At 38.8% G+C, this 60,948-nt stretch overlaps 6 protein-coding genes and 2 non-coding genes across 11 annotated transcripts; 1 reads left to right on the forward strand and 7 right to left on the reverse strand.

Moving 5' to 3' along the window:
* Positions 1–3,239: 3,239 nt before the first annotated feature.
* Positions 3,240–10,900, forward strand: abhd11 (abhydrolase domain containing 11). 2 transcript variants are annotated; one of them, XM_044222691.1, is made up of 6 exons: positions 3,240–3,531; positions 4,988–5,123; positions 5,519–5,692; positions 6,010–6,096; positions 7,174–7,355; positions 8,697–10,900. In XM_044222691.1, the coding sequence occupies exons 1-6, from the start codon at positions 3,248–3,250 to the stop codon at positions 8,830–8,832; spliced, it is 999 nt and encodes a 332-aa protein (XP_044078626.1). In that variant the 5' UTR covers positions 3,240–3,247; the 3' UTR covers positions 8,833–10,900. The 2 variants fall into 2 exon arrangements, with proteins under 2 accessions (XP_044078626.1, XP_044078625.1); XM_044222690.1 differs by having other exon boundaries at positions 3,243–3,531; positions 5,926–6,096.
* A 121-nt stretch (positions 10,901–11,021) lies between these two features.
* Positions 11,022–16,416, reverse strand: bicdl2l (bicaudal-D-related protein 2-like). The gene is made up of 6 exons (XM_044222688.1): positions 15,684–16,416; positions 14,963–15,082; positions 14,713–14,871; positions 13,956–14,032; positions 13,706–13,826; positions 11,022–11,941 (listed from the first exon to the last, which is right to left on the reverse strand). The coding sequence occupies exons 1-6, from the start codon at positions 16,203–16,205 to the stop codon at positions 11,597–11,599; spliced, it is 1,344 nt and encodes a 447-aa protein (XP_044078623.1). The 5' UTR covers positions 16,206–16,416; the 3' UTR covers positions 11,022–11,596.
* Positions 16,417–19,309: 2,893 nt separating this feature from the next.
* On the reverse strand, positions 19,310–24,152 carry sumf2 (sulfatase modifying factor 2). 2 transcript variants are annotated; one of them, XM_044222693.1, is made up of 9 exons: positions 23,926–24,152; positions 23,689–23,833; positions 23,483–23,597; positions 22,984–23,028; positions 22,721–22,871; positions 21,334–21,389; positions 20,837–20,921; positions 20,444–20,585; positions 19,310–20,357 (listed from the first exon to the last, which is right to left on the reverse strand). In XM_044222693.1, exons 1-9 carry the CDS (start codon positions 24,023–24,025, stop codon positions 20,255–20,257), a joined length of 942 nt encoding a protein of 313 aa, XP_044078628.1. In that variant the 5' UTR covers positions 24,026–24,152; the 3' UTR covers positions 19,310–20,254. The 2 variants fall into 2 exon arrangements, with proteins under 2 accessions (XP_044078628.1, XP_044078627.1); XM_044222692.1 differs by having other exon boundaries at positions 23,689–23,836.
* A 1,116-nt stretch (positions 24,153–25,268) lies between these two features.
* Positions 25,269–34,926, reverse strand: cct6a (chaperonin containing TCP1, subunit 6A (zeta 1)). The gene is made up of 13 exons (XM_044221657.1): positions 34,661–34,926; positions 33,930–33,993; positions 31,447–31,581; positions 31,062–31,235; positions 30,441–30,544; positions 30,044–30,314; positions 29,502–29,584; positions 27,991–28,087; positions 27,690–27,837; positions 26,722–26,855; positions 26,383–26,485; positions 25,745–25,817; positions 25,269–25,641 (listed from the first exon to the last, which is right to left on the reverse strand). Exons 1-13 carry the CDS (start codon positions 34,795–34,797, stop codon positions 25,569–25,571), a joined length of 1,596 nt encoding a protein of 531 aa, XP_044077592.1. The 5' UTR covers positions 34,798–34,926; the 3' UTR covers positions 25,269–25,568.
* On the reverse strand, positions 28,820–28,956 carry LOC122888898. Its single transcript, XR_006380797.1, has one exon. It is a non-coding gene; the product is annotated as a small nucleolar RNA SNORA22 (small nucleolar RNA).
* Positions 29,670–29,806, reverse strand: LOC122888897. Its single transcript, XR_006380796.1, has one exon. It is a non-coding gene; the product is annotated as a small nucleolar RNA SNORA22 (small nucleolar RNA).
* Positions 34,927–35,920: 994 nt separating the features above from the next.
* Positions 35,921–44,832, reverse strand: LOC122887937 (protein NipSnap homolog 2-like). Of its 2 annotated transcripts, none has more exons than XM_044221658.1 (10): positions 44,588–44,832; positions 42,470–42,597; positions 42,303–42,348; positions 42,083–42,177; positions 40,484–40,554; positions 39,556–39,696; positions 39,389–39,420; positions 38,740–38,834; positions 38,275–38,358; positions 35,921–37,506 (listed from the first exon to the last, which is right to left on the reverse strand). In XM_044221658.1, the coding sequence occupies exons 1-10, from the start codon at positions 44,677–44,679 to the stop codon at positions 37,442–37,444; spliced, it is 849 nt and encodes a 282-aa protein (XP_044077593.1). In that variant the 5' UTR covers positions 44,680–44,832; the 3' UTR covers positions 35,921–37,441. The 2 variants fall into 2 exon arrangements, with proteins under 2 accessions (XP_044077593.1, XP_044077594.1); XM_044221659.1 differs by having other exon boundaries at positions 44,133–44,697.
* A 559-nt stretch (positions 44,833–45,391) lies between these two features.
* Positions 45,392–47,402, reverse strand: mrps17 (mitochondrial ribosomal protein S17). The gene is made up of 3 exons (XM_044221660.1): positions 47,259–47,402; positions 46,643–46,786; positions 45,392–45,936 (listed from the first exon to the last, which is right to left on the reverse strand). Exons 2-3 carry the CDS (start codon positions 46,763–46,765, stop codon positions 45,613–45,615), a joined length of 447 nt encoding a protein of 148 aa, XP_044077595.1. The 5' UTR covers positions 46,766–46,786; positions 47,259–47,402; the 3' UTR covers positions 45,392–45,612.
* Between the last annotated feature and the right edge of the window lie 13,546 nt (positions 47,403–60,948).

Here is a 60,948-nt window from a genome sequence, read left to right on the forward strand (position 1 = left end):
TTGATACCATGACAGGACATTCTGCATGAAAAGGCAATTGTGGGTCAGCACACTTAAATGCTCCTGTTGATTTGTGTTTAATTAAGCAGCTTTTTCAACTTCACTTCTGAAGGTTCTGAATGTTTGTGGGACAACTGCTTCGACTTGTCTGGGTACTGTCTACAAATGGCACGTCATAGAATAACAAACCTGACATGCTCATTTTCATGTGAGTGCAGCCAATATTTCAGTGTAGGCAACACATTTTGGTTTATGTGACAGTTTAGGGACTTATCTTCAGCTGAAACACAATTTATGATTTTATAGTGTAGCTCAGTGGTTTATGAAGTATACTAGTTATAAAGGTTGAGTGAGCTAAGCTCTATTGTTATTTCTAAATAGTAATGCAGTGGGACATTTATCACTGACATGTTGGTGAATATGAACTTTAAATGATCCCAGATCCCTCTACTATTTCTTTCCTTGTATGTTTTTTCTTCTTTGGAGATAACTCCACATGGATTGTAGCTTAAAATATGTTATACTGTGTCATTATTTATTGGTAAGTGTGTGTAATCTTGTGCATATATATTATGTTTCTTCTATTTTTAGGGTGCCTTTTTAACATCTGGCCAGGAACAACAGATGAAAATAACTGGCCCATCTCATTTATAGTTCTTTTTGTTTAGTTATTCAATAAGCATTGTCCCTGTCAAATAAAATCATTTAATAAATGAAATAAAAATACATGCAGCATGCAGGACAATTTAAGCAGGTTGAGTATAAGCGCATCATTGCTTTATTTAATCACTCTCTTTGAGAATAATGTGTTTTCTGTCAACAGCTCAATTAAAAAAAGATAATATACCATGAAGGAAGAGCAAAAACCTGAACCCTTCATTTGAAGTTTGGTAGTCAAACTGGGCAAACACTTTCCATTTACTTTCTTCATAGAATGAGATGTTTCATCAGTCCAAATCTTTCTATTATAGTTAAAAAAAACATCACTAACTTTCATGTAATGAATGCGTGCATGTGCAGGCACTGTGAAAAGAGCAGGACTTGGTTCGCTGTGCTCTGTATAGCATGAAGAAGAGCTGGCGTTAACTGTCTGGACACTCAGCTTCATTACACAGTGAAGAAGTAAAACCACAGTACTCAGGGACGCAAGGTCGGAAAGTCTGTCCATTTTCAAGTCAAATGGAAGAACAACCTTAACTTTAAAACTGTCACGGACAATCTCGGTGTATCATGATAAGGATTTGGTTCCACATTCAGTCTTTTTAATTATTGTTTGTTTGTCTCATTTGACCAATGTTTACTGAATCTCAGATTATTATTTTTACATATTTGGGAGGATTTTATATAAACCAATTGGCCTCCTTCCTCCCCTGCTTATATCCATTTATTTTGAAATAAACAAAATAAACTGTTGTTTTAAATGTATATGGATATATTATATGCATTTTACTGTGATATTTTTAATTGTGTGAATAACACAACACTAAATCTACTATTGTGGTGAAATTTTCCAACCTGCTGCCAATATAATGCAACTTATATGAAATAAAGGCAGTATTTCAAATAATTTCACCACTTAAGAAAGTGACGATAGAAGAATATTGTTGAAAAAAGTCAATTAGCATCAGAAACATCATGCTGGCAGCTTTTTATATGTGGTTTAAGGTGTCACAATATTCAGTAGAATAAAAAATGCACACTCAACCGCCAGTTGCCTTTTCTTCTCTCAGTTGGGTCTGAAACATGTCCTCCCCTGGGCCTCTGTCTCATGCCATCACTATGGTGACAGCTCACAGCATGCTTTATCCCAGCAGACACATCTCCCATAGCAATGAATGCTTGGAGACACAGCAAGGGAGGCCAGGTTCTCCAAGCCTTTAGACTGATGGTTTGTTTTTATGTTCCTGTATATGACAGGAGCCACAGACATAAGGACAAAAATCCACTGCACTGATCACAAACCAAACCAAGGGACGGGGGGGGGGGTGTAACAGACGTTTACAGCACTGATGTGTACAGTGTGGGATGAAGACCACCTGTAAATAAATGTCCTTGTAGCCTAATACCTTGCTGAGCTCCTTTGGGACTATTGTGTCTGTAAGACTCAAGATGTTATAAATACTTGTTAAGTTTCAGAACTTATAACTAACAAATGATTAAAGTTCATACAACTGAACCTACAAACTGCAATAATGAGGTGTTGAGACCAGGCAAAGTAAAATAAACCACTGGAAATGCATGCTAATAAAAACAAATATCATCATTTTACTTGATATTGATCTGCATCTCTACTTGTCAAAGAACACTTCACAAGGCACAACACTGTTCGACAAAAGCATCAAAGCACTGTAACAGAATATACAGAAAAGTAGTAAGATACAATACACATTAGTAAACTCTCCTGTTGTACAGTAGGAAACAATATACAATGCAGCAGTAGTCCCCAACATAACACATGGTGTTTTAGCTATAAATGAGGTGACAGCAGCCTGCTGAGGGAGACATCCACATATCAAAACAGACACAGGTTTGATCCCTACAAACTCGTCTATGAATGTCCCTACAAGACAATGAATGACCTGTTCTCACAGGGAGCAGCTCTATGTAATGTAGTAAGGAAATCATTTTGTTGGGGGTGAGAAGGTGTAGCCCTCATTGTGACACTGTGGCGCCGCCTAGTGGCTCAAGAAAACAATGCGTAGCCTATGTTTTTTGTTCTGGTTGCAATTTTTCCCCCGCCCTTTATTGTCAAAATGCAAAGTGCATACACTTAAGACAGAAACAGCGTGTTTCAGTCACTTCAATCATGTTGGATTAGTACATTAAGACGAAAAAAATGATTTGAATCCATGTGATCATGTGAAATCAAGAAAAGTAAACAAGTCTAGGATCGTGTTCAATCAACATAAATTAATGAAGCAAAGAAGACTCTTCAACATTTAAAGATACTTTATATGTAAATTCATACCGTTAACTGGGGCTTAATCTTAATATACATACACATAACGAAATGTACCATATTTACCATAAAATAAAGTTGTTTTTATCAGCTTTGACTTTGGAAGTGGGTGCAAATGTATTCCCTTAGATTGTAGGGTCAAAACAAAATAGTCATACTAAATCACAGTAGAAATAAAGATGTTTTATGTTCATGTTCTTCTTGGTTACAATTGTCACAATCGGGATATTTACTCTCATTTTTACAGAGCCTGAGAGACCAAACGCAGGGAAGAGAACGCCGATAGTCATGTGCGTCCTACGTCATGACGCACCATCAGCTGTTGACAGACTGAAGCTCTCTTCAATCTCGACCTCCGGAGCTGCTGTGCATTGCACACTCGCCGAATCTCAGCTGTCATTGTGGCCGTTTTTAAACGCACATGCTGTTTGTAGCGGTGCATATGCTGCCATGAGTGCTTTGTGTCGCCTGATCCAGAGAGGACTGCTGAGCGGCCGGCCGTCGTGTCGTTTATTCCCCGGACAGCAGGATGTGTGCGGGGTGGCTCCCATCCGGACAGCCAGCTCTTCCAGGTATCCCTGCTAGCTCCCCGGCTAACTGATGCCCTCTGTCTGCCTGAGCTGTAACTTAGCGTGGTGCGGTGGTGCTGGGTGGACATGACAGCTCAATCTGTCACCTTTAAAGCAGCCAGTCGCGCAACCGTTGGAATTTGTCACCGTGTCGTGTCTTTGCGTCTTTATTAACCGTTAACTTTACACAGTTTACATAAATGACATTCAAACGTCTGGTTAGCAAGAGGGTTAACCTGCAGTTGAGCTACTATCATAGTTACAGGGAGGATTTTAGATGTGGACTCTGTCTTGCTTTATTTTATTCTGTTATATAGCTAACGTTAAATAAAACGACAATTGCTGTCGTGTATATTTGGTATATGGCATGCTATGCTACATGTACGCTAAGTTACCAGTTTAGTGGTAAGCCTAGCTAGCTAAAATAAATGCTGTCTAATACAACACCGCTGTGATAAATCCTACCATCATGACTGTTACACTGTTCAGTTTTTGTTTAAACTGGTTTAGAGACGAATTGTTTCAGCTTAATGACTGTAATATTGCGTTATAATGAAAGGTGTGGAGAATATTTTGTACACCCCATTTTTATCAAGGGTGGACACAATATTAGAAACACCTCTCCGTATAAAGGTGGGATTTACATTTAGCTGGGCGTACCTAGTAAACAGGCAACTGAGTGTATATGATGTAAATACTGAGGTTAGGCAGCTGCACAAGCTAATGCAACCCAATATATTCGCAACTAATTCTCAATCTGTGAAGAGTACAGTGTTCAATGTATCTAGAGATAAGGGAATATTAGATACACCTGTAGTGCAATACAACGCGCCACAAACCAAAGGGCCCTTAAAAATCGTCATTGAGTTTAGTGCTGAAATCATTAGTTGATTAATCAATTAGTTGATTAATCATTTACTTCATTTATCAAGGAAATATGCCATATATTTGCTGGTCCCTTCTTCTAAAATGTGAAGATTGTGTGTTTTATATCTCCCTGTATACTGTTACATTTACATCTGCAGTGGCAAACAGCTCAAATAGTTTTCTTCTTTTACAATTTACTCACTCATATAACAATACATGGAAAGTGGAATGTTCTAATTTCATATAAATATTTCTTAAACTTAAACAATGTATGATATGGTTACCTAATGTTGTACCAGTAGGTGGAAGCAAAACAGTTCTAATGAAATAAGTCACAAATCATTGAACAATGCTGCCACTGCCTTCTTCTCTTTGAATAACATCCCCTGATATCCTGTTTGACTGGGACCTAGGTCAAATTAGGAAAGCAAGATGCTCTGCGAGTTGAAGCAATTTAATCATCATTTCCACTCTGCAGAGTTTTATTATTTAGATTTATCACTGTTCCTGTCGAAGTTGTGACATAATTCTCACCACAGACGTAACCATGGGCGATTCTAACTAAACAATATGGATGGTTTCCCCCCCCCAGCCCAGTCAACTTGACCTATGATGTCTTCGATGGGAAGGGAGAGAGCACTCCCCTGGTGTTTCTCCATGGCCTTTTTGGCAGCAAATCTAACTTCCACTCAATAGCGAAGTCCTTGGTGCAGCGCACAGGCCGAAAGGTAATGCAGTGATGAAGACATCACACATGTCTGTTGTTACATCAAAAACAATTCACCTTTATGTGTTTGAGTTTGTTCTCAGCAGCCTGACACTAGCCCTCTTATAAAAACAGGCATGGGAATGTACAATCAACCAGTGTGCTGCCAGTCATTTGATACAGCTCCTCAGCAGTCTGTACTGTTGTAATAAACACTGATACATAATCTGCTCTTTGGCTTACTTGAAGAAACTCATCACCTCATGTGCACATCACAGCCTTTGTTTGTGCTGTCACTCGCCTGAGCTGGAGCCAAAAAAAATAAAAGGAAACAGCTGACATAACAGTTTTTTTGTTCCTGTTCTGTTGCCTCTTTCCCCCCATTCCAAGTGTCCTAACTGTCCTTTGTCCAGTTAGGTGCTGACTGTAGATGCCCGTAACCATGGCAACAGCCCTCACAGCTCGGTGCTGACCTATGAAGCAATGACCGATGATTTGAAACACCTCCTCGCTCAGCTGCGCATCGAGAAGTGCGTCCTCGTTGGCCACAGCATGGGTGGGAAAACGGCCATGACGACCGCCCTGACGCAGGTTAGCAGTGGAGAAATTTCACCATGAGTTTATCGTGACGCTACAGTTCCCTCGCTGGATGTCACCTGACCTTTCTCACTGTACATTCCTGTCCTCTCTGAGCTTAATAAGCCTCCTCTGGTGTTCATGCCACACCTAGCTGCCCTGCTTCCATTTTGTCATTGGTTTTCCCCCAATGATATCTCTTTGTTTCTCTCTTTTCCTTCCTGTTTACCTCAATCTATCATTTGTAGTCTGGTTTAGTGGAGAGGTTGGTGGTAGTGGACATCAGTCCAGCCCAGACCACTACACGCACCAACTTCCGCTATTACATCCAGGCCATGCAGGAGGTGAAGATCTCCAGTGACATCCCACGGTCCACTGCCAGGCGGATGGCTGAGGATCAGCTCCGCAGTTTGGTCAAGGTCAGGACTCCTTTTTGATATTCAGTGCCTGTCACGATAACTACTTTTGTTGGACGATATATTGTCTCAGAAATAATTGCGATAAACAATATTATTGTCATTTTAAGACCATTTTCTGCCACTGATGTAATGATAAGCATAATAATACAAGTACACCCTTTCAATAAACTTCTACTTCTTAAGAATATTAAAACATTGAAATGAATTGGAATGTGAAAAATAAAATCACACAACCAAAACAATAAATAAAATGGTCACTTTGGCTCTGCTATCAAAAATTGCACTTTAATAAATATTAAACATTTGGCACAGGGGTAGGCTATAGAGTCATTCATTCCTTAACAGGCAATTTAGTAGGTAGGGAAAACCCTGCTGTTTATTCTGGCATCATGTTGGCAAAAATGATCGAGGTCATGTCCATATACGATAAGTCGATATCATGACAGGCGATAATTACATATCATATATATCGTATGATAAGTCAATAATCGTAATTATTGTGACAGGCCTAGTCAGCTGTTCAGCAGAAACAAGTTGTGAACACAACACTGGCATATTTATCACTTAATTAATAGTGAGTTGTATGGCAAATGTGTTAGTAACCAGGAGATAAAGAATAATATTATCATTTATGTGGACTTTGTGTTTCTGGCCACCTGAAGTCCAATATTCACTCTCTTTAGCTCTGTTTTTGGTCTCTACCAACACCTAATGGAAATATCTGACTCTATAGAAGCTAAATGCTAAATTATGTTCACCAGCTAGTCGCTAACTGTGTCTGTCTGCTGTTTGGTGCTGAGCAGGTAGTGTCAGTTTATTTTTTTCAAAAATGGCACTATGAGGGCGGTACGCGTGAGTCAAAACAGTAAAGTTGCAGTCCATAAAACCAAAACAAAAAGAGTTGTGTGACACAGTGCAAAGTCGGATGATAATTCTCATCGCTTCAAGCAACTCCCTTCACATACAAGTAGTCATGTGATCCATTGTTAATATAAACATATTGGTTATAGCTCTGAACCTAAAAATGAAGTTTGTTTTTAAATCAGTCTAGTTACAAACTGTCCTTCCCTCCCACAGGAGCGCTCAGTGCGTCAGTTCCTGCTGACCAACCTGGTGGAGCAGAACGGCCACTATGCCTGGAGGGTCAACTTGGATGCCATCTCGGCGCACCTTGAGGACATCATGAGCTTCCCCAGTTTTAACACCATCTATGAGGGACCTACACTGTTTTTGGGTGGAGCCAGTTCTGCTTATATCAGGTATAAAACACCACAGACACAAACAGTTTATTTTTATAGTAACAGATACAATCGTGTAGAATACTCACTGAAATTAGTAGCTTAAGCTTATTTGCAATGCTTGTCCCTAAATGGGCTTTCATTTTTTTTAAAAAAGTAAAAAAATCATAGGTAAGGCCTTTAGCCTTTTCTGTATTCTACTATTACCTCTCGAGGAGGTGTATGAACATAGTTACACATGTAAGAAAGCAAATCAACAAATTAAGTAAGTGGACAGCAACACTTATTTCTGGGTGATAGAAATTAAACTCTGCGAAAATACATAAGAAAGAAATTGATATGTAACTAACTGTGATGCAAATTGTAATACAAAAAATAAATATGCAACTAAGAAAACAAGCACACTAGTAAATATTCATTAGCTACTTAAAAGTAACCATTTTATTATTATACAACAAACTTTTATTTTTAGTATAATTTTTCAACTGTAACAGTGCTTGGACTAATCCTATAATATTGTACAATTTTATATATGTTTTTTTTTCTTTATTTATTTATTTATATATATAAATATGCAACCATCACAGGTGTCAACAACTGGAATGCAAAACAATATGATACATAAAAGGAAAAATAACGATAAATAAATAAATAAATGAAATGAAAAAAATTAGAGAAAATTTACAAAAGTGAATATAAAGAAAGAAACAAACAAAAAACACAATAATGCAATAAAATGAAATTTCTTTTTATAAAAAGAATAAAATATAAAAAATAAATAATTGAAAAAAGGAATAAAAATACTAATAGTTTATAGTAAATAGTTTTTTTTCATCATCTCTATTATCATATCATAAATATGATTACCCACATTTATCAGTGTTTTTTATATATATTCTTTTTGGGCAGGCATTTTTTGCCTTTATTGGAGAGGATACAGTAGAGACAGACAGGAAATGCAGGGACAGGGAATAACATGCAGCAAAAGTCCCCAGCTGGACTCGATCGGAGGACGTTGCATGGACGTAAACCTCTAGGCCACCCAGACGTCCCATTGTTATATAAATATATACTATATACATATGCAATAGATAGAAAATACTAATTACAATAAATGTACCATTTAACTAGATAAAATCCTCATAATAAAAAACCACCTCAACACCCCTGATAACTTGCGTGGTCACATTCTGCATTTACATTTATACAGTGGCAACTCTGTGTGAATGTGTTAACGAACCCGCTGTAATTAACTTTTTTCTGTTTATTGTTCATTTTCCTTCCATTTCTTTTCTCCTTGCAATACTCCATTTTACCTGATATTCTCATTCCTCCTTCTCCATGTCTTCACTCCTGATCCAGCTCCGAGGATTACCCAGAAATCCAGAGGCTGTTCCCTAACGCCGACATCCAGTACATCCCAGACGCGAGCCACTGGATCCACGCAGACAAACCCTTAGATTTCATCAGCTCCATCAGCTCCTTTCTTCAGTCCTAGCTGCCTCCTGCCTACACCCCAGAACTTTTTTTATGCTCAGCACCTCTGAGCGTCCCCTCACTGAAAATGAAGATTAGAATTCAGCAGCTTCAGCAAGAGCGAGTGGAGTCATTAGTGATGCTAATAGTTGCCACTTACCATTGCCATCACTAATGACTCACCCCTGAGTCATTAGTGATGCTAATAGTTGCCAACACTGGACCAAACTCACCCTTTTACAGCAGTCAGTTCTTATCTTCAAACAAACGTAGTGTAGTGTAGGTGAACTTTTCTTTTGTTTAGTCTCTCTGTCAGACAGGTAGTGTTAGTAGATTGGCTGGTTTCTAGATGTGTTTTCATTGATTTTTAGACTGGTAGGTAGAAAATAGTAATGAAAATATCTCCAGTTTAACATAACGGGGCTGTTTTGGAGGTGATGTACTAATCCAAAGAAACTCTCATTTGCACAGTGCTTTCTTTATGTTGAAACATGTATACCAGTATAAGAAAAAGTGGCTTTAGGCCAAGTACAATCTGCTTGACTGCTGAAGTGGACCAGTAGTTAAGATAGTTGGATATGAAAGTTTTGACAGCACTGGAATGAAACAAAGAAACAATAAGTGTTTCTTTGCAGGAGGGAGTTTGGTATCATGTGTCAGGAGGTTGGAGCTCTGCAAAGAGGCTGTAATGCAAACTTTATGTGTACAGATGATTTGTTGTAGATTTGTTGTAGAAACTTATTTTAATGTTGATAATAGTGATATATATATATATATATATATATATATATATATATTCAATATTTGGGTCCGGAACGTCCTCTCCTCTGTATGTCAGAGATGAAGATTTACAGGACGGTTACTTTGTCACAACTCAAGGTCATCGAGAGTGCTGGTTATATTTTTATGCCAACATAATCCTCTATGAAAACAACGCTGAAACACTCAAATGCAGCATTGCTACCATCTGTTTCCTGAGTATCTCAGGTTACAACTGGATATGCTAGTTATTATACACTTATACTCTTCTCCTGTCTGTCTGGCAGTAAGCTGCGGTAATGTTGTTGTGTCTTTGTATTTGGTCAGTCCAATCAGTGTTTTGATGAAACATGTTTTACCGATTTATTATCTGTATCTCACTTATCTTTACAACTAAGGCGCAAGGCTATATGGGTATCTCACAAATATATGCTGCAACAATGTACGTTGTTATCTAATCGTAATAGTGTTAATATAATTTCTGTTTCCATGGGTTTCAACAGTACAGTCCACAGTAGTGAAACTGCCATCCGTATGAATAAGCAGGGTGTGGTAAATTTGTATGTGCCTCTTTTGTCGAGAGCTCCTTTTCCATTTCTGTAAAACTTGATTTAAAAAAAATCCTTTTATTCTACAATAATAACTAGCAGACTAGAGATTGGCAGCTGGGTTGCCAGTTCTGTGTGAATTTTCTCACAAGGAAGCTTAACAGATGAGGGTGTATCCCTTCATGGCGCTAGATGTTTACTACAATCAGTGTTTTATGTTTGTTTAATGTGAATACAGAAGTCTTAAAGGCTTTAAATTACCAGAATTAAGTTGAGTGAAACTCTCTTTATTTTATTCTTTTGATAAAGCTCCAGTTAGTGGAGAAATACCCCCTTGCCCTCCTCAACCACAGGACAGATTTGTCTTGTTGCACAATATGAATAGATTGTTGGGGGGTTTGGTATCGCTGTCATTTCAATGCAGGCCCTGCTTCAGCTTCTGTAGTGTTGCAGTGGGACAAGAATATGTCAAAGGGGAACTCTGTGTAAACAATATAGAAAAGTGAATTTATTCAATCACATTGAAAAGCTGAATACTGTAATCATCTGTTCAGGATTGTATATTGTTTCACTATGAGCATGCCTTTTCTCTTGTCATCAGATGTAAATTTGCTGTGCTATATACGTCTCAGTTTGTTGAACATGTTGCCACAATGGTGGCACTCATTCTAGATAATGCCATATATAAATTTTAAATGTGAGCAGGATGCATATAGGAGTGGATTATATATCATTGAAAATGTACAAACTAATATTATACAATAAAATGGCAAAAATCTGCAACAAAGTTTTCTTTTTTTCTCTTGAATCTTGAAAATGCAACAAACCAAAGTGCAGACTATGAAGGATCTAAAGTGTCGTAGTGACAGTGTCTCTCAAAATAAACTGCAGTCTGACTCAGCAAGAGTTTTGAAGGAGCTTTTGCATGAGAATTTCATTTATTTACAACTAACAATATTCTGGAAATTAAGTATAAGGTATTCAAGTGTTACAGTATTAAAAAAAAGTGCATGGCTCATTCATAATCAGTTATATTTCATACATAAAGTGACACTAGTCAAAGATCCAAAGCATGTTTTCCCATTAAAGATCCCCTCCAGACATGTTTTAAGACATATACAAAATACTCTGCTTGGAATAGTAGTTTGTATCTGATACATTTTTCTTCTACAAAAAAGTTAAATTGCCTCGTTAAAAAATTCCTCCCTCATTGAAAAATACAGAATCTATGAATATGTAAATATTGTTCATTTCAAAAGTGTAAATGGACACAATATGTCTCCTAATTCAAAGAAATGTCTATTTTCTGTGTATGTGCACCAGAGCTGTAAGTAATTTGTAAGTTTCATCATTCTGCACAGTGAAGGTCAAACAACCAAGTGACAAGAAGCAAAACACATTTTTGAGTGGAGGGGGACTTTAAACTGTTAAACATGGGAGTTGTGCATCAGAATGAATGTACTCAAAGTCATCACAGTTTCAATCGAGTGATACGATCTGGAAGCCATTGTCACCCCTGCCCAACTCTGAATCCTGCCCCGATGCATCCTGGTCTTTCTTGCCCCTCCTCAGCTTGTCCATCCAGTTGCGTTGGGTGCCGGTAGAAGAAGGTGTGCTGGGAATCGGAGCAGCAGAACCAGCAGATTTGGGGATGAAGATCTGGTTTGAGTTGGTTGTGGGTGTAGACAAATGGATGTTGGACGGCCGCTGGATGGGCGGTCTGTTGTTTCTTCTCAGGATGCCCAGGCGGGAGGGCTTCTTCTGGGCCTGCTCTGCCTGCTGCTGACTCTGCAGCTGCTGCTGGAGGATCAGCTGAACGTCCTCCTGAGTCAAGGGAAAAAAAAAGGCTGTCAGAGCACAAGAAATACTGCAACGTCAAATCTACAAACCGTGATCAGAAACAGGAAATGTGAGAAAGAGGGGCAAGATAAATGTGGAGATAGCCAGATTTTATACCTGTGAGAGTGTGATCTATGTAATGCCACTGGTGAATAAAGGACTGTACAAAAATGATTAGGAAGGTTAGGGTGGTCAGAAAGGGGAAAGGGTAATTATGATTTTTATTTTTGCTGAAGGGAGGGAAAACTGACTTTTCTGGGAGAGCAGGGGAGGGTCATTTAATTTTTACTCACTCCAAATTTATATTTCAGCCTTCCATTGTGAGATGAATTTAAAAAATTTGTCGCAAGTGATGGGTTTAGTGTGCACAGTGGGTCATAAACGCGCCCTTTATCAAACACAGAGGACAACAAACCTGTCAGTTGTTCCCCCCTTCACTTTAGTCTTGATCATAATAAAACATATTTAAAAAGTTAAATGTGTCATATTAAGTTGGCCTATTATAATTCAAGTTTAGCCTCTTTAGTGGCTGGACTATTTATAATTATATGTTTGCCATAAATTTGGATACTGCTAATTCCTCTAGTGTGTGTATTAGTGACTATTGTGAAAATGATTATTAAACAAATTTCTTAAGGTTTATATTAGATTACAATATCTCAAATTCATAAAGCTTTGCCTCTTTTAGTTAGTAATGGTGGAACAAGTTGTACCAACTCTGGGTTGCAGTTATTGTTTCTAAGGGGACGGCCAAAGAAAATACTTTTAAAAAGTGAAACATAAGATTCTACCCTCCTCCTCATCCTAATAATTTTCATACAGTCCTTAAACTTCACCTGTCTGATCACTGAAATTCAACAAAGCGAGGGACCATTTATAAAGAAAAAAATTAATTGTGTCCCATTGTGTGACCAAAAGACAGTCTAAAGGTACAAAGAGAGGAGGGTCTACAAATTGCAACTTTGCTAAAAAAATAAATAAACTAGAAAAAATAAATAAAATTGAACTGATGACAGTTGTAAACATAATGGAATCCAACTTTTTAACCTTTTTTTTTTTTTACATCATAACCATCATATCCAGAGAAGGGTTTGACCAATATACATCTTGTAACGGTGATGCTAACATTTTGGCATTTTAGCTCCAAATAGCCAAAACTTCATGCAAATGTGCCATATCTTAAAATCTGAATTGATAATTACAAAAAAAAAATTTGCGGCTGGAATTTAGACCATCACTGCACACTGGGACACATAATACTTGGGGTACAACTGAAGCAGATGCTGCTGCTCTCACCAGTAAACTTGACAACACTTGCAAAGTTCAGTGTAGTTTCAGTTTAACGCTGTAGGGAGCCAGGCGCTCACCAGATGAACACATGAGCCTGAGGCCAAAAGACTGGCAGGATACCAGCTGGCAGTGACGCCTGTATACACTGCATGTGCTGAATGTAATGTGTGCAGATTTAATTGTAGTTTGTTTTGTGTGTGTTTTATGGCTGAATACATTCAGAGCTCTGAAAGTACACGTGTACATAACACTAATTATGTACTTATTTTTGTGTGCATACTGTGTCCTACTTTTCACACACATTTCAATGTTCCCACTGTCTCCAATGTTCTCAGTAAGAGTCCATATTTTAATTTATATTTTAATTATTTATTTGTTCAGCAATTACACCTTTCCCTTTTCAGTTCATTCACATTTTTTGAGGGTCTCTGTTAAACATTAAAGTCGTCTCAGGTTTACCTTCCAGGCCTCGAGCTCCAGCGACAGCTCCAGACGTTTCTGTACAGCCTCCAGCAGCTGGTTGTTCAGCAACATCATCTCTGTTTTACTCCGCAGCAGCTCGGCCTCCATCGCCTTCTTCCTGCACAGCGGAACAGAAAGAATGACACATTCCTCAAAATAGATTCACATCTTTCAGCTTCCTTTTTTCCCTTAAATTATTATTTAGAGGCGGTGAGTGTGACTGTGTACATCATGTGTCTGTACTCACTTCTCTATGGCCTCATCTCTGTCCCGCAGCGCCTGCTGCAGAATAGCACTGTCCTCTGCTCCTTTTCCAGATTTGACCTTTTGAATGAACAAGCAGGGGAGACAGGTTATTATTTGTCACAACTCTTTTTATTCTCTGCCTTTAACCTCTCTGACTTCACTCTCTCTAATCTGTCTTTTAACAGCACTCTGATCTAATCCCACCGTTTTTCTAACATACAGCAAATACCAGAAAGACTCAGATCACTGATACTGTCACTTGTAAACTTGTCATGCTACATAGCTGAGCTTAAACACCTGGGTAGAGGGAATCAATAAGGAAGGTGCTTCATCAGGAGGGCACGGATGAGCATTAAATCTCTGCACAGGCCTCAAGGCTCATTTGAAGCCTAACCTAGTCTTCTATTATTAACTATCTTGTTGACAGTATAAAGTCCTTGCTGCATTGCCAAAAATATATTAATTTGCAGGTGAAAGCATCTTTAAATAACTGCCTTATTTAAAGATGCTTTCACCCACTACTTATATCAAGTTAGTATAGTCAGATTTGAGATAGAAATGGAAAATTAAAACTCATAATTTCTACGTGTAAGTCATTAGCCACCTTTGTCACCTGTCCACCTCTCCTTTATTTCCACTTGTATGTGCAAAGCAAACATTCTTCTGGGTAACATGCCCACTAAAATCAACTCAAACTGAGATTGCATATGATTAAGGGTAAGGAGCTTTATTTGAGTGCATGCGGGTGTTGCCTTTACCTGATAAGTCTGGGTGATTGCCAGTTTCCGGGCCACATCTTGCAGTTGGACCAGGGCTGCGTCCAGGCAGTTTTCCCCATGAGAGGGTTCAGGTGGGATGGACTCTGGCTCTGTCAGCGGGTGCAGCAGCCGCAGAACGGACAGGACCTCCTCTGTGACCTTGGATAGAAATGAACAGAAAGAAATTATAATAATCCTGCCGAGTTCTGCAGATGTACACCATGTCCCGGTACTTATGTGTAACCTTTACCCTCTCTCTGTGTTGGCTCCATCCCAGTCCTTCTCTGCTCTCCTGTAGCTTGTCCACCTGGGCCTTAAGCTTGATACTTCGTCTCCGAGACAGCTCCACTTCTCTGCGCACTTCTTTAAGCTGCAAACAAAACACTACCTCATGACATTTTTACGCAATGTAAATAGAAACTGCTAATCTAGATTCCTGGGTGAAACTGTCAACAAGAAATCCAGTCGTACCGGCTGAGATGTGATTCAGCGCTTATGAACACTGCAAATATGCACACATGAACTCATTTATGGAAACACACTCAAAGACAAACTGAGATAACTGAGTAATGAAAGCTATTAACATAAAGTATGAGGCACAAAACGTTGTCCACAAACACTTTTTCCATCTTTACACCACTCATAACCACAAATCAAGCCCTGTCATCATCAGGTAATAAACTGTCCTCGTGTTCTGACGTCAAACATACTTCATTATGCTGAGGGACATGATTTATTGGTGTTCTGGAAACCGCTTTGTATCTCTCATTTTGTGCTTTTTGTAAATGTTTGGTTTACTCTTGAGTGACTCTTCTCCCTGTATAACAGGTTTTGTTGTTTGACAAGCCTGTTTGTAGCAGAATATATGTAAATTCATTCACTGTAAAAAGATTTATATATTTTTTCACCACACCAATAATCTCTCTCTCTCCCAATATAAACATGCAGACATATAAAGACTGTTATCCTACCGTCTCTGAGACGTGTCCCAGTGTCTGGCGTCTGCAGAGCAGCCTGCCGCTCCTGATCAGGTCTGGTAAAGTTCCATCTGTGTAGTTCCTCTGAAAGGAGCTCCCACTTCCACCGGCTACTGAATCACCTGTCCCCTCTGAGGTCAGCTCACCTGGAATGTCTTTCTCCTCAACCAGTTCCTCTTCATCCACATCTTTTAAATTGAATTCACTGATGAGGCATGAGTTGTTAAAGGGTAGCAGATCAGCACAGTTTCCTTTGTCTTGGCCATCAGAGACCACATCCTCCTGCTCTGCATTGTCTTCAGGTTCCTCTGGATCTTCTGGTTCTGTTGTGATCACAGAGATCTTTGGTTGCGGTTCTGTTGGCAAAACTGTTGGTCGGTAAAATGATGATTTGTTCCTGAGCGAACCCGACTGCCTGTCCTCCAGTCTGTTCAGAGAGGAGTAGAGCGGTTCATTGGTGGTGATTCGAGGTCTCAAACTCTCGTTGAGGACTGAGAAAGACTTAGAGTAGTACATGACCTGCAGTAGAATCAATCAAACCATCTGAAGATACTGTCAGTCAGGCTATATATAAAACACAAAAGAGCAAGAGGAGGACAGAAAAACAAGGAGGAGGGATGGTTATAAACAGAATGTCTCCAAACTGGTTTTTCCTGAACTGTGTGAGTCTTCACAGTGGCACAGCATGACATGATGTGATGTCACTGGAGGCTGTGGCTTCATGTGGCCCGAAAGGGTTTTCTTCCTCCTTTTCAGTCGCCACACAAACACATGACGTGCAAACATACCACAGCTGCAGGGGAACAAAGGTAGGAGGGCTTTTGATCCTTTGATAGTGACGCATGATACCCGATTTAAACTGCTCTTTTATCTTATATCAACTCAAATATCCAGAGGGCTGGAGATGGTGACCAGAGAAAACACAAAACAATTGACAGTCAGTGTCAAAGGCAATGTTATGCAATGACAGCAAGGTTAATCTCCAGTGGTGGAAAAAGTAGTCAGATCCTTTACTAAATTAGAAGTAGCAATACCACTACAAGTAAAAGTCCTGCATTTTACGTAAGTAAAAGTATGTAAGTATTATCAGCAACATTTACTTAGTGTCAAAAGTAAAAGTACTCATTCTGCAGAAAAATGGTCCCTCTCGGTGTTTTACTATTATATATTATTATGTGTGTAATGTCGTTGTCCTGATAGAACCACATATCTCTAAGAAGTCAACTTTTCATGAGCTCAAAAAAACATCCCTGTTTTCAGCTTTGTCACAAAGCATTTTCCAGTTAATACAAGGAGATTTTTAAATTGTTTATTTAGCTGAAGAAGTAGGAGAATTTAACAACCCATAAAGGAACAATTCATCCTTCACTTCATCAGAAACATTCAAATTCAAAATCACCAAATTTGGAGATACATGGTTTGCACAGGACAGGAAGGTTATGAAAAATCGTGATCTGAAAAGTAACTAAAGCTGTCAGACAAATACAATATTTGCCTCTGAGATGTAGCGGAGTAGAAGTATAAAGTTTACTTTAATTTGTACTTAAGAACAGTACTTGAGTAAATATGCTTAGTTACATCCCACCACTGTCAATCTCGATGTTGTAGTTTACGTCTTTTTTCCTTGTTTGATAAAAAAAAAAACTCGTACAGAGTCAAAACCGCCTATTCAGTGATTTATTTTTGGAATCGAACTGCTTTGGGGGAAAACACCAGTTGTAGTCATTCCTTGCAGTTAAGAGGGTAATTTTTGGTGGGAAACTTCCCACACACATGAGCAGAGATGAGTCGGTGACACATCAACATGTCCTATTTTCTAAATGAATACTTGGCGTACTTTGTATTTCAGGGAGCACAAGAAGAAGCTACAAGTTATTATTTTCAGGCAGGGGAGTTGATTTGAAGCCTGCTGCAAGTACAACAACAATAAAACTACACCACAATTATCAGTCAATAATAATAATAATAGTTATTATTATTATTTACTGTCAATTAAACAACCTGTTTCTTGTTTATATCACACACACATACACACATAATGTCTTTAAATTGTCATGACACGTTTTTCACTTGGTTGTGTACATAATGTCATGTAATCAAAATTAAACTAACTTTAATTATAGACCTAGTTTTTATCTTAATGCAGCAGGAAGTGGTTCACAGTTGTGTTGTGTGGATTTATGGTCTGAAGTGTTTTCCTTATCGCTGTCCCTCTAAAAGCAATGTACTAAACTTTTTGTGCTGCACACTTTGCACACTCTTGTGCAGGAAACCATTCAGGCAAGTGGACCCAGTCTTCAGAGTAAAACTGCTGATCGTTCCACCTTTATCCATTGTCATCTCCAATAACTTACATTTTATTCTAAATAGGTCAAACCTCATTGGAGTATATAGGAAACCTTGTCTGTGCCAGTATTTATAGGTCAGGTGCTGTTGTATTATCTCTACAATGCAACAAACATGTCTCATCAAGTCATTCAGCCTTCAGGGCTTTTTTCTTAAAACAGAAAACTTTCTACCATTTGGGGGAGAGAATACCACTAATTCCCAGTGTTGTGTTCGTTGTTTTAGTAATATTTTAGGGATAATAGTCAATAACAAGATCTAAAAAAGCACATCCTAGCAAGAGAATGTATCAAGAAGAGAACTAATTAAACCAGGTTGATGTATATTCAAAACAAGTGAAATATTGTCAGTGTTGACAGATCTCCTGTTTCATCTAATTTTATTTGACCTATTTATGTGTCTTTTATATTGTCTTGTGTTTCTTTTATATATATTCTCTTAATACCCTTTATGTCGTATGTAAAGCACTTTGAATTGCCTTGTTGGTGAAAGGTGCTATACAAATGAACTTGCCTGGCCTTGCTTGTTTTATGAATTTTTGGAAATACACTTATTCTCTTTCTTGCCAGAGTTGGATGACAAGACTGATACCACTGTCATGTCCGTACGGTAAATATGAAGCTACAGCTGGTTAGCTTAGCTTAAAGACAGGAAACAGGGGGAAACAGCTAGCCTGGCTCTGTCCAAAGGAAACAAAATCCACTTACCAGCACTTCTAAAAGTCACCAATTAACAGTAGCTTCCTGGAGTCTCTGCTGGTTGCCTGGCAACTGCTCAGAGCCAAGAAATAGTCTGGCACATAAACCCTTGTAAAACGGCAAAATGTTGTTTTTACACTTTGGTTTTTGGCTGGATTAAACAAACAAGATACAATATGTTAATCTGGGAGCTTTATAAATGCTGGTTGGTATATTTTCTTAGCTTGACAGAGCTAAGCTAGCTGCTTCCCCTTAGTCTTTATGCTAAGCTACAGTAAACTCTACTGTAAACTCTTCACCAGAAAGTGAATGTCAAACTTTTGCTTTTTTTCTCCAGTGTGGGTTTGAAAACAAATATTGGGGTGCAGTTTTCAAGATGGATTCAGAGTCTGCAGGCATCCAGATCACAAATGTAAATCCCTATAAACTAGTAATGTCTTATACAACAGTTTCACATCATAAGACCAGTATAAGAGGCTGCATTTCAGGGGGAACACTGCATAGGCTTCAAACATGTACTGTGGAGGTGCTCAGTGAAAATGTGGGGATGTTCAGATATAGTGACAAGAAGAAAAATTTTGGGGAAAAAAAGTCACATTTAAAGTACTTAAATTGCATTTTTAAGACATGTTAAAGTTCCAATATGCCTAATTAAAAATTGCAACACTGTCCAATTACTGTATGTTACAAGAAACTAACAGCCAGCTCTGATTTTGCCTCGTCACTAAAAACACATTTCACTCCTCTTGCATAATATCTCTGGATTATGTGGCCAGTTCAAAAATACTCATCATTTCTTGAGAACAGAAACAAGGCTTGGCTTTATACAGAGACGTGATACTTAAACAAAACAAAACTGGAGTTCTGATAAAACTTATGTGATGTGTTTAACAGAATCAGTCCAGCCGGCCACTCGTGATGAGGAAGTAAACAAAAAGACAAAGACAGGATTAGGCTGTGACTAAACCAATGAACAATTTACTCTCCGGTCACATAAAAACACTCAACAAAAGACAGAGCCCAGCGTGCAGAAGGAAGACCACGAGTGCTGACAGAGTGTCCTATTTTTCTTCCATTCAGTGAAATTAGACAATGAGACATTCCAACAAGTCTCTTCAGTCATGCCTGTAAAATTATCAGCATGAGATTTTTTTTTCGGGGTGTGTACTACGACGTTATGGAAAAACAGTAACAAGGAACAACTTATTTTTTTTCCTTTTTTTTAGGAAAATGATTTATTACTTGAATGTTAGGTATTAGTATGGTTGTGTTTATTCTTTATCAAATTCATTTAAGAAAAATCTCCATGGGAGAAATACAGTTTGTTTCACTCAAACATTCCTATCACCATCATCATTAATTAATTTCCTTGTTAGTCATTAATATTTTATTGGTCCCTCGTTTTTTTCTTGTTCTTTGTCAACTTGAAAGTCATCAGATCCAATAGTAACACCTGAATCACTGTTGGTTCAGATGAACATTATTGTCTCTCACTTCATATTTTTGACTTCCTGTTTGTTGCTACAGCTCTGTTGTGTCTTTCTTCTTCCCTTGTTTCTGTCCATCGTTGGCAGCACACCTGAATCCCAGGTTATCAGAGGCAGAGTCAGGAGTGTTGCCCATCCTGCAGGACACAGAATCAGAACCATCAAGCAGTCAGGACTGCAGTACAGTTAATCTGTGGGCTCGGAGTCTGAAAATACAACTCACCTGGTCGTGATTCGTGCCTTATGATTGGCTGAACCGTCCAACGTGTCAATCCAGGAGGCACCACGCAGCACATACGATGGTTGTGCTCCTGGAAAGGGTGTGGATGTCCATTCCCATGTGTTTCCCATCATGTCATACAGTCCTGCAGGAAGAATCAACGTCATTCTTATAATATTAAGAAGCACACAGCAAGAATCAACCTTTATAATATTTCACACAGGGGTTTCCCTTGACATAACAGAGATATGAGAAGATGAAACTGTCACAGCAGAGTACCTCAGACTCTCTTTGGTTTTAATACATTTCTGAAACATCAACTAATGACATCTCTGTTACCATGTAGCACCTCTTATCTTATATCATCTCATTAATGTTTAACTAAGGGACAGTTACCATAACCGTTCTGAGGAGGAAACGCTGTAACAGGAGAGATGCCATGGTATCCATCCTCTGCAGTGTCTCCATCTGGAAACGATCCCTAAAACACATGGAAAAAACAGCCATTAGTTATTACAAAGCATGTGTTTTCACATTCCACTGACAATTTATATATACACAATATATATCAGTATTACTGATGTTAAGATTAAAACCGTACCGAACACATTATTTTTACTGCAACGTTCTTCTAGAAGTTTTTCTATAAGTATCTCAGCTAACACATAATTAACATAAACCTTTAGATAAGTAGGTCTTATAAACCTTAATCAGTTTTGCAACCAAATTTAGCCAAAGAACTAAAATCATTATCTGCAGAAATGAGTAGAAAACTATCACGTCAGTGTCAGTTTAAAAAAACAACAACATATCAGTGAATCCCTAATCAAAGCATCCTATGAGAATATATTGCACTAATGCTACTGCAATATGCATTATTGTAGTAGGCTGACCTGCCACAGGTTGGTTCTGTTGGCCTGGAACTTGTTTCCCCACGGATAAGTCCGACCTGGAACACAAGAGGCAGGAAAGAGATAAGAGGACAGCAAACAATTAAATTATATACTAATGATTAAGCAAGGTAGTCAAGAAATCTACAAACTTAAAGCCCCCCACTCCATTAACGACTTGCCTGACCAACAAACTGAATCTGAGTTCTACTTTCACTTTGAGAGACAGTGGGACAGTCCTGACACCATCCCCCGTGACTCCATCCTCCAACTCCAGCCCACCCGCTCCACCCTCCCCACCTCAGCAGGGGCTTGGGCCTGCCCACCCCAGAAGCTCCCTGCTCCCCTACTGCAACAACGACTCTCTCCATCCTGGAGAAGGACTTCAACAGACCGTTCAGGAAGCAGAACCCCCGCACAGCAGCCGGGCCAGACTCTGTTTCTCCATCCGCCCTGAAGCACTGTGCCCATCAGCTGTTTCCGGTGTTCACAGACATCTTTAACACCTCACTGGAGACATGCCATGTGCCAGCCTGCTTCAAATCCTCCACCATCATCCCCCATCATCCCCATCCCCAAAAAAACAGGATAATGACTACAGACCAATGACTACAAGCTGAAGAAATTCAACCTGCCAAAGACAATGATGGTGCACTTCTACACCGGCATAATCAAGGCCATCCTCACCTCCTCCATCACCATCTGGTATGCTGCTGCCACTGCCAAGGACAAGGGCAGACTGTAGCGTATCATTCGCTCTGCAGGGAAGGTGATTGGCTGCAATCTACCTTCCCTCCAGGACCCTGAGGCGTGCAGGAAAGATTGTGGCCGACCCCTTCCACCCTGGACACAAACTGTTTCAGAAACTCCCCTCCAGCAGGAAGCTGCGGTCCATCTAGACCAAAACCTCACGCCACAAAAACAGTTTCTTTCCGTCTGCAGCTGGCCTCATCAACAAGGCCCGGGACCCCCACTGACACCGACTCTCATACCCCCTCAACCCCCCCTTATAATACAGTATACTCATACTGTAAACTTTTTTTTTTTACAGTTTATATCTTATTGTCAATTTAACATTTTATATTTATGATTCTTGACCTGCAGTACTTGCTATATCTTTCTTTATATTTCTACTATGTTTATTGTTTTGCACCAAAATACCAAAGCAAATTCCTTTTATGTGTAAACCTACTTGGCAATAAAGCGGATTCTGATTCTGTTCCACCTCTTTCTTCTTTTGACTCATGAAGCATCAATGTAAAATAAAACACAGTTCTAACTCTGTTTAATGGATGTCAGTCGATACAAACAGTCAAAAAGGTACACAACGCTATCATAATGGTGGCACATACAGTATATATTCAATGCTTTCAGTGTACAAACTGTGTACCTTGCAGCCCCCCGCGTGCAGCCCACTCCCACTCCTCCTCAGTGGGCAGTCTCTTGCCCTTCCACCGGCAGAAGGCCTGAGCATCATTCCAGCTCACCTGGACCACCGGGAAGCCCAGGCGCTCACGTATGCCTGAACCAGGTCCTGCAGGCTGAATAGTAGAGGGTCAAAGGAGTGAAAGGCAGGCAATGAGAGCATGCTAGGAGATATACAAAAAAAACTATGGAAAAGATAGGGATTCAAGGTAAAACTCGTGACCTCACCTGTCTCCAAAACACCCGTTCTATAGGCAACCACCAAGGAGCAGACTGGACGGGAAAGATGAGAAAATGAGTCACAAGACAACCTTACAAATGGTCACTGCTATCCATAAAGTCTACCAAGTGTATTGCAATAGTGTCCTTACAGTGTAGCAAACAGCCAAATGTTTCTTGTAATGTTTCTAGAGTGCTAAATAATCACTTTGTTTTCATTATTGACTGATCCATTTATTTTGTGAATAATTAATTAATTGTTTAGCCAATACAATGTCAAAAAATAGTCAAAGCGCCAATGGTGAGGTCATCATCATCATTATTATTATTATTATTGTTTTTTACTGTCTGACCAATAGCTCAAACCCAAAGAAATTCAATTACAATACTGTGATTCAGCAGCAAATCTTCACATTTGAGAAGCTGAATGGTCAATTGATGTCAGACTAACAATTAAGCTAATCAACTGTTCTCATTCTTTTATTTCCTAAATCAAAAATCCCAGTACCTCAATTCTCTGTGTGACTTTGCTCTTCAGCTCTTCTGACACAAAGTCTTGAAACACAAAACTCCACCCAAACGTCTCAGCTTCAGTTTTGTACTTGTCTGCTCTCACAAAGTCTCTGTGGTGAACGAAGGCCAAGTCAGAGGCTTTATTACATTATTTTTAACTAACTGTCAAACACCCTAATATCAGGTTTCAAGCTTCATTACCTGAAATCTGCATTTGTTACAGGGTATTTGTCCATTTTAAAAGGCTGCAGTTCAACCTCCCTGGTGGGGGATTCTCCATCTCTCCCATCAGCTGCACTGGTTCCCATTAACATCTTTCCGCCTGGTATATTCAGCATCTCATCTGCTGCTGTGTGTCAGGAGGAAACTTGTCTCCATCATGTTGATTCAATGTTAATATTATTTATGTTTTGGAAGTTAAAAGGTGTGAATTCTTACCCGCCACTGACAGTAAAAACACAGCAGATATCCACGACGCCGTTTTAGCATTCATTTTTGACAAGCTAGTTTTAGCTAACATTAATTTGACATTCCGCATATATATATGAACAAATACAAGTTTAAGAGTTAACAAACAGCGCAACTTATCAAACTTCGATTCAATGGATACATTTTTGTCGTTTCTGTCGGACAACTTTCACCGTCGCAACGGAAATGGGTTCAACGATAAACAGGGTCCGTGTACAATAAAAGGTTCCGCTTTATTTACAACACAAGCGTTCATTTCTTTTTATATATTTTTCCCTGTATGAGCGATACCGTATGAAGTTGTACTATATATGACCCAAAGTTGTACTATACTAAAGCAAATGATATCTATAATAAATTATATCCATTGTACTTTATGTAAGGCAAATATGAAGCTGCAAGTCACAATTTGTTTAGGTTAAAGAGTTAAATAAAAACTAAAAAGGTTTGAAACATATATGAGATTAAGGATAGTCTGCCACTAAAACGGTGAATCCAGCTTGAGAAACAAATTAACCCTTAAATATTTATTTGTAAATGGATTTTTGTTATATATAAAAGTCTTGCGGAGAAACTGTTTATCAAAAATAAAAAACATGAGGCTTAATTGACTAAATACGATCTAAAATAATTATTTTATTTATACGTTTTTATAAATTTACTTTCTTCAAATGTTAATGTATACTAAATTAACACCCAATACTTTAATTTTGAAAGTTTAAAATGCAAATTAAACATGCAGACTTAATGAAAACTGACATTTCAGTGAATGCAATCCCATTTTTTTTTTCTTTTTTTACAGTTCACGGTCAGGAGTTTGTATATTTAATGTTATGTAGAGTGGTAGAAGAACTCTAAATCTGTAATCGAGTTAAATAAATATTAGAGAAAGTGTTATAGTACTGTATATTATTGGATTTTTAATCACTGATGCATTCATGTATGAGTGGAGAGGAAGATAAGTTTAACTATCTTATATAGTGTTGTTCATCTATAACAGCGCATATTGTATAAGCTTTTATGTTTTGTGTGTGTGGCATCTGTAAAGTTACTACAGCTTCTATTTAGTGATTAAAAAGTACAATATTTCATTTTTAACTGTAGTCGAAAATAAGTAGCAGAAAATAGAAATGCTTAAGTTCAAGAACCAAAGAAAGGGTACTTGTGTAAATGTATATAAGTCACATTCCACCACTGGTTGTGCGTTAGTGTTTTAATAGCTTAGTCTAGATGTGGTTCTTAACATTCATGCACTCTTCCAAGCAGAAAAAGAACATTTGTTAGGTTGAGCAAAGACAAAACACAACCAAATCTTTCAAGAGCCATGAAAACTTTTAATGGGTAGAAACAAAACTGAGTGAGTTGAGAGGTCAGTGCTTTTAACAAAATCTCATAAATAAACCAATCAGAGGGAGGCATTGACAAATCCATGAAAAAAACAATGACTAGCAAAACAATGGTTTCTGACAGACGCTGTGATGGATGCCGTGGTGTTTACAGCGGGCAGCGGGGGTGCTTCAAAGTTCCAAGAGCGGGAACACGTTGACTGAACCGTCAGGTAAACAACTATCCCTGCGAGTATGATAACAGATGCAGCTTCTTCACTTGACCTTTTAACCTTTGAGGGAAGACATTCCAGCTCGCATGATCTCATCCACCAACAAGATGTTGCTGGCGATCACCGTGCTGTAAAGGAACAAAGACCCACATAAGAGATTAATGAGGAGACAACGCATCAGGATAATTTCAAATATTAGCCTGTTTACAGCTTAGAAAAGAGTAATCTCACCATGAATGGAGAAGCTGTTTCTTAACGCTGTAATTATCCCATACACCTGCTTCTCCTGCCACCATGGGTTCCCCTGAAAAACAACAGGATTCAAGTAAAAAACAAACTTGTGATAGAAGTGCATTATTACCCAACTGGGTATTTGGAGGCTAAAAAAGGGATTACACTACGACTCAAACAGCAAAAAAAAAAAAAAAAAAAAAAAAAAAAAGAGAGACACAACCATAACTGTGAGGAACAAAACACAAATGTGCAGTCTTTGACAGGAACAATCAAGGGAAGCATCCTCATACAGTATCTTTAGTGATACTAAGAGAGAGGTGAGGGACATTTTTACTCTGCAAATGTTCTGATTTCTGATAGTTCCCCCTTTTGCGAGTTTATTGCTGTTTGACGTCTTTATGATAGTGAGCATGTACTTGATGCTCAGTGTCAAAAAGGCTCAAATTCTCTGCACTTTATTTCACAGTTTAGCCTCAATTAAACTTGAAGATGAAAGCACTTCAAAATCCATTAAGTTTATATTCTTATCTTAGTGACAGCTGCTTTTGCAAAACAGACATTGTGATGTATTGTAGATGTCTTGAAATATATTGCCATAACACAATCTTCTATTAACGGTGTGCTGTGGTTCTGACCTGTGCTGAGGTCCACTCCAACTAGCTGACCAGACTCTTTGTACTCCGTCTGCAGCTTCAGCAGGGTCTCCTGTGGGTCATAGCCAGAGTTCTGGGCCAAAACCTACAAAGGAAGATACATAAATAAAATCAACAGAGGCTGATACAGTATGAATGCTAAACAGATCAAATCAGTTTTAGAGTTTATCTGGCTAATGATAAAGTTGAATAAGATGACCAGAGATATTTTAAGTCGGTACAATTAAGTAGTACAATACTGAAGCAAGAGTTTTCTATAACACATAAGGTAAAGAAACACTGAAAGCCTGAAGGGGGTTGGGGGGAGTATAAATCCTTCACCTTGGGGATGACTAGGAGAGCATCTGCAAATGCCTGGACTCCCAGCTGGGCTCTGCCTTTCACATTGGGCTTGTGTTTTACCAGAGCGTCTGCCACAGCCACCTCGAACGCACCTGCGCCGGCCACGACACTACCTGAAGACACAAAGATGAAAAGAAGATGCAATTGAGAAAGGTTTAACTGCTTCGGCTCAAAAAAGCAAGAACAATGTGTTTAAAACAAAATTAATCATCGTTTTGATCAGCTGAATACATGTAGGAGAGACTGAAACTCTCCTAATGCAGAGGAAAAGACCACAGTCACTGTAGCACAGACATGAGAGAACAGGGAGAGCCACGTTAGCGTCCCTGGGTGTTCGCTGTGCAAATGAGACCAACTGCATTTTACAAAAGAAAGAACGAACAGATAAACTGACCACAATTGCAGCTGTTAGTTTAATGATACAATTAGAATCAAGGTAAGTAGAATAAAGAGAAATGACTGGAGCTAATGTGCCCAAAAGGACAGTGTCCAGAAATTCAATGAATTTTGTTGAGTGGATCCAAAGACCTTTGACATATGGTTTTTATCCATATAACATTTGGATGACACAGTCTGAAAGGGCTTTACAGAGCCGCTTTAGACAGTAAAACCTACCTCCAGAAGAGTGACAAAAGTAACTTTAAGAAAACTGACATATATTTTCTAAATTGCATCAAATTGCAATTAAAAAAAGTAAGTGTAAAATGTTAAAACATGGCAGTGACTGCGTGATAAACCATGAAATGTATTCATGCAGTAAGAGGATCAACTGCAAACCCTGAATTTGAACATTGCAAAGAAAATGTTGAACTGCACCCTGGTGGCAAACAAAATTCGACTGAATTGCTTTTGCTTAGTTTGGTGCAATAAATCATATTTCCATAAAACTAAAACAAAGTCAAATGACACAAACACATAGTAAAATGTTAGGTTCCTTAGTGTCTTACCATCTTCAATGGCGTTCTTGACTGCCCGCAAACCATCTCTTACGGCATCTTTGATCTGTGTGAGGGTGTGTTTGTTGGGTCCTTTCACCAGCAGGGTGACTGAGCGAGGGTTCCCACACTTCTCAATGAATGTGTACTTCTCCTCTCCCTGTGAATAGGGAGGGCAATTAACAACTCTGCATTGACTTCTTAAAACATAAATAAATGCAAAAAAAACTAAGCGCTTGAAGAAAAAAAAAAGTTGCTTTTCACACTGGATAAAAAAAAAAGAAAGAAAGAATACACCCAGATAAATACTCACCAGTGTGTGTTCATAAACCAACCCAGCACTTCCCAAGCACTCAGGTGTGAGGTCATCAACTGAATTCATGGCAATGCCACCGCAAGCGAGGGTGAGCCTGCCGAGGGAACAACACACTGTATGTATAATTCAGTTCTTTGGTGTGATTTATGATGGAAAACATTATGCAGCTGGGGATGCACAGTTGCCCAAACTACAGCAGCTGTGGTCTGTGCAGGTGTCCCCGTCCTGATGCAAGTGAATCAAGCTGGCTCACTCACTGAGTCTTAAGAAGATCCTGCATCTCTGCGTCTTCAGTGGATATCTCAACATTTGTTTAAATACATGTTATGCTTTTGATTGAGGGACTGAAACAAAACATTTAATTTACTTACTAATTTTTCTTTGATTTTCACAAATTAAGAAAAATGTGCTAAATGCACCCAGAAGGGTAGAGACGTCACATCTCAGAATACAGTAAAAGCAAATGGCATAATGCTAATCTGCATCTCAGATGTTAGGCATCTGTACATGTTCTGATTTCTTTTGGATAATGGTTAAAAATGCAGATCTCATTGGTCAAGCTGAATTGAAACCTTTGCAGTTGACAGAGCTGAAGCAGACCCGTAAAAAGGAACACAATATGAACCAGCGAGTTTCGTCGTTGTGTTACAATTTGGCACCCACAAACTGGTCACACTACTATAGGTCAACTAACTCATATTAGCATTGCCACAGTAGCTAGACAATACCTAAAGAGACAAAAGATTAAAAGAAGATACTCAGAAAACACACAAGTATAATTGCCTCGGCAATAAGGCAAGAACAATGTGTTTAAAACAAAATCAATCATTGTTCTGATCAGCTGAATACATGTAGGAGACACTAAAACTCTCCTAATGCAGAGGAAAAGACCAGAGTCACTGTAGCACAGACATGAGAGAACAGGGAGAGCCACGTTAGCATCCCTGGGTGTTCGCTGTGCAAATGAGACCAACTGGTGTACCAGTTCTGGTAATGAATCTGGTTGAGTGGATCCAAAGACCTTTGGCATGTGGGTTTATCCATACAACATTCAGACCAGGAGACTGATTCGTCTGTTGTGGCTGCCCTGCCTCTGTTTGACAGGCTGAAGGCCACTCCCTTGTGGCTAAGTGCATTCACGCTGCTCTCTGAAAATTACAACAGTCCTGATAATGACGGTGATAAGAAATGGCTGCATGTCTCACCACAGTATAGAGAAAACACAGTATACCAGCACACCTATTGCTACCTTATGGACCTCTAGTATTATTAGTATTATTTATAGTAAGATGGTTTTGTGCAATGCTTTTATTTTCTATTAATATGTTTATATATATTTCTTGGATTGTACATCTTACCCGTCTAATTTTTGTTCTTTTTCCTTCTTGTAAAGAATGCAGTAAATTCGTTTACACATGTGCTCGCCCAAAAAAACAGAGCAACTACAACATTTCCACTGTACAGAAATATATTATATTTGTAACAGGGAAAATGTGATACTTTCTTACCTCTCCATATTCCTCCTCTTTGCCCTGCGCAGGGCTACAATGCCTTCCTTGGCAAGAGCATCCAGGGAGAATGGATCAATACCCTACACAACACAGAGAAAACTTCAATTTATCATCATCAAGTCAAGACATAATTCACTGTGTGTTTGTCAGTTTCAGCGATGTGAAGTTTATTCTGATCTGTTGAATACATGTAGGGGAGGAACGGACTCTCCTAATGCAGAGGTACAGATCAGATTTACTGTTGCACAGATGGAAGAGACCAGGGGGAGCTACGTTAGCATCCTTGGGTGTTCACTGTGCACTTGATAAGGCCCTTATTTTCACTTAACAAGCCTCTCACTTCAACCTCCGACATTTCCTGTAATCCTTACTGTTTTACTTGACTGGTTAGGCAATGCTTTTATCATCCTGCATGATATGTTATTTTTATTGGTTGTTTTTTAAAGCACATTTTGATATATAAATGAGTAAGGAGACGACTAATTACAGTGTAACTGAAGTTAAAATACCAATACTGCATGAATCCTCTTCAATCATACCTTCTGGTTAATGACGACAAAACCCTTCTCTCCATTGGGGCTGACTTTGTTCTTCAGGGCGATGATCTTCTGCACGCGGTCCTCGATGAACTTCCTTTCTGCAGCCACAAGCTTCTCCCTCTCCCCTGCACTCTTGTAGAAGAAGCCGGAGTTGACCTCTGTCTTTTCGTACTCCAAGGAGACGTTGCAGGTCAGCACGTAGGCATCCTCCACCCTCTTCTTCATGTCTGGGTGTCGGGCACCGTGGTCCAACACCAAACCTCTGATCAGTCTGACAAAGAACAAAAAAGCAGCAACCTTTAGATGTCTGGGACCCCTATACACCCCTGCACCACTAGCAGGAACTATCAGTAAAGGGATGAATTGCCTCTTGTTCCAAGTCTTTATTAAGACTCACTGTGTATCGCAGTCAGTTTTGTGCTTCATCTCCATGATTTCCACCATGTACAGGTCGATTGGCTCATTGGGTTTAGCGATGGCCAGCACAGCATCTACTACAGCCTGTGGAAGAAAAAAAAAATAATAAAAATAATCACACCAATCATTGAAAATAAAATTGACAGGAAATAATTTGCTCACTGCCATGGGACCTTTTAAAATTGGAAAAATCAAACTTCTGCTCCCCCTACCTATCTGTACCCAGCACCAACTGTCAGCTAATAGCCATGGCCAGATGTATAGTGCTAAAAGTCATTAGTCCCTTGATAGAAATATCAATTACAGTGTTGAAAATGTATCACTTTGACCATTTCCCAAAACAAACTGGTAACATCTGGTAACACAAAGGCAAAGAGCTGCTTGTCTGGGGTTATCTGACTAAGAAAAGACAGCACTTCAGTGTATGGTAGCTTATGAGGGACATTTGTCATTATTTGACATTTTGCAGCCAAAAGGGATAAACTAGTCTACTAAGAGTAACAAGAAAAAGAAAAGAAAAAAGGTAATTGATTGACGCCGTCAGTGAACTGCCGACCCTCAGCTCTGCGTATACTGAGCTCATTCCCTCATCATGTCTCACCTCAGTGAGCAGGTCTGCCAGCTCTGTGTGGACCTTGGTCCTTAGGGAAGTGCGTGCTACGTTGATGAGGGTCTCTCTGTCCATTTCCCGAGTCACCTTCACCTCCTCCAGAGCAGCCAGGGCTTTCTCTTTTGCCGCCTCAAAGCCCTCAGCGATGATTCTTGGATGAAGACCCTGCAGGCGGAAATCAAAAGGGAGTTATGGAAGGAAAATATATCTAGTTCCAGATACTGAATATTGACAGGTATTCTGAAGAGATTCACATGCCAAATTAGGTTAAAAAACAACAACAACAACAACATCCACTACATTAATAAAATGATTTCTCATGAATAGTGCTGGGGTACATTCTAGGTGGATAACCAGACAGGCCTCTCTCTTTTACCTCCGACACGTAGAGGTCCGCCTGCTTCAGCAGTTCACCGATGATGAGGACATTGGAGGTGGTTCCGTCTCCCGTGATGTCATCCTGTGCCGTGGCAACCTTCGCAATGAGTGATGCTGTCGGGTGCTGAATTTGCTGAGAAGGAACAAGTAGAGAAAAGATTTTGAAAAGTGCAACATAAGAAACGAGCAAACGTAAGCATGTTCATTATGCAAAGCACTTGAAAACAGGATTTACTTTTCTTTCATCGATATATCCTGTAATAAACATGTGGTGTTGTGCACTATTAGGTAGCAAAATTATACTTTTGATACCTTACTTTGACAAATATTAAGATGTTTAGGGGTGTAACTGTTTTGAAACCACAACCGATGTAAACGTCTTTGGGCTCGAGTCGCGGTTCTGTCTTCTGTGTCGTATTTATGTCTTTTACTCACATGTGCAGAACAGAAATTCTGGAGCGCGAGTTTACCCGGGAAGTTCTGGCAGTGCACCGGTTGCTGTCTATCAGCTGTAGCATGCTAGTCGGCTTAGCCTGCTGAGCCAGGTTAGTTAAGCTCATGTAGTGTCAGTTCCTGGGTTAGTTACAGCGAAAATGGGCAATGATTAGTGTCAAACTGTATGCCGACATTGTTCACCTCAATTTGGGTATGTCTGTGGAAACACTTCAAACATACATAACAGTAAAACACTGACAGGGACCATTTTACTGCACAATGAGTAGGCAAAGTAAACTTTGCTATAATACTTGGACATTTTTACCTTAGTAAGGTTTTGAATGCAGGACTTATACTTGTAGTGGAGTATTTTTACAATGGGGTTAATATTAGTACTTTTGCTAAGTAGTGGAATGGACAACTAGGTTACCGGCCGAGCCTTCCCCTTTAAGGAAGGTAGCCTTGTGGGTAACCAGCGGTGTTGTTGTGAAAGTGAGCCTTTCCCTTTCCCTTAACTTTAGCCAGCCATTAAGTGTGTAGATGAGCTCAGGTTGCAGTATAATAGTTACTGGATGGCTGTGTTGTGTTTGCTGCCACAGATAATAAATAAAAAGTGCCTGTTTATGTAACGTAAGCGGAAACTCTGATATAGTCATCTGCTATACCGCACACTAAGAAATATTCGAATATATTTGAGATATCGCCCCATCCCTACGAGGTACATACCGAACAGTGAATTTTGTGTACTGTTACACCCCTAACGTTGTTCTACAAAAACTCTTTTCATTTAAAGTTCCCCTCCAGACATGTTTTGTAAAAATACTCTGCTATGATTAATATTTTGTTTTACATGGTTATCCCACATAAAAAGTAACAAAACAAAAATAAAACTCTGAAAAGGGGGCTGGAATCTACTCTGCCTCCCTCACTGATAAATTCTTGATCTCTCAATGCCCCGCCCACCACCGATGCGTGTTAGGTTGCCCGGTGCTGGTGAGAGCATGGACGTGGGTGAGAGACATACATCCATGGTGAGAGAGCGGTGCGTGTCAAGATGGATAGAGTTAGAGGAAACATCGGAGAGATTCCGCCATACATGTTTGAGCCTCAGTCAGGCTCAGAAGAGGAGTCTATTGTGCACCAAAATCAGTGACTAGCAGACGTATCTGAACGGTAAGTGTAGTTAACATCTTTTATTTGTTTATGTTGTTTGTTAGCTTGTAACTGGCAGTGGCTGACACAGCGTTAGTAGTTGTAAAACATACAATATCATCTGCTACGATGTTAGTGTGTTCACATTGTTATTACGTAACGTTAGTAGATAGTTGAAGGAAGCTCCAGGGTCCGGTTTAGGTCAGAAAACTGCACACTGTTTGCTGTCAAAACTTTCACTATGCTATCTTAGGGCAAACTCTCGCTCTCTGTACTGATCAGTCTGCTCTGCGCTGGAGGTTTCAGGGTTCTCTGCCAATAGTATTGCGATTGGCATTCGAATTTGTGACGTCCCTAATCTAGCTTGCCCTGAGCACGTTTGAATCTTGTTGAGATTTTAGGAAAATGTACAGACATCGCCCCCTTCAGCAGAGGAATGAATAAATTGAGTGGAGGGGAACGTTAACAAAGTAGCCAAATTCCTCAACTAATAAATGTTCTCCAAACACAAGCAGCAAACAAGAACTAAGCTTCATTTATATACAGATTTATACAATATTGGCATTCAAGATTAAAATCCAAAGCAAATCTGTCCAGGTATTCAAGCCAGCTGTCAGTGCTTGACAGTTTTCAATACTTTGTGCTTCGGACACATATCAGTCAGTAGCAAGAAAGTACTGCGTTTAGATTCCCAGTCATATTAGGTAGTTAGTCAAATGTAAGTAACAGTTGATTATTGTTTATTTTGATATGGGAATGTGCTAAACATATTCACTCGGGCTTACACATCCACATTCATTAGGGGTGTGGTCACTAACAATGAAGAAGGCAGTACAATAAGGACAAGACAGTTGGACAGAAAAAGTGCCATTTCACAGATCAGCACTTCCTTACCATCTCGTGTAACAAGACGTTTCCATCTTTGGTCAGCTTTATGTCTCCTGCACCAGACACCAGCCTGCGGACCCAAACAGGCAGGGGAGGGTTAATGTTAACTGAGCAAAGCAAAAGCTGGTTCACAACACCCTACTGCTGGCTTATTCGTTGTTGGTTAACAGTTAGTCAAAGTAAATATTTTCAGTCAGCCATGCCCAAATTCTGCTCACTGACATAAATTACACAGTCACTGTTAGCTGTCTACCTAAACTTGAAACCTGAATTAAACCTCCTGGAGCAGAAAAAATATCGTTAACTCGGCCCCCAAAGTCAATTATTCGCTCAGTAGTCCCACTAGCTAAATGTGAAGCCACATTAACAGAAACTTTGTGATTCAGAGATTTAACAGAGATTGTTTCTGATCTTCTAAACGACTTCTGCTAGCATGCTAACGTTAGCTTGGTGGTTGTCAAAACGGATCGTGACGATGACTGGGCAGGGCAACGTGCGCAGGGAAGAACCGTTAAATAAGTGGAGGCCTAAATTGTGATTTAATATTTTGTGGAGGAGGATGTAGTAAGTTACACAAGGGAGGTTTCCCTCCTTACAAATAAATACAGAAACAAGTGGCGGCGGAATGACCATAATGCTTCCTGCGCACAGTCTACCGGTGAATTACAGCTAACGTTAGCTACTTAGCAAAGTTAGCTTAGCACGCGTGCTGCACAAAGGGCTCCAGCGGCACTCACATTTTCATGGTCCCCTTCGGTCCCAGGTTACTTTTCAGCACATCCTGAAGCCCCCGGGCGGCACTGATGTTAACCGCTAGGGCGGCCTGGGCTCTGGCCACCTCTGCTTTTGGGTTCAGAGCTTTAACGGCAGACATGGCGAAGCAGCACAGCCAGCGAAGTAAAAGTAAAAAGTACCGCTGGTAGGAAGCCCGCAATGCTTGGACTCGGACGCTCTCGAAAGGAGAGTCGGTTTCCAGAAGGCTCCAACACGTGTTCTCGTGCTGCCTTTACGTAACCAGTCTGGGCTCGGACATTCCGAATTTTGAAAGCTTCAAACGTCCCGTTTACATCAGCACACAATGAATCGTGAGGTAGAAGTGATTGCACCCAGTGTCGGAATTATTAGACGTGTAAGCAACATTAGCAAAAGCTCTGGGCTAAAAAGTGAGACTTCAATTTGTTTCTACCCACACAGTGGTTAATATAAGGTCTAAATACCAAATCAAACTTCTGCAACTAACACAAGTCGCTGTTTTTTTTAAAGTCAGAGAAACATGTGCACAGCTAAAAATTCTCTATTTTTGATATTTTAGGGTAGAATAGATTCTGCACATCAGAGTTCATGACAAAGCAGTGGCAAGTTACACTAACACAGGGGAATCACCTCCAACCTTAATATAATTAATAATCCTAATCCCACTGTTCCTGGGGGAGGCAAACCGCCATCCTCAATTATAATCAACTGCAAAACACAATTGCTGCAGTGATCGCCATCTTGTCAGAGCCGTTCATGTGCGCTTAAGGGGACTTTAAGATCTCCGACATACGGTGAAGGCAGCATAAGTCACACCCTAGACCTAGACGACTCACCGATTGGGCAAGTTACGTCACCTTTGCGAGTGTCTGATATGGAAATAGAGCACTTAAGATGTACAGATATGGATTTGTTCTAAACTATTTTAAGTCAAGAAAACTTACTTTGCCTCTATAATGAGTGTCTGCACTCCAAGGCATCTGCTTCTTGCTATAGATAGTGTGTGTGATATTTCTCCCTATTCATTCTGATGCAAGGAAGTGGGCTGCAGCTTCATATAATATACTCCTGGTTGTAAGCTCATTTTAAGAGTCCTGCAAAGGAAACATGTTCTCCTTTTTCCGCCATGGATGGATAGATGAGCTATGCAGAACCAGCATCAAGAACTTTAAGTCACAGTCTGCTGTATGTACTCTACTACTATCATTTCAAACAAAACACGATTAAAAGGAGTCCAAGACTTATTTTTTCCATTTTCATCTGAAGTTTAATTCAATATGTACAACTAATCTTATTAAAGCACTGCAATTTGCATTTACCACATTGAGATATTACTGCTCTCCTGTCCACTTGTTTACCAACATGAGAATACCTCACTTCATTTACAGATACAGGCTTGACCGTATCTCTGGCTTGATCAATAAGCCCACTATGCATATCTACAATTTAAAAAAAACAAAAACAAAAACCAACCTACTAATCTCAGTTAGAGCACACAATCACCCGGTTGGCATTAATTGCTTGAAACAGGGACAGACCAAACCAGTCCGTGTACAGCAGTGTGTAGCTACTGATTATTTGTGCTAAAATAAAAAATAACTTCTAAACATTTGAATCATCTTGTTCCCCCTCCCCACAGCTGGGAGAGCCAGAAGTGTCATGATGTTAAAGCTAGAAAAGAATCTGGAGATGTGGTCAGTTTAACAGAGGAGACGCAAACAGGGAAAATTGCTCCTTCAGGGGGATTCAGCACAACTTCACCCAAACAACTATACACATATCCAGCGAGAATGAAAAAGACTAAATCAAAGTCTAGCTTCCTGTTTTGACCAGTCTGACACTCTGCAGTGTGTTTGTCAATTTTTGTCTTCATAACATTGTCGTTATGAATCCTTTCATCCATCCAACTCATTTTGAAACAAATTACTGGTACACACCAGAATCAGCTGGCTGGTTCAAGGCCATGTAAACATTAAGCCACATTTTCTGGAGGAGTGGACACCTGGTGAACTTTCACTGAATATAAAGCTGGAGTCTGACTGTGGCCCTGCAACACAGGTCACGATCTCTGACAATCAGCTTCATTGTCAGAGATTGTGACTGTACACTGATTTGTAAACGGCATGCTCCTCTTTGTAAAACTGACCATCACCTGTAACATATAACATGATCTCTGCACGCTGTGTTTTTGTTGTGAGATACTGGAGGCAGTTACTTTTGTTTGATTTGTTATCAATGCTAGACGACAGGGCTTACAAGTCATGTTTTCTTTTTTTATCACATTTTTATAAAAGACATTTTCAGCCCGTGTGACCAGCACTAGAACTGCTAAATGTTTGATTAAAATCTCTCTCCGGTATCTCAGCACTCGAACACTGATGAAAGCAGTTTTTATATCGTCATAAAAAAAATTAAACAAGCCATTTAAAATCTGACCCTTTAAATGACAGAGAGACAGTGAAGAGTGCGTCAAATCATAGTTTGTCTACACACGGCGCATTAATGGATCAGTAACACTGTAACTGCTATAACAGATACAGTTTTGGTGACAATCATTTTAACCTCGTCATCTGAAAGAAGACATTCTAGGCCCACGCAGAAAAGGGGAGTAAAGAAACATAGAAGAAAGGAAACAAAAACTGAAACAACATGTTGATGTTATGCAGATATCCCTGGCAGTGCACACTCCGATGGTTGGTTACACTCTCTACAGATCAGTGTGGTAGTTGCAGTGGCTGTTGAGAGGTTCCCCCCGCTGTTTGTGGTTACTTCAAGGGCGAACTCTTCATGGGAATCATTATTCTAGATTCCATGTGCTGAATAAGAGGGACTGTGGGACAAAGAAGAAGAAATAACAATAGATTAGCAATAGATGCATGTGTCATGCAGTATGTTTACATGCACGCACACACACAAAAACATATTACTGGGAGAAATTAGGTTATGCAGAAAAACAATGCGTTTAACATGCACTGACTGTAATAACCTGCACAAATCAACAACCTATGAGAGTTTTCACTTTGACAATCTTATTTATTTTGGTTAATATTTCATGATTTTCTTCTTTCCGTATTGGGATCATATCAGAATCATGTTTAGTGAGGCCTGAAGACTACCTAAATGCCAAGATTGTGGAACGTTTTAGTAATCTCAATGAGAATAATGACCTGATTTACTAATATTGATTAAATCCTTAGTTTACTGCTCAAGTTCTGATTTGTAATATTGTCTTTATATTTCCTTTTCATGAAGAAAAAGATCTTCCTTCATCTATCTTTCATTGCCACTAATAAATAGTTGGAAGGGCTTTGTTGGATCCTTGTGTTTAAATGTGCAGGTGGGTATAAAGTGAAGTCTAACACAAAAAACATAATAACGTATTTTGTCAGTTTTTACTTAAAATGTTCTACTTCTATGAATAATTAATTTCAACAACAGGATTTTGTAAAATGATAACACTTTAAATTCAATTCCAAAAAAATAAATAAATAAATAAATAGGATTCCACTCAAAGTTGATACTTGCTAATATTGTCCTGTGCTATCAGAAAGGTAAAGAGAGGAGAGAAAAGACAAGAGATAAGCAAACTAAGACTTACCAGTGTAATAGACAACCTCATCCCAGCCATCACGCTGCCAGGCTGCATTTCTGGTGTTTTCTCTGGACTGAAGGTCTTTGTAAGCTGAAAGGAAAAAAAACAAAACAAATATTGCTTGGTTTAAACAGTTACATACTGGTTTTTGCTCAAAACCACATAAAGTCTCCACTGTTAGAAAAGTGCTAAATTCTGAAACTTTTGCTTGACGTTATATAGATCAATTGCATCACCTAAAAAGTATGTAATATATTTCCTGAATAGTAGCGCAGACACAAAATCAAGGGCAAGCCAAAGATGCACCTAGCAAACTGGCAAGTATATTATAAACACATTTGTGTAATTATCTGCAATACAGAGATGCATTTGTAAACATCCCTAATATTCTAGTATTAAACTTGTGTTTGTATTTTCCTCTACAAATATCATGCTGCTGGACAGTTCATTAAACTTGGAAACACTGTTTACCCCATAAGTGGTGAACTGTGTACAGACTTCCAATCTGTGAGAAAAAGCCTCCCACCGCCTCCTGGTTCTGCTGGCGAATCTCAATAGCACGTGCCCTGCAGAGCACCAGAGTTATGTTAAAACGAACAGCTTGTTATTGAAGGTATGTGCCAATTTAACCACCAGCACCAATTTGTTGGTTTTAAAGTTTCAATAAAACTAACATTCATTGATATCCAAATAATTTCTTTCAAATCAAAACATAAAATTTTGATGTTATAACCTCAGAATTTTTTAACCCTCCCAGCATGTTTGGTTTTAGTGCATTAACAGGCAAATTTCCCAGCCATTAACAATTGAATCAGATACGTACATAAATTAAATACAGGGTAAATAGGTAAATTATGCTTGAGATTCAGAAATGATGTGTAAAATAACTCGTCATGCATAGATTGTGTAGCCAAAAAGTACCGTTGACTCATATTCATCTGCTACAATCTGTAAAACCAATAAAATAGAAGTAAGGAAAATTTAAATAGTACATAATAATGGCTATAATTACAATTACCACAAAATTCAGAGAAAGCTTCTCAGAGTAACTATCAAAATAAATCCAATTTGATGACTTTCTGATAATACAAGGAGAAAGATTAAGAAAGTAATGCGTTACCAGTAATTTCCCCACTCGATCATCGTCCCTGGCTGAAATAAGAATGTGAAGAGTGGAGAGAAAATAAGTTGTCTAACTGTTCACCACAGCAACAGAGAAGAGAAAAACATATATTTAAGCATAATGTGAGGAATCTGGTGAATTTACTATGTAAGAGACAGAGTTACCCTGAGTTGGTATGATCTGAGCTCATAGATATTGGGTCCTGGACGAGGGACAGGTTCGTTCCAGAAACTGAACTCCAGCAGCAGCTGGTTCCTACGAGACAGCAGCATCTTCCCCCTCTCGTTTCTGTAGTCCGTAAACTCCTACAGCAATGACAAACGACAGTAACACATTACTCAGTAAATCTGGCTCAGCCCACCAACTCCTAAATACATCCGTAAAAATATTAAAACGCTAGTCAGATACCAGGATAGATCAAGTCAGCTAGATTGGTTGCAGCACATCAGCAGAGATCAGACCATTTAAGTGCATTAACGTTTTATACACCTGGAACAACAAATCACCTGTGCTCATGACGAGCTATAATAATAACATTAATAATAATAATAATAATAATAATGAAATTGAAATTATAACGTTTAGCCTATTTTAAAGAGGAACATAACTCAATTACACACTTTAATGAGTAACATCAATGTGGGCAAGACATCTGAATAGTTTTAAATGTATCTGCAATTTACAAATATTTTGCTTATTTTCATTCTGAACAATTTTATGATCTTAAAATCTATAAAAGTTCATTTTTGGTGAAACTTCAGACAAACTGACAAAAAAAAAAAAAAACTGATAAAAACTCGCCAATTTCTGAAGATTAAAACACAAATATACAATATGGATAAAGCTGGATTGGGTCCATTAACTGCACTTACCTTATTTATAGTATACAATTGCATTTCTGTAAATAAGCTTTAAAGAGAATTGCACCAAAATTACAATCACACCAAACAGCTGGAAAATCACAGATAAAGATGGTGAAACACATGGGTGGAGAAATGGTCTGTGGATCTAATTTGAGGGGTGCACTGCCAGAAACGGTGGCCTACGGGTCACCAACTGCCAGTAAACTGAACTAATCTGAGCACCCGTTACCTTATTCTGCCTGAGTTTGTTCATGACTTCGGTGAGAGCCGGGTATCCTCCCCGATATCTCCACAGGTGAACTAGAATAGAAGGAGCAGAAGAGCCAAAAATAATGCAGCTCTTGAATAGATCTCGGTGTGTCTGTATTTCTTTGGGAAAGTTTTTTTTTTTTTTTTTTTTTTTACATTAAGAACTGTAGTTTAATTATTTATCTCTCTAGACCGCCTGGGATCTGAGCTGGCATGATGAGATCCAGTGTACCAACCATGAATCTCAAGTCAATTTCCAAAAATCACATCATCTTACCACTACAATTACATCTGGTAAAATGTGAGATTCTGACTGAAAAATGCTGCGAAAAAATAAAAACAACAACAAAACTCTGACTGCTATAATATATTCACTTTTAGTAATTTAGTCACATGAAAACGAGACAATGCAAAAGTTCTTCCCATCATGTAAAAAAAGCATTTACTCTGCTACCACACATGAGATAGTATCCTGCTCAGTACTATAAAACCCCACCACAATGCAGGGTAATAATATACTGAATCCAGTGATCAAGATAAAAATGAACAACTGAATAAAGGAATCACTTATGAGAACTGCTAATTTTACAGGAAAAATGCTATCTCTCAGAGACACCATGTCTCCTACAGTATGAAACAAAATCTCTCAGAGCATAGAACTGGATTGTTTCCCAGAGCACATGTTGTGAACATGTTTTATTTATGCAGCCTTTTAGATTATCTTTACTGCCGCCGATATTACTGTGCTGAGGCAGATAAATGAGGAATGACAAATGTCACCACAAGGACAAAATGGACAGCAGCCAGGAAAATTGCAATACAGTCACGGCTATAATTAACTAAAATATAAAAGCTGCCAAAGCGCTGGTTTGTGTCATTGGAGAGGAGAGAAACTGCAATATTCTTAGGAAATGTCTGAGTCAAACATGGAGAAGAAATAAGCACAGTTTGAAAAATCTTCTACATGTCACTCTGTTCTCCATCAGCAGCAGCAAACTGAAAAGGACAGGTCTATGAGATAATGAGATTGTCTTTTATAGTCCACCTCAATCAGGAGTTCAAATAATTTTGGAAAGTATCTTGTAGGGCTGCAACTAACAGTGATTTCCATGATCAATTAATCTACAACTAATCGATTAATGTTTTAGTGTATTAAAGATGTCAGAAAATAGTGAAAAATGTTTGTCACAGTTTCCCTGAGCCCAAGGGTACATCTGTAAACTGCTTGTTTGGTCCAACCTTCACTTCAAAGCCCAGAAATATTCAATTTACAATGATGCAGAATAGAAAGAAGCAACAAATCCTCACATTTGAGCTGGAACTCTTCAGCATTCTTGCTTGTTAAATGACTTACATGTGTGATCTGTTGATTGATTAATCGACTGATCCTTTGACCACTACTATCTTGTCTGTGTTTTTAATTAATGTTTTTTTTCTCTTGAACTGGATGTTCATGTTTTATTTAGACTACCTGATTGAACGGGCTACCAACCAATCAGTCATATGCTGTTCACAAGCAGGTTTATCACTTGCACGTGTACGGTAACCTTCAGACATGCAGCTTGATGCGTGCTCTTACCTGCCTGATCCTGCTCTCCGTACCATGTGTTCCAGGTGCCCACAAGCTCACAAGGGTATTCAGGGTCAGCGTGAATAGAAGGCAAGACGTTCTCACTAAAGATACACACACAACACACACACACACATTCAAAAAAAGTGTAAAAGAGCAAAAGATTTACTAAACCAGCGCCTTGACAGGGAATCTGAATGAAGTCAATTAAGGAACAGGGACTTCTTACCAGAGTTCATTGTAAGCATCGAGGCACTCAGGCTTGACATTGTGAACTGCAAGGAAACAACAAAACATGAGTGGATACTACACCATCTGACAAAAAATTATTCTAAAACATGCAGTCAGGGTAATCTTTAATAACAGTCTTCAGTTACAGTCACAAACACTACATACACTGTATTTTGTACAGATTGTTGTCTTCCTTCTTGGCGAGCAGATGAGAGTGAGCGTCTTTTCGGGGGTCGACCTTTCTAACAAACAGAGACTTGAACCAGCTGTCTTCACGGAAACCTGATAGGGTCCTGTGGTGAGACAAAACACAAACGTTGGATACAACTGGCACTTCTTCTGCTACACAATGAAGAAATAAGATACCAACAACAACAGTGCAGCATACAATTATGCTGCCTGTACTCGACTAATTCTGTAAGTCTCTATAGCACTGAATAGTTTGGCTCCTCAGTACACTTCTGGCCTGCTCACCGACTATAGTCCAGTCACAGAATCAGGTTTATTGCCAAGTAGGTTTTCACACACAAGGAATTTGCCATGGTATATTGGTGCATAACAATAAACATAGTAAGTAGAAAATATAAAGAAAGATGAAAGCAAGCAATGCCTGTCAAGAAGCATAAATATGAAATATAAATCTCAGGTCATCAGGTGGTGGTTTTCTAACTGTACCTGTGCTGGTGAGAGTGCTTCAGTTATTCTGTGGAACAAACTGGCTTATGACCTGAGATCTGTCACAACTGTGTCCGAGTTCAAAAACTAAAGCAAACTTAAAACGTGTCTTACTTTCACAGGTTTATGATGAGTTACTATGAGTGTGTCTGGGGTCTTTTACTGCCTTTTGGTGGGTAGGTGTTTTTGTCTTGTATTCTTTCTTTTTTTTGTTAACATTGCATCTATTTGGAGTTTATTTATTATATTCTTCTGTATAGAGCTAGATCAACATATCACCAGATATTAGCTTATTGCGGGTATTGATGGATATGTTAGCCAATGTCAGAAAAGAAAGAAATTTCAGTATAGAAATTCCAAAGATCTGCTTGAGGTAATTTAGAAACTGTGTCTCCATTACATAGTTTGTCCACCACAGGGCACAGAGAAGTTTATTTTTCAGCTGAAAGATGTCCAGTGGATATGTTGGTCCCAATTCTTTAATAAGAAAATTTAAGGGATCCTTATCAAAAAGGTTTGTTTATGCTATGTGCTTATGTTAAAAACCCTGCATTGGTTGATATATTGTTCAGGAGTATCAATATCAGCCTAAAAAATTGAGTATTGGTCGGGCTATACTTCTGTACATATTTCTGGTACGCCTTTAATGTAGAGCACACAGAGTTTACTTGTGATGAAATGTGCAATATAAATGAATAAACTACTGCCTTATGTTGTGCCTCTTAATAGGACTGTGGTCAGTGAAAATGTACAAGGTGGCACTGTATACTAGTCAATGATAGCTGCAGCAAACTTTGTACAAATCTTTTTAGACTATCCAACTCATTAATTGCAAAGAAACTGCAGCTCAGAGGCCAGCAGCAGAGAAACCTATAAGCTGTACATACTGCACATAACCAGAGGATTAGTCTACATGGACTCCTTAGCAGCCTCCCTACAAGTGGTATTTGGTATTCTGATATTACACTTAATTTAAAAGTGCCAACAAGCACTCCATGCAATGGTTACTGTTGTTTATCAGGTAGCAGTTCAGCTGAGGCAAACATAACTATTACTTTATACAGTGCATTCAAAGCTGTAACATTTTAGCTACACTTTATATACATCGCAACATTTCAGTTGTATACATCACAGCTTGATTTAGGACACACACCTGCCGCACCAAGAAACGGTCATCTGCTAATCAAAACAAGTACTGCTGTGCAGCGATCCATTTTTTGACCTTGAAGTTGAATTCTCTTTGGGACTGACAAACTCAGTTGTGCTTTTGTATTACTTCTGCACATGGAAACTATAATTCAACGCACAAAATTATGAAGTACGAAATGATAAGTGCTAACACAAGTTGCTTCACAACTTTGTAATTCGGGAGGGTAATAATTAGCATTAGCAGAATGTTAGCAGGTTTAGAGCTAGAGGGCTAATGCTAGCTACGTTACACTGTGATCTAAACGTAGCCAACGTGCCTACGTTAGCGTTCACTTTAGCGTTAGCTTAGCCACCTAGCATACCGGACTTTGTCATTGGTGTCAACTCTGCTGAAGCTAAACACATTTTAAGTAGCATTTCTACATCTGCACTGGCGAATTCAATTTGCGAAACTCCAACCTTACGACAACCGTGACCTGTCCATTCGCCTGAAGCCCATTTTTCGTCTGTTTAAGGCCTTTGCCCACTCTTTGAAGGACTCGGGTCGCCATCTTTCCCCTGAAAGCTGTAGTCTGTTGGAGGTTGCTTGACACTGCTGCAGCCGCAGTCGGGGCTGTTCCCGCTGGAGCTGACGTTACTTACAATAACGTAACTCCATGTTTACTTTATGTACTGTTATCACTTCATATTGTGGGGTTAATTTGATACCTGATGATAATGTACACGGAGAGGTTAAAATTACAGCAGTTGCTTAAGCGTCGCCGTAACTTTGATTTTCCACCTGCTCTTGATTAAGAGTTGACAACTCTGTTTTGATTAATTTCTCGTGGGGTTTTAGGCTTTGAACAATACACCAGGCTAAAACATAGCTCTGTTGTTAACTTGTGTTTTCCTTCGACTTATAAATATAACACATTTCGATCTTAATATAACTTACACAGGCCTCAAAATGAGATTGATCCCAAATACCGTTACATTATCATTCAGTGAACAGCTAAACTATCTGACCAGTCAACTTTATGAAAAAGAACATTATGTTTACACAGTCCCAGTAAATTAGAGCTTTCTTATTTAATACATACTCACAATAGCAATACCAGCTAAGTAATGTACCAATGACTGATATTGATTAAAACTGCTTTTGCATATGCACCCTATAAGGGCTATGACACGCTGCAATATTTGAATGTCTTTCAAACATAGATCTTTGGTCAGTAAACAGATAATGGGCACCATGCATACATGTTTGTGAATGACACCATGTGTTCTCATTGTTATTTTATTGTAAATTCCTCAGAAATGTGTCTTGAATTCAAAGCTACCTGAGCAGGTAGCAAAGAAAATGTATTTAGGCTCTCCCCATTACTTGATATATATTGATTACTGGTTTATACATTTATATTTACATGAACACCTGAAACAGAAATGTGATTGCAGAGTGACATTCAAGCTAACATTGCTGCATAAAAGACTGCAGTTTTCTATCATGAAGTGGGAGTTTGTGCTGGTGGGGAATCGGCTCCACTGGAGGCGGCAGAGATGTTGAGCTCCTGCAGTTTTTCCAATAAGGTTGTGTCCTCTTCCGCGCTGAGTGGAAGGTCAGTCAGAGGCTCCACAAACTCAGTTCCTGCAACGCGCTTTCCTGTCAGTGGGTCGACCACCCGACCGACTTTATATACTATCTCAGACAGTTCATGCTTCACATGTTTGGACCTGGCCTCAGGCAGAGCCTTGAGAAGGACGATATCTCCCACAGTGCACTGTCGCAAGGGATCATGGGCAAAGTAGGTCTTCCTCTTGTTGTAGTACTATGCGGAAGAAAAGACAACATTAGACTTTAAAAAATGAGCAACATTTGGTTATACACAATAAAGTTAATCATGTACTACATGTGTGATTGTAACAACTGATTGGTGTGACTAATTATCGTTCATGTTACTAGAGCCCAACAGCTAACTTAGTCAGACTGCAAGCAAAATAACCCAATGTATTAAATTTGTAAATATGAAACAGAATAAACAGAAACTGTAAACAACAAGTCTTAAAAAGTTAAAGCATCATTAAAAAGGCGCACCATGAAGTGTTATCTCTTCAAAAAAAGGTGCTCAAAGTGCTCTCTTGCAGCCAAACATATATTCATACGGTTTCCCAATATTACTTTACGACGACATTATACACTGATGCACAGAGAAGTTTGGCATATTTTGCTGAATGAAAAAGAGTTTTGTGGGAAAATGTTTCTCAAATTAAGGCACCGAAAAAAGGTTTTCACATCAGTACCAAAAGTCAGGTATCATAGTGGCACCAGTATTATAACATTTCAACAGTATGCAGCCCTCACCTCCTGTGGGCAATGTATTTGTTTTCATGTGACAGAGTAAAATAAAAAGGCAGAAATGACCAGATTGACATTATTCTTGGTATTCCCTTGTTTGGAAAGTAGGCTATGCTACATCCAAGCCACCTGTCCTTCCTGTATGTATCATGAGTGAATGAACACTGTTAAAGGTTCACCTTGAGCAGGTAAGGGTCCAGCACCAGCCTTGTGACTCTCACTTTGGCAGTTTTGTACATCTTGGTGCCTATTACTCTGCCGATGATCCATTTCGCATGGACTGATGCGTGCTTGACCGACATCCTGGAGAGCTCTATTCAACCCTGCAGTACAAGACCAAGAAAAAATAGACATTATCTGACATATGACTATCAGCTGACTTTGTAAACCAAATGTCATGATCTCATAATAACTGGTGTCTATCACAATTTCATTTATTGCAAATTCGTTGAATGAACAGTGGTAAGGTAAGTCATACAGTTACCATAGCTTCAGTTTGCGCTAACCATAGAAAAACCTTCACATTTTTAACTTTTGCGCTTATTATTACATTGGTATTTATATCGATGTAAAACTGAGACTTTAGCAATTAAAAATTACATTACCCTTATCTACCAAATGTTTCAGATTGTAATAGGAGGACGACGTGAAGAAAAACAGTGGCTAGGCTAACTGCAGCAAGGCTAACTTAACTTCACAACCGCATTCTTTCAAAAGCAGGGATTACAAGATACGCCGACTTTCTTTGACTAGCACATATTAACACTGAAGGTAGGATATAAAGAATCAACTCACCGAAACTCACTGAAAGGAATAATTTTAGAAGGTCAAAAATGATTCAGAGAGGGCTCCTCCATGCTGCTCAGGTCGGCTTGTTTGGATGACGTACCTACGGCTAGTGACGAGGGACAGAGCGTGCGGAGCTGATTTAATTTTGTTTTATATTTAATTAGATTAAACGCTTTCTTGTGATATAATATGTTGCTATAGGAATGCAAGCAAATCGACTAGATTTTTTTCATATTATTTGCAAAGTTTGTTATTCACAAGCAAAACAATCTTGGAAGCTGCACTGGATTTTGAAATAATTTTTAATAGACTTCAATTTATAAATATAACTTTCTCTACAAACCATACACTCCGTATTTTATTTACTGACTGATTTAATTTTATTTTTCTAATTTTTTAAATTTATTTTCCTTTTATTCTGCTCTCGTTTTTGTGTTTATTGTTGATTGTTGTGTTCTACTTATTTTAATTTAGTGTTACTGAAATAGATCCTTAGTGATAGTGAATATATATTATGTAATATATTACCTGTATTGTTTTATAGTTTGCATCATATACAGATGATGGTTTGCACTTACATTGTTGTTTGTTCTTCCATAAAAAAGAAAATGAAATTTTCATTTTGGCCACGAGATGGTAGCAGAGAAATATCAGTTCCTAAACATGGAGGGAAAATCTCAAAGCGCTGAAAGAAGAAAATAGACTTTAATGTTTCTAGTAAAGAAATTGGGTGGCAAAAACTACAAGGTAAGCCTAAAGACAAAATAATATAAACACTTATTATCACAACAGAACAGGTGTGATGGATTCTTGCTATGTTGCAGCCTGTGTGATACTGACATTGAGCTGCAGATGGTTCTCCTCACACCACCTGATGACACAAACTTAAACTGACGTAACCAGGACTGCAGATGAGACGTGAAGGGCTTTGAAAACACTTCATCCTGAAAGAGAAAAGAGACGACAATCAACAACAGAACAACATCAAAACTCATAATGGTGCAAAAACATTTAGTAAAGTAGGCGAGAGTCTGGTCATCAGACAGAAAGACATGTCTGGGAGAGTTCAAACGAAGCTGATTTGTCCTAATGCTGTTGAATAATCTATAATCAAGAATGTCAGGAAAATAAGTTGGTAGTATGGAAGCCGAGAGCGGCCCACATTTTTTCAGTCCTGTTATCTTGAGTAAATTATCTCGTTGTTTTCTCAAGATAACAGATATTGTTATCTCAAGATAACTTTCATTTTTATCATGTTAGCATGCACAGATGCTGTGGGTTGGCTAACGCAGCGTCTGATTTGATCTGATAGTACCAGATCATTGATGAGTACTTCAGAGTGAAAGCTAACTAACACAGGCAGAAATCATGTGTCTGTTGGACACAACATTCAGTCAGTCATCTCAATATTAGTACTCAATAATCTATGAGAGATGCACATTATGAGGTACTTATTATAACCTGTTAGCGTATTCTTAAATTAATAAGACTAAGAGCCTATAGCTATGCTAGCAACACTGAGGCTGTACTTGCATGCTGTTATTTAGCAAGTATAATGTTTACCATGTTCTTAATTTAGCATGTTTGCACGCTAACCGTTACTAATTAGCAGTAAATAATACAGCTAAGGCAGGAATGTTATTAGTTTTGCAGGTATTTGGTCATTTGGACAAACTGAAACTTTGATCTGATGATGGCGCTGAAAGGAAAAGTCAGGGGATCACAAAAGTCAGTAGGATTCATCCTCTGGGGACCATGAATGTCTGTACAAAATTTCATTGCAATCCATCCATCCGACCGACATTTCCATCCCTTTAGCCAAAGGTATGAAATGATAAAATGACCTTGTCGTCTTGAGATATTACAATATTTGTAACTAAATAATTATCCTACTATCTTGAAAAAAATACCCTTTGCTTTCTTAATCAATTATCATTAAAACAACAACTCATGATCTTGAGATAATGGGATAGGGAAAAAATGCATCCTTCGACATCTGTATGGTGGAATATTGTCAATCCATTCATTCTTCTGTCTTCTTTGACATTGATTTCTTTATTCCAGACTTCTGTAAAAGGACCACATTACCAATACCCTATCCACCCATTTGGCAAAGAGAGCTTATCTGGATCTCCACTAAAGCAGATATAAGTGGCTGAGAGAGGGGAGAGATTAACATAGCTGCATTCATACCATAATGTTAACAGTCTTGTCCCTGAGTAGGAATTGGCTGTGGCTCAGAACCAACCACCGGCAGACCAATCTGGTCTTAATCAGAGCCATGTTGTAGTAAAGCACAGGTCTGGGTCTCTGTTTCCCATTTAAGGCAGTGCAGCATTGGTATACCTCTGCCAGAATTACAGCGTTAGCCAACTTTAGTCTCCTTCATACACAAATACTGAGACAATTCACATAGTACCAACTGTTTTCATACTGTTCCCTGTTAAACTTGTTTGACAAATAACGTGAGTCTAAACTGTTGAGCAGCGTCCCACAGAACAGAGATGATGCCACCACAGCCATCATCATATAACATATACAGTAGTTATGAGACTATAGAATAGAAAGTATGTTTTATTGCATCCTTATGATGTAAAAAAGCACAGGAACAGCTCCACTATAAGGTCTACCTCTTATCAAATCTGTATGTAAGCATACAAGTGCAGATCACATGGTATAAATGGCCATATTACAATATTTACCCAAAGATAATCTCATACATGCCTAATTGCAAATGCAATGCCAATGTTTTCATATATGGGAGAGCTGACGTGGTCAGTTATCAGCTCTGAATCATGTGAAACCACGGCTGTCGTGACACAAGACAGAGGCCTGATAGCACATAGACTGTGTGATTACACATGTATGTTTTCTATGATAACACAGTGACCTCGTAATCAGCAAGTTTTATATTTTCAGATTAACATGCTATAATAATGTTGGCCTACATCCTCTTGTGTAAATTATTAGTCTCCAGATAGGACATTTTTTCAATAGATTAGACTATTTAGCCAGAGTGTTTGTGTATGACTTTGACCAAGCCTATCACTGAATTAAAATCAGCCCTTAGGACCTGTGCATGGGGTTGTTTTAAAGCTGGGAAGATCTGGTTATGAGAGAATGTTTTATTGTTGTTTTCAGAGTTTAAAAAAAGGTCATAATAACCCACAAACCGAAGGTGGTCCATCCCAAACAGCACTTCTACCCAGGCCATACACTATTCCCACCAAACTCTACTTTTGAAAAGCTTTATACATGGTTATGGTCAAGGTTAGGACCATAAGAGCTTTAGAGAGACGTTCAAAGCTCGTCTACTGTTGCAATTCAGCACACCTTGCCAATCGCTGTTGTTGCACACAGCCTCCCTGTTCTGCTGTCGGAAAGTGGGTTGAATGAATGAATGAAGAAAGAGAGCGGCGTTAGTGAGAACAAAGCAGTGAATCGGAGAAATAAAACATTATTTTCTGATTATTTCATGGCGGTCACATTCTAAAGCACAAATAAAATCACCCACACCTCCGCACAAACCTGCGGGAAGGAGCCAGCTCTATCCCGTTCGCTGCTCTCTCATCTGCGTGTGTGTGTAGCTCAGACCTGATCTATCGGCACCATTCGTTTTAGCGCTGTGCCAGCGCTGGAGGTACATCTATGATAAAAACAGAGAGCAGAGAAGAGAGACAGAGACAGCGGTTAAACTTGCTCGCTGCGTTTTAATAGTCCCGACCTCACAGCCTGCGCGTTACTGGCTGGGGGCTACACACCATTGCCCAAAGGTTGACACCCAGAAATGTCCCGAACACAGCAAACTAAGAAGAAACTAAGAAAATACAGGCAGAGGGCAGGGTCTGCAGATACAGACACCACCACACACTTCTAGTGGGTCATAAGTGATGATTGAGAGGGATTATTTTTATATTAATCTATACATTGTTTTCTAGAAAAATCCTACTTATTCTACCTTTACGTAATTTCATTAAAAATCACTCACTTTGTGTGAGATATGATCAACCAGCCGGAACTTGAGGCCTCGTCATCCTAGACAATGTGCACAAAAACATGTTTAATAGATATAAAGTCTGGACCTGGTCTGTGGAAACGATAAGGTCAGTCAGTTTCTGCCGCATTCAGCTTCCAGCACCGAGGGATATAAGTTGAATGTGAGATAGCAAAGTGGTGGCAGCAAAAACCAAGGAAGGGCGAGGCATGGCGGACAGGAAAACGCTTGCCAGCGAAAGCGCAGTGAGTCATAGAATAGCAGGCTAATGTGTTTGTTTTCACGGTGGATTGACTGTAGGGTTAATCAAAAGTGTTCTCCTTTTGGGCTGCAGCCAAAATTTGACAGAGCTGGTAATGATTAGACAGATGGTTATCCTAGAGGCCGTGTCTGTCTCCGACTATCTGTGCACTTTCTCTCATCTTTTGTTCTCTACATTACTGTTACAGTTTAAGTGTTGGTTTAACCTCAGTTACTGATGATTTGTCTTTGAGACAAGAAAGCCACACAGCTAAAGCAACGTGTTTGCAGAGCTTGTGGTTCGTGTTTGATTATATTGTTCTGTACCCTTTAGTGTGTTCTACTTATACAGCATATGGGCTGTATTCAGTTGTATGGCCTAAGTGTATGAGTTATTTTTTTTATCACAATTAGGTGTCAAAACTTAGGTGTTTTGCAAATTGCCTATTCTGACTGATAAAACAAATATGGTAACAAAACACCAACAGTGCTGTAGTGAAAAGTATGAATAAAATAATTAAAACAGAGGATAAGGGTCTGTCCCAATACCCACACTTGCTGTCTTGAGTACCGAAGTGCGCGTTCATGCACCACCAGTAGACAAGTGTGTCCCACATCTGAACAATTCCAGCATGCAATACACTTAACTCACACTTGACGCACACTTCTCCTAATACGACTATGAAGGGGTATACAGAGCTACTGTGAGTGTAATTTACAATTCATCCTGGTCTACTGCACCACACCTGTCCAGTTGTTGATGGTAATGTGCCCAAGTTTCTGACATGTTGGCACTTGAGTAGGCACCTAACTACTTGCAAATACCGCAAGTATTTGGGTCCAGTATTGGAACGGATCCAAAATAATGTGGAGTGGGATCTGAAGCTTAACTTTTTTGAGTTTAAACTGCTGATTGCACTGGGAAAAAAGACTAAATATTGGCAAAGGCACCCTATGGCACCTTCCAGAGTTCAGAATCAAACTTAGGGAACAAAGGATGAGAACCGTCTGTCAGGATGCTCATGACTTTATCTCTTTACTCTTAATCTCAGCATCGCCTGGGGTTTCCCAGTTATGTTGCTGGCCGTTCCTACTATTGTAACAAGCTTACTTATAAACCTGAAGTCATGACCGCACCATGATGTCAAGTGGAATTAGCACACTCTCAATCAGAGTTTTGCAAACTATTACAATGACTGACTCTGAAGATGTTCACTCTCCTAAAAAGATGAAGCTTTTGTGTGCATTTCTTAAAAATATGGTTAGTATTTTAAGAGCTAAATCAGCTGTCCGGGACTGTTTGAATCTTTCTACAGTTTAACCAAGTTGGTCATCAAGTTCAGCTGGCCCTGTTGTTAAATTCTGCTTGGCACAAATAATAATTTCTTTAGTCTTATCAATTTTAAAGTCTGTTTACAAGTCTTGGGGAAAACTACTGCATATGTGAAAAAAGTTTAATAACGCCTTTTGTGGCTCCAGAGGGAGCTGCAAAGTCTGATTCATTGCCTCAAGCGATGTCACCTGAGTCAGTGTCAGTTGGGGCTAAAGACTACAAGTTTGAATATGAAAAAAATCTGGGAGTGTGTAGTTAAAAAGAAATGAGCTTATGGATCCTCCACTCCTTGACAGTGTGACACTGTCACAACACATGACATCCCGTCTTTTCCTTGGCCTTCACGCCACACTTCCGTCATACAGAGCATTACAAAGTGCAGTTAGAGTATGTTCTCACTCTCCTGCCTCTAACAACATTTGTTGCCACAGCTAATGATAATAATTAAAAGCGACTGTTTATTCCATATTTTGCATGCAAGTGAATGTGAGGTGAATGTGTCACTGTGCTCTGTTTATGCTGGTGTGCACAGGCCTCTCTCTGTGCCCCGACAGACCTGAAGCTATTACATCAACATGGAGTTCTGGGTCATCAGGGAGGGGGGCATAAATAGTCTAGTATTTGCCAAAATAATATCCAGCTTTTCTGGATCACATGCTGAGAAATGAGCCACGCTCTCTGTCTCTTTGTCTGTCTCTTTATTGTAGTCTCTGTGGTGATGGGAGAGGCACTGATAGAGCATGTTTGTTTTTATTTTATTTTAAAGCACTATATTTTTTTGTAACTGTAGTCATGTTATCACCAATGCTACATTTGTGCAAATCCAGACATGAAATGGAAAAAAAGGACTGAAAAGACACACATAAGTTACATCATTATGTTATATATTGTCTGGCTGATGGCGTCAGTGGTGGAAGACATTCTGATTTTTCAGGCTGCTTAATAGTTACATGCATAAAAGATAAGGTAATACCACAATGTACAAATACTCCATTACAATTTACTCCTGCATTTAAAATTAGTATTATCAGCAAACTGTACTTCAGTGTACAACATGGTCATTATGCAGAATAGGCCCTTTCAGTGTTATATTATTCTACATATATTATAATTTTGGATTATTACTACTGATAATTGTAACTACTCTATATTGCTGGGTAGCTTAATCAATAACAATGCATCATGTTTTATAAGCTAATCATCATTCATGTGTTATTTCCATTCCTGTTAAATGTTAAAGAGGGGAAGAGTATTAGCATAACATAGAAATACTTGAGTAAAGTATAAGTGGGGTGTTCTGTGGCCTAGTGATTAAGATGCATAAAATATAACTGCAACTTTCCTGGTTCAATTCTGGCTGGGACCTTTGTTGTATGTAATTTTCCTCTCTCCCCTCGTATTTCCTGACGATATCTACACTGTAAGCTGTCCAATAAAGGCACAAAAAATACCAAGACAATCTTTATAAAAATGTAAAGTACAAGTACCTCAATATTGCACTTGAGTACAGTACTTTAGTAAATGTACTTAGATACATTCCACCACTGGTATTAGGTTGACTTGCACTCACTTTGCAATTGAAGCCAAAACAGCATTTCTTTTTGCTCATGAACCTGCGATTTAACCTCTGTTAGAGTACCAAATTTAATTTTTGAGTATATAGTACTTGTGGTAAGGAACTTACTCAAAGAGGGAGGTGTTACAAGTTGTTGTAGTTGGGGTGTCTTGGAGGCTTAGGGGTTTGGGATGGTAATGGAAAATTCCCCGGGTTGCATTTGAGTTGATCTTTGTTGCATGTCATCCCTCCTCTCTCTCCCCTCATTTTCTGTCAACGCTCAACTGTTCTCTATGAAATATAGGCAAAGACATAACATTTTTAGTATTATAATAGTATCATTTTTGCTGTCTCAGGTATTATGTTTGCCACTTTTGCCTGAACTGTCTCTGCATGGTCTAAAATATCCGAGTCAACTTCTCCTGCAGTGACAAACATGTATTTGGCTAACAGCATGAAAAGAGAAATGCAAATGTTTCATATACAGTACATTGGCAATGCTAACAAATCGGGGTTGAGTGGAAGGTGTGACACCAAGGCAGCTGAGTTATGTCACCCTGCATTTAAGGTGACCAGAGTCATGTTCAGTGCCATATGTTCTACAACAAACACACAATGAACATTAAAGTAGGTCATAGGTAACAATATGGTATCACTTTGGCTAATGTGCTGTAAATTAAACATCCAAGTCAGGAGGGATTCAGAGATATTCCCCAGGCAGTGACTTCATCTCCTCCTGTCTCTGCTGCCAGCCCCCTGACCTTGTACAGTGAATGTTGTAAGCGAAGACTCCCTCTAAATGGAGCGTCAAACTATTGGCCCTCTCCAGGCTTCATAATGGGACTCTGTGGTTTGACGTAGGTGATATTCTTGTCAATACCTGTGGTAGAAACACATGAGATATTCCTGCTTTTGCTGTGTGTCATACTACTGAGAAGGGCAGAGCATGTGAAGCAGGCACGTTATCGTAAATCCCTCTGCTATAAAATGTCGTGCCGGCAATATGGTTCATATTTACAAATTCATAACTCACGGACTAACAATTTCATTGGGTTTAGGAAGTCTTTTCCCGCAGCAATCTAGGCAACGTCTTTGCATAATACAAACACTGTGATCTCACAAACATTGATGGACAAAAGAAGTCCGGGAAATAAGAAAAAGTACAGGCGGTGACAGAATAGCATTTGGTCTTTCCATACACACAGTTAGGGAACAAAATAACATAATACATAATACAACACAAAGAGCTAGAAAATGACCACAGACTTCAATCAGCCTCTCACTGATACAGTGTTGACAAAAACTGAACACTGTAACCTTCACAGAGGCTGAATTCTAGTTGTACCTCATCAGTCCCAAGTCTTTATCAAATGCCGAACTGGAGGTTAACCAAAAATCTGAACTATTTATAAGAAACTATGTATATACAATATGTAAACATTTCACCATATTCTCATTCTGGGCAACTCTTTACCAAAAGGTAAATGTTACTAAATAAAAAGAAGGCTGTAATTGATATTGTTTTGTAAGATTGTTGACGTATTTGTTGAAAAATCATTAAGCATGAAAAGTTTATTTCAATCAATATGCTTTTGTCTACCTGACTGTTATTTTCATTTCTGTTGTCTCCTTTTGTGCTTGATCATAAACTCTAGATTTCTCAATGTGAGCAACATTTTTCTGTCTAGATTCGAGGTGTGGTGGGTCCTTCACAATTCAAGAAGCTGATGAGATTATAGGTTCACGAGCAAGATGGTTTTGCCACCTCCAGCAGAATTAACTTGCTTTATGTAGCAAGGATTCCCAAATTTTGTGGTCAAGCCCAGCTTGCCTAAATGGTACAACTCAATAGTTGTTTTTAGATAAAAACAGCTGCCTGCTGTGTCTGAAAACGACACAATGAGAGCAGTGAGAGTGAACCAAATCAGTAAAGTTGTGGGCCAGCTAAACAATAAACCCATAAATCTCCGTAAAGCCGAGGGGAACTGCAGGTTTGGGTGATAATTCTCTGTAGGTTCATTGCTACAAGCAACTCCTTTCATATTGTCTTCACATTGTCATTTGATAAATTATTATTATAAAAAATATCGATTAAGGTTGCTTTAATTAATCAAATTTTAAAAACTACTGTTTTTGAAGACTGGTTAAATGTTCTTGTTTGTGTGGGGGAGACTTTTGATCATACAGTATCTATCAAAAGTGGAGAAGTGGATTATGAGTTTGAGAAGTTTCTATGGATGTTTTGGTACATTTTTTGCCGTGAATCTGGGTTGCCTTTGGAATCCATTGTAACAGTTGTGAATCCCAACTAACCACAGCTTCGTCCTCCATGAAAGAGCAACATACAAACATTTCAGAGCCACCTTTTCTACCGGGATTGGGTATTTGATACACAAACTCATATTTTAAGAGTCACTGGGAATCCCAGTCCCATCCATATGAATCCCTATCATTACACCGACAGAGGAAAAATATGATTGAATTAAACAACGATGGAGGTAGAACACCACGCACTTTTCCCATAGTGCAGTGAGATCATGGTTTTGGCTTCAGTCTGCTGGGACCTCCGCAGATAATTGAGCTCTATCTCTGAACACATGATGAAAAGACAACTTCAAGCCTCTACTGGCTACAAACTCCAGTCGAAAAACATACTCATGGAGTAAATATGGAGCACATTTACAGAGCCAGCCTGTTTGACCCAAATAAACAATGATTGCTACAGAAAAATCGAAATGTTTTAATCAAGTGCCAACAGCTGAGTCGTATTAAGCAGTGTAGATATTTCCATTCTGTGCAGTTAAACATATCAAATCTAGAGCAATCCACTGTCCAGGTTGAACTGAACTTTTATATTGATTAGTTTGCATAAATCCAGTTTTGGCCGATATCTCAACATGTAATGTGAAAAACTGTCTCTTATTAAGAAATGTCAGGCAAATGTTTTATATTCACACGTTTTCTATCACTCTGACAAACGCTTGTGAAGAAAAGTAAAACATTTGATATATTTTTTATACCTGGATTTTAAAGGACATGTTTAAACAGATTTTCAACCAAAGCGATATATTTTATCTGTTTTCTACTGCAGAACAACTTTGTTCACTAGTTTACAGCAAACAGGGTTGGAATATGTTTCTAGTGATGAAAAGTGAAGAGAAAAATTGAGAGAAAATGCAAACAGCTGATCCAAGTCCAACAAACAAACATTGAAACTAGAAAATATTTTGGCTGTAAATGGTATTTTTATAATCACATTTGTTTTAACCTGGATATTTTTTCCTCTGATTTTCAAGAGTTATATATATATATATATATATATATATATATATATATATATATATATATATATATATATATATATATTCAAAGAAAATATTGACATCTTCCTGGATTTTGGTTTATTTATGTGGTTCAAAACTGATATTAGCTCAGTGTGTCTAAATTCCATACTGTAAAGTGATATCAGTATACACTAATCCTAACACTACTGTATTTTGGCAGGTTGTACACCAGAAAGTAAAATATTGCATTATTTTGTAGAAAAAGAAAATTACACAAGACGTATGTCAATGAATGTGAATTGAGCTTCTGCATCAGATAACTTCCAATAACTCGAAAACAACTGGTGTTTCCAAGAACTGCAACACTGTTCGCCATGTTTTCACTTTTCCCCAACTTTTTTAAGCATAGTTTCTAGTATTTGAAATGAGGGTAGTCTAAACATTAGAAACACCTGTCAATATAACGCAAAACAGTTCAGCCTCTAAAATGATCATAAAGTTGAATCAACACCTCTCTAAAACAGTTTAAACAAAAACTGAACATTATGACCTTCATGAAGGGAGGATTTATTGCAGGACTGTAGTTTTAGACTGCATTAGTTTTAGCTAGGTGTACCAAATAAATGGGCAACTGAGTGTATTTTTCCAGTATAAAGGAACATGCTCAAAATAGGATTATAGTTTTGTATAAAGTATGCAGTTGGGACACAGCTCGAGTCCTGTTCCAGTATGTTTGAACCGTGACTGTTGCTGTTTGTAAATGTGACTTTTCTCATCCACTCTGTGATGTTTACAGCTGAGCCCTCCAAAATTTGAACACATCATCCGAGCTCATTTTTAAATCCATCCACCAAAGTCAAAAAAAATATTGAAGTGTCTCCAGGAAACCAAACGATAAAAGCAATAGAGAACCATCTCCATGGCCAATGTTGTCTATTAAAATCATCCAAAACCACTTCCCAGAGTACACTTTTAACACTGTACATCAAACTTAAGTTTCCAGCCAGAGAAGGCATTCTGTCACCATCTATGATTAATGACACAGCCGACCAGACTGCTCAGACTGTCTATAAAAAGATTACAGTAACTTCATTAGTTTTATTTTCTGAAACGCCCTCATAGTTTCAGCATTTAGGTCACAGTTTCAGCTGCCAAAATGTCTCAACTCAATATTTATATCATGGCTGCCTGATTGTGCCTGATTCTATGTATGGTCAGGAGGAGAGAACCTATTGCAGGTATCCACCACAAGCAGAGCTCATAAATTCTGCTGCCAAAGGCTTGAGTGGCAGCTCAGTCCACTTGTCTCATATCTTTCTCTCCACTCCCTTTTTTGCTCTCGCTTTCCTTCTCTCTCTCACTCTGCAAAGTGATTACATTCTCCTGTTGCATTTTGGATGTGATTCAAAGATCAGACACTTTACAGTCATAGCTGTGGCATGCACTGGCAACACACACACACACACACACACACAGTTCTGCACAGCACAGACATCCATGTGCAGAAGTGAGTTTTATGTTTATGCTCTCAATCTCATGTAGTCCAAGTCTCAGACTATCAGACTCGGAAGAGATAATTGTAATTGCTACATGAAGTCATCCGAAAAGCTATGAATCTAGTCTGGTACAATAAGCCCGAATTTAATCCAGTTTTTTAATAACGTCATTAGTTACATGACTGCCTTTGTTCATCGGCCCGGTCAAAAGACAAACTTTCTCAACTTCGGACAAATAACAGCATAATAAGCCACATTTCCTTTTGTGTTTGTCAACTGATGGTCTGTTAATGTCTGCAAGGCAGATTTTTTACTTACTGATCTACGTTCACAAATTCTTTTGTTCTGCGCATACCAACCAGCCTCTCTTGGTTTAATTATTGATGATCATTTTGAACACTAACTAATTGGGTGAGACTTTTCCATATTTAAACATATTCCATATACACTAACAGAGGCACTGTTAGGTCAGGTTTTAGGGTCTTAGCAGTCAAGATTAAAAGATCTCTTCATTCATGCCATGATCAGGTCATGTGACTAGGTCATGTGATTGTTTTTCTGATATTTTTGAAGTCAATTTCTCTCTTTTTCAATGTTTCCACTCACATTGGCAGATGCTTCAGAAAACCTAACACTGTGGAGACAACACATCCCCCTCTGCTCTGCATAGTCACAAGTAATGACTGTATTATTGTGTTTGCAGACTGTAGTAATGCAATTTGCAATGACTGTGTAGTCATTGCACAGGTCAGTGGTGTCACACACACAAACACAGCGACATCCTTTCACTGTAATAGTTAGACGCTGTCTGTAGCATTTGTAGCACAGATGCTAATATGAGGCCTGTAAGAGGGGCATCCCAAAAAAAGTCAGGGGTTGGAGCTGAGACTTAAACACATTCCCATTTCAAGTCACTTCTATTGGAATTCAGTTAGTCTTTTAGGCCTTTATGTAAAGTAATACTTATTTATTTCACTCGATTAACCAAATCTACTTATACTGCAGTCTGAAATGTACGTGCAAATGTAAAAACCCTTTGAAAAACTCATTGTAAATGGCTAGGGGAACGGTTCTGAAAGACATGATTGGACATGTCAAACATGGACAAGCTGCATCAAAAGAGCAACAGTAAAAAGGATAGTTGCTCAATGCCACAAAACAGAATAACCACAATATGTTGTAAGCTTCACATAGTTGTTATGCATGGCAGGGTTCAACATGGAAATGTAGCACAGCTTTTACTAACAGTATAGCTTTTGAGACCAAATATCAGCAGTCACCATCTATTGAACCATCATTGTTGAATGTGCAGAAACCTCAAGCTAATCTAAAGTTAACTGGTCTGATGGTATTTCTGTCACCCATCTACACAAGTTGAATGATAAAACCAAAGGAAACCTACAATATATGCTGCCACCTGTTTAGGCTATATTACAGGATCTCATGGTGCCAACACTGTTCTTTTACAATGTTGTCATATTACAATATGACAATGGCACCGTGTGCTGTACTCAGTTAATTTCAAGATAAATTCCACAGACATCAGGGATGAAGTAAAACGCCTTCAATGACTTATTCAATGTCCGTGTTGTTTTGTGTCCTGTCCTGTGCATAAATAAATAAAAGAGTTAATAAATGTAGGTATAACACAGCAATTGACATGATGGACAAAGTAATCAGTCAAGTGAATGAGGTAAAGGAATTGTGCTAAATGATATAGTCAAATGTCACTCGAAAGGCATTGTAGTTCAGTCATTTTGTGGATTGTTCTGCCAGATCACATGCAGTTTAAAA

This window comes from Siniperca chuatsi, linkage group LG14, assembly GCF_020085105.1.
Source record: "Siniperca chuatsi isolate FFG_IHB_CAS linkage group LG14, ASM2008510v1, whole genome shotgun sequence".
NCBI lineage: Eukaryota > Metazoa > Chordata > Actinopteri > Centrarchiformes > Sinipercidae > Siniperca > Siniperca chuatsi.

Bases quoted from the DNA above. Each gene is read 5' to 3' on its own strand.
- abhd11 (XM_044222690.1), top strand. From the start codon at position 3,248: ATGTGCGTCCTACGTCATGACGCACCATCAGCTGTTGACAGACTGAAG. The intron at 5,693-5,925 runs GTTAGCAGTGGA...TATCATTTGTAG, and splicing joins TGACGACCGCCCTGACGCAG to TCTGGTTTAGTGGAGAGGTT. The intron at 7,356-8,696 runs GTATAAAACACC...CTCCTGATCCAG, and splicing joins GCCAGTTCTGCTTATATCAG to CTCCGAGGATTACCCAGAAA.
- bicdl2l (XM_044222688.1), bottom strand. From the start codon at position 16,205: ATGTACTACTCTAAGTCTTTCTCAGTCCTCAACGAGAGTTTGAGACCT. The intron at 14,033-14,712 runs GTAAAGGCAACA...TTCATTCAAAAG, and splicing joins CAATCACCCAGACTTATCAG to GTCAAATCTGGAAAAGGAGC. The intron at 11,942-13,705 runs GTAAACCTGAGA...CCCTTGACTCAG, and splicing joins TGGAGCTCGAGGCCTGGAAG to GAGGACGTTCAGCTGATCCT.
- LOC122887937 (XM_044221658.1), bottom strand. From the start codon at position 44,679: ATGGCGACCCGAGTCCTTCAAAGAGTGGGCAAAGGCCTTAAACAGACG. The intron at 42,598-44,587 runs GTTGGAGTTTCG...GTCTCACCACAG, and splicing joins CAGGTCACGGTTGTCGTAAG to GACCCTATCAGGTTTCCGTG. The intron at 38,835-39,388 runs GTAACGCATTAC...GGTGCTCTGCAG, and splicing joins ATCGAGTGGGGAAATTACTG to GGCACGTGCTATTGAGATTC.
- cct6a (XM_044221657.1), bottom strand. From the start codon at position 34,797: ATGTCTGCCGTTAAAGCTCTGAACCCAAAAGCAGAGGTGGCCAGAGCC. The intron at 30,545-31,061 runs GTGAGACATGAT...TTTCTTCCACAG, and splicing joins TGGCAGACCTGCTCACTGAG to GCTGTAGTAGATGCTGTGCT. The intron at 28,088-29,501 runs GTAAGAAAGTAT...TTCCCTCGGCAG, and splicing joins AAGAGGAGGAATATGGAGAG to GCTCACCCTCGCTTGCGGTG.
- mrps17 (XM_044221660.1), bottom strand. From the start codon at position 46,765: ATGTCGGTCAAGCACGCATCAGTCCATGCGAAATGGATCATCGGCAGA. The intron at 45,937-46,642 runs GTGAACCTTTAA...TCTTCCGCATAG, and splicing joins TGGACCCTTACCTGCTCAAG to TACTACAACAAGAGGAAGAC.
- sumf2 (XM_044222692.1), bottom strand. From the start codon at position 24,025: ATGCGGAATGTCAAATTAATGTTAGCTAAAACTAGCTTGTCAAAAATG. The intron at 22,872-22,983 runs GTGAGGTCACGA...TCTACTATTCAG, and splicing joins AACGGGTGTTTTGGAGACAG to CCTGCAGGACCTGGTTCAGG. The intron at 20,358-20,443 runs GTGAGTTGTATT...TGTGTCCTGCAG, and splicing joins AAGGCACGAATCACGACCAG to GATGGGCAACACTCCTGACT.